The sequence below is a fragment of the Phyllobates terribilis genome, unplaced genomic scaffold (assembly GCF_046119375.1).
Source record: "Phyllobates terribilis strain yellow unplaced genomic scaffold, ASM4611937v1 Scaffold_330__1_contigs__length_2102749, whole genome shotgun sequence".
In the NCBI taxonomy this organism is placed as follows: Eukaryota; Metazoa; Chordata; class Amphibia; order Anura; family Dendrobatidae; genus Phyllobates; species Phyllobates terribilis.
The window spans coordinates 943,872-1,015,960 of record NW_027363090.1 but is presented as its reverse complement, the minus strand read 5'-3'; positions in this window follow the sequence as shown (position 1 = coordinate 1,015,960).

The window sequence follows — 72,089 nt, the reverse complement described above, 5'->3', positions numbered from 1 at the left end:
GATGTGACCAAGATAGAGCTTTTTGGTAAAGCACATCATTCAACTGTTTACGGTAAATGGAATGAGACCTACAAATAAAATAACACAGTACTTACAGTCAAATATGTTAGAGGTTCAAAGATATTTACGAGAGGTTGTTTTTCTGCCTCTGGCACTGGGTGCCTTGACTGTGTGCAAAATCAAGTAGAAAATTACCGCATTTCCTGTGGGGTTGGTGCACAAATAGCGTCCAAAACGATATAATAGGTAGAAGAAAACTTGGCACTCAAAGATCTTGCAATTTCTTGATCAATTTAATGATGATAAGAAACAAAGATTTCTGGGGGCTTCTTGAAGTATGATTGGGGTCGTTGTCCTGCTGGAAAACCCATGACCTAGGATGCAAATCCAGCTTTATGACACTGGGCACTACATTGCGACCCAAAATCCTTTGGAAATCCTATAATAATAATAATAATAATAATAATAATATTGTTTATTTATATAGTGCCAACATATTCCGCAGCACTTTAGAATTAAGCAGTGACATATACAGACAATAAATTCAATACAAGGTAAGACAGTTTAAAGAGTTAGGAGTTAGGTCCCTGCTCGCAAGCTTACAATCTACAAGGAAATGGGGGGACACAGTAGGTGAAAAGTGCTTGTTATTTCAGGTCTAGCAGTTATAATAGGGATTTTCATATAAGGCTGCAAGATTCGGTCATCAGCCCGTATGTTTAAGTGCAATAAATATCGAGTGCAGTTATCGTGTGCTTGGAGGGTGTGGAGACAGATGAATAGTAGGGAACAGAATCTGAATAATATTTAGAAGTAGGGAACAGGGGAAAGTTAGTTTACTGAGTTGAGGTGGTAGGCTTGTTTAAAGAGATAGGTTTTTAAGGCACGCTTGAAGAAGTGGGGGCTAGGCATCAGTCGGATCGTCTGGGGTAGAGCATTCCAGAGAACTGGCGCAGCACGAGAGAAGTCTTGGAGACGTAGGTGTGAGGTTCGGATTATGGGGGATGCTAGTCTTTGGTCCTTTCTATAATGGAGGGCACGTGTGGAGCCATAGACAGAGATGAGAGGGGAGATATAAGGCGGTGCAGAACTGTAGAGAGCTTTGTGGGTGAGAGCAATGAGTTTATATTGCATTCTGTAGCAAATGGGTAACTAGTGTAATGACTGTCAGAAGATGGAGGCATTGGTGAGGCGGCTGGACAGAAATGCGACCCTGGCTGCCGCATTCAGGACGGATTGGAGAGGAGAACGTTTAGTAAGAGGGAGAAGAGAGTTGCAGTAGTCCAGACGAGAGTGAATAAGAGCGACAGGAAGAGTTTTAGCATTTTCAAAGGTGAGAAAAGGTCGGTTTCTGGAGGTGTTTTTAAGATGCAGGTGACAACAGTGGGTGAGTGATTAGATATAGGGAGTAAAGGAAAGATTAGTGTTGAATATGACCCCAAGGCAGCGAGCATGCTGCTTTAGCGTTATGGTTGAACTGACGCGCCCCCTGTGGCCGTGGGGTACTCGATAGCCGGGCCAGTCCTTTTCTGGGGTAGTCACGGTAGCAATGACCCGGTCCATGACCCAGGGCGGCCAATTAAAGGAAAAGAAAAGGGAAATAAAGTTTTTATAGAGATAATGTTCGTGACGCCACCTGTGGTATGCGGCTATATGGGGCCGCCGCTGCGGTGCAGATCCACTGGAGCTGATGGTGACACAGCAGAGTTGGTTCAGCTCTCCACAGGCAGAGCTAAGCTCCAGTGCAGTAAATGGAGAATTGTGGAAGTTGATGTTGTTGGTGAGGTGTAATGCAGGCGATGGCGCAGCAATTATTCACAGACACAGTGGGGTGCAATCTTCAGGTTTTACTCACAGTTCTTAAGTTCTCCAAGTTACAGTTGTGGCACCCCTGAGGGTTCAGTCTCCACAGAGTTACTGCACCGCACCCAGAGGTGTGGTATCTTCTTCTCTCAGGTAAGGAGGGAGTGCTGCCCAGAACTCAAACACCGACATTCAACACTACACTGCTCCAGGCCGGCTGGAAGGGCAAGATGCAATGTGTTTCCTGCTGTGCCCTGTCCCTGGCTGGAGTGGGGGGAACCAAAGGTAGGGGGAACCAGTAGTGGGTGTGGGTGGAGGAAATAGAGTAGGGGAGCACCATCATAGGAGATATATAAAGCTTAGGGTAGTAGGCCAGTAAGGCTAGACAGTCAGTCTGGGAGCAAAGTCTCTTTAGGAGCTCTGCTCCACAAGTTGGGGCCTAGTGCTAGAGGCCCAGGAGGGGAGCAGAGGAGGAAGGCTCCGTTCTATTGAAGGGGTCCCAGGGGGTACGTCGAGTGCAGGACGGCACCCGTACGCCCTGAATCTGTCAGAGGACAGAGGGATCAGGCCGCAAGAAGGGGATCGGCCCCTGGACCAGCCGTGTTACTCCAGGTCTCGGCTGGAAAAAACGGAGGTTTCTGGCTTTTATAGTTCAGTTGCCAAAGCCTCAATCTAGTCACCGTGTGGGTCAAGCAGGTCCGGGAACTCCAAGTTACCCCGAGGGACTTCAGAACACCCGAAAGGGACTGTGAGTGTGGAAGCGCAGGACAGGAGGGAGAAGACCCAGCGTGAAGTCAGTCTAGAGTGGAACATAAGAAAGCGGGGTTCCGTAAGGTGCTCCTAACTAACCTGAGAAAGAGCTGAACCCCTGATCTGGTGAACGCAGTGCGACGTGGGAGGCTGGCACACGTGCAGTGTATCAGTGGAATGTACACGAGAACTGTGAGTAAAGTCTCGGATGACTGCACCGCACTGACTCCGTCCATTATTTCAGCTGCGCCATCTTTCCCCCTGCACTACAACACCCAGCGCAACCTACATCGTCCACACTGCCCTGGAGCTAGCTCTTCCTGTGGAGAGCCACACCATCCCTGCTGCAGTAACATCAGCTTCAGAGGACTGCTCCGCAGCGGCGGCTCCCTTTGGCCGTATTCCACAGGTGGCGTCACGAACTTCATAAATCCCCTATAAATAGAAAACCCCTTTTTGTTGACCACCCTGGGTCACGGACCGGGCCAGCCACCATGATATCCCCCACCAGCGTCCATAGGCCCGGCTGCTGAGTACCCCCACGGCCCAGGGGGCGCGTCACAGTCATCGGTGTGCAGCTGCCCACGTCGTCCTGTGTCCTCCGGTGTAGTGATCCAGCAAACTCTCAGGTATTACAGGAGCACTGCGACGGGACCCCGTTCTATGTACCGTTCCTGGTCATCTCACTGCACTGGCTCTCACCCTCCTGCCCTGCGCCTCATAATCAGTGTCCCAAGCCAGTGACCTCGGCCCTTGTGGGGCGACTTGCAGTCCCCTGGACTCTATGTGGCCACCTTTTCAGCGATATAATTGTGTGTTTTGGCTGCAACACCTTAAAAATGCTGCAGCCTCTGGTTGGCTAGCTGAGCCTGGTTGTTCTCCACTAGTCTGGGGCCGGTCCTCTTCTGCGGCCTGATCCCTCCACGTCAGCATGAATTCGGGCGCACGGGTGACTTCCTGCACTCACCGTGCTCCTGGGATCCCCTCTGTCTCTGGAGCCTTTCCCTCTGCTCCCGCCCTCTCTCACTCTCCTCCTGGGCCTCTCTTACTAGGCCCGACTCCTCTCTCTTCTGAGCGGAGCTCCTCCTGAGCTCCCACTCCCGACTGTCTCTCCTCTGAACTGTCTGTTTCTAGATGGTTCCCCCTCTTCTTATACTCTTTCTGTCTGTGCTCCCCTGAACTACGTCCTCAACCCACCTCCTCTACCTAGTTCCACCCTCAAGCTAGGGTCCAGGGACTGTGCTCTCCCTTAGGAGCATTCTCATCCTTCCCTGCTGAAGTGGAGTGTATTGGATGTGGGTGTGTGGGTCCCGGGTAGTACTGTGTCCTTACCTGAGAGTGGGGTACCACACCTCTGGGCGAGATGCAGTACCTCTGTGGCAACTGGACCCGCAGGGGCGCCACAGAACCCTCCAAGGTAATTTCAGTTTTAGGTAGAGTTGGGTTAGTAGAGGGGAGAAACACAAGAAGTTCAGTTTTGGAGAGATTCAGTTTAAGATAGAGGAAGGACATGATGTTAGAGACAGCAGCCAGACAATCTTTGGTATTTTGTATTAGGGTAGGGGTGATGTCATGGGAAGAAGTGTATAATTGGGTGTCGTCAGCATAGAGATGATACTGGAACCCAAATCTGCTGATTGTTTGTCCAATACGGGCAGTGTATAGAGAGAGGAGGAGGGGGCCTAGGACTGAGCCCTGCGGAACCCCAATAGTAAGGGGACGAGGAGAGGAAGAGGAGCCGGCAAAAGATACAGTGAAGGAGCAGTCAGAGAGGTACAAGGAGAACCAGGAGACAAGCGCCCTGCCAACAGAGAGGCCACGTTCAACCCATTGCCCCACCATGGATGGGCAGAGACGCAGGATAGCAACCCGGCTGTCCGCCTAGTCAAGGAGTTGTTGACGCAAGCTGACTCGCACCTTGATCCAGATGCTCCACAGGAGACCCAACAGTTATGGAAGGAGAAGGGCAAACTGTTCATCTACGATTGAAAGCTGTGTTGAAGAAGCATCAACTCCCGGACACATGAACTGGTCTGGCAGGTGGTAGTCCCAAGGCCGGATGCGTCAATGGTCTTAGAAGCGTACCACGATGGAGCAGGACACTTCGGGTGAAAGAAGTTGGAAGTCCTGCTACGTGAGCGATTCTACTGGGCTGGCATGAGGAAAGCAATCGAGAGATGGTGTCGAGAATGTGGTCCATGCAACCTGAGACGAAAAGACCGTGACAGCCAGAGGGCTCCCCTGCAGCCCATAATCAGCAAACAGCCACTTGAACTGGTAGCCTTGGAAGACGTGAAGCTAGCCCCAAGCCGGTCAGGCTATGTCTACGCTCTCACCATAGTAGACCACTACTCCCGGTTCTTGGTAGTAGTGCCAGTGAAAGAACAGACGGCTCAGACGGCAGCCAAAGTGTCCCAACAGCACTTTTGTCGCCCGCACGGTTACCCTGAACGGGTACTTACCGACCAAGGTCCAGCCTTTGAAGCAGAGCTGTTCCAGGAATTCTGTACCTTGTACGGCTGCAAGAAAATCAGGACGACGCCATATCATCCCCAGACTAACGGGTTGTGTAAAAAGATGAACCAGGTGATGATAGACCTGTTGAAGACGTTGCCCCTTGAAGAACGTAGCCTGTGGCCAGAGAAGTTACCAGATTTGGTGGACCTATATAATCACATCCCGTTGTATTCCACCAACTGTACACCCGCTTACCTGATGAGAGCAAGACCTGGTAAGCTACCCATCGACTTAGACATGGGAGTCTTAACACCAGAGACGACATCACCAGATGCGGATTGGGATACCGAGCGGCAGCAGCAATACCGCAAGGTGCAAGAGTGTGTTGAGAGAAGTTTGTCCCAGGCAAGTCAGAAGCAAGAGAAAACTTATAATCAGCACGCACCTGCCGTTCCCTTGTCACCTGGAGAACAGGTACTTAAGAGAAAGAGATGACTCCCCAAATTAGATGACCAGTGGGAGGTAGAGCCATACACCATCCTACCCTCGAATTACGATAACACCCAAGTGTGCCTCATCAGTAAGGATGGAGGGGAAACTTCAGCGGCAGTCTCAAGAGATCACTTGAAGATATGTCCTGAACAGCGGAAACACACAGAAGAAGATCAAGACAACTGTCAGCCCACAGAAGGAGTGGAGGAAGTGGTCCAAACAGTACTCGGAGAATTTCCCCGGTCTTGGACGCAGGTGAACGGTGCAATTGTAGAACCGGTCCTTACCTTTCTCCGAGTGGCCTCACCGGAAGCTGCAGAAGTTCCAGAACAGCTGGAAGACCAGTCGGCCCCAGAGACAGAAGTTTCATCATCAGCAGACCAGGAGAATCTACCCTCTGCTAGCAGCGAACCTGTCGTACCCAGGGTGAGCCAAAGAATTCATAGGAGATAACCCAGCTTACCTGTGTTACCTCAAACTACCCGTAGTGTAGTTCACACTGAACCCACCACACCAGGGGTAGACACTAAGGACCAGGGTAGAGTAGTGACAACTAACGTACTACGTAGATCGACCAGAAGTACAAAAGGTCAGCTCCCTGCCCCCTGGAGAAACTAAAGTGTAAGAGAATAAAAGTGTATGTTGTATATAGTTGTACCCGTTAAATAATCTTGGAAAAGTATATTTGTTAAATTTATGGACAATTGGACCACAGGACTCGGTGTTGTCAGGACAATGCTGGATATAGTTACTAACAGGCCTAGAAAATAAACCGCAGGCGTGGCTGAAGACCAGGCCCAACGAAAGAGTGCCCTGAAGCCACACCCAGGGACGACACACAAAGTGGGTTGATGCAGTTCCCACCAGCCAAATTACAGTAACCAGGATTATGGCGTAAAGACTAAGCGCCGCAGTGACTGCTTTCAAATTTTGTTGGGTTTTTGTAATTTTTGACTTTTGTAACCTGTTTGAATTGTTAATTGTTAATTTTAAAGGTATCCTCAGTCCAGGAGTACTGATGTTAACTAGGGGGGAATGTGGCACCCCAGGGGTCCTGTTGCCACAGTGGTATTGCCTCCCTCACAAGAGGTGATGCCATGCCTGGAAGCAAGCAGGGGTCCCCTAATCAGGCTTTGCTAAGCATGCAACACTTTCCTGGCTCCAGACCAGCAAGGGGAGTCCCTCCCCTTGGCAACTTGGATCAGGAGGCGGGGTTAGTGAGACTTAGTGTGAGGAGTTGAAGTCAGGACGAGAGAGGAGCTGGGGACTGGAGCTGCACGGCAGCTCACCCCACAAGGACCAGCACAGAAGAACCAGACACCGGAGTCCGAGGCTGTGGGGCACTGAAGGCCCAGCAGCAGAAACCGGAGGGCAGGAGATTGCAGGTCTCCTGGCCCCATCAGACGCCCGGAGGCTCAGCAGTACCGCAGGGCCCAGCACCGCCACGTGGGAGCGACGCACCAGCAAGGCCCGAGCTGCCTGCCATAAGGGTGAGCACAGAACCGTTGCACTCAGGGACAAGGGCCACCGCACAGCTACAAGCAGCAGGGCCAAAGAGTTTAGTGGAAAGGGAAGGCCTCCAACTTCACCTGGCAAGGAGGATTCTTTACTTGCTTCCAGGCTGCCCGGACTTCCACTTCTAGCCAGTACCCAGTACCCTAGTCCCGGCTTGTCTACTCACCAGCAGTAAAGATAAGAGGAAACCGCCATTAAGTTGTGGACTGATTATTGCTGCACCATCAACCCCTGCACTACAATGCCCAGCACCACCTATAACATCCACACTGCCCTGTAGCTAAGCTCTACCTGTGGAGAGCCACACCATCCCTGCTGCACTAACATCAGCTCCAGAGGACCTGCTCCGCAGCGGCGGCTTCCTGTAGCCGCATACCACAGGTGGCGTTACAAACTTTATACAAACACTATAAATCCCCTATAAACTGAGAGAAGCTGCAGCACATGGTCTATGGTCGCCCTGAGTAAACGGTTCCCCCAGGATTCCATAGAATTCATGAAACCTGTCTCGCCCCTATCTAAACCTAGCGGTGTGCATGTAACAAAATCTTTCTATTTCTCTCTGAGGTCTCTCCAGAATGCAGGGCACAATAAACAGACAGGTTATAAAAGAAGAACAATATACTTATGTTGCCCCTCTCCTGTCTCTGCCCAGTCCGCTGGCTCGCTTACTCCCTTTCTCCCATGTGACTTCACTCTTCAGAGCCTCCAGTACTCACTAGGACTTAAATGACGTCCTGTTGAGCGTCACCCAGCGATGTCATGATGTCTCTTGATGCCTAATGAGCATTAAATTGCAAAAATTTGGGTTCTGGAAAATCCAATTTTTTGTGAAATTTGAAGCAGAGAGACAAAAACAAGACAGCCCACAAAAAGGGAATTTTATTACAGTATCTAGTTTTGCATTTTGCATGAGTTCTTGTAAATGCTGCTATCATAAGGCCGTATCTGCAGCCCATTCAGGTTGCACAGGTTGTCCAGTGCCTACAGGATAGCAAGAAGGTTTGCCATGTCTTTCAGCACAGTCTCCAGAGCATGGAGGAGATACCAGGACACTGTCTGTGGCACATTATTATTATTATTTATTATTATAGCTCCATTTATTCCATGGTGCTTTACATGTGAAAAAGGGGTATACATAGCAAACACAATTGCAAAAATCTTGAACAAAAACGCAATGGCAAACTGGTACTGGAGGAGAGAGGACCCTACCTGCGATGTCTCACAATCTTCAAGGGATGGGTGAGGATACAGTAGGTGAGGGTAGAGCTGGTCATGCAGCGGTGTGGTGGAGCAATGATTACTGCAGGTTGTAGGCTTTTAGGAAGAGGTCGGTTTTCAGGTTCCTTTAGAAGGTTTTGTAAGGCAGCACTAGTCATCATCCTGGGGGATACTCGCTGCACAGGATAAATTAAGCACACGTGCAATGTCCTTCCGGTATTTTCTCAACTCAGCAGTTTATTATTGTCATAAACCGCAGTTCACACACATAATGTCCACGAGCCTTTCCAGTGGCAGCTATGCCCACTTGGCTCCAGGTAAACTATAACACTTGGCTTCAGCAAACTATAACAATGTCCATATATCACAATGTCCTTCTTAGTTTATCACCAGCATGTTTACACACTTAACATCCGGGAGTCTCTCAAGTAGCAGAAAGGCCCAATTGGCCCAAGTTACAGCCTTCAGCAAGGTAATACTATAGCAATATCTATATAAGTGTCCATATAACAAAGTGTATTACCTTTGCCGGGTTTAGTTGCTGCAGTCCATTTAATCCGCCACCACTGTGGCTTTAAGGCTTTCCCAGGTGGGTGTCTCTAGCCGTCGTCCCGGCTAAGGCTACTGGAATTTTTCACTCACACACATCCAGTCTGCGCCTTTCCGGACTCTTCACCAAGCCGCTGCCTTCCAAGGCCACTGGCATCTACACAAGATCCAGTCTCGGCCTTTCGGGCTGCCAGGCTTCACTCAGCCTCACTAGGCCTCACACGAACGGTGTCCCACACACATGGGGAACAGACCTCATGCCTCTCTCAGAACACACCTGTCTCCCATCAAGCAGGGTTTATATATGCATCCCGTGCACACACACACACACACACTGACAGGACCTTGCTGATGTCACAGTCATGTGATCAGACAGACATTCTGTGCGCGCAGGACCTGTGCTATGTCACAGTCATGTGACCAGTCACCTGAGGGGGAAGGTACATGGTCAGGTAAAACACATCCTGGACCATTACCGTAATGCCAGCAAGTCGCTGCATTACATATCCCCCCCCCCCCTCTGTTCAAACTTGTGGGGTTGAACACATAATATACACAATCACTATAACCCCCAGCTCACATAGAGACCATGTACTTTACAATTGTGCTACTCAGCCCCTGGAACATTAGTCAACGACATTAGCCCATTCCTTAGGGACCTACCATTTGTCACTGTCACTGACTTCGTCAGGTCACCTTTCCGGGTCGTAACCTTGTCAGAGCTCCCCCGCTCCCAGCGGTCAGTTGTAACCTTGTCAGGTCTCCCCCGCTCCCAGCGGTCAGTCATAATCTTGTCAGACCTCCCCCGCTCCCAGCGGTCAGTCGTAACCTTGTCAGGTCTCCCCCGCTCCCAGCGGTCAGTCATACAGCGGTGTGACTCACATGCCCTGGTATCTAAGGTCCGGTTCGACTCCGTAATGTCCCGTCCTCTATTGGGTCGTTTGTATGGGCTGCTCAAACCTGAGTTACTGGAGGTCTCACTACCTCTAAACCCACGCCCACTACTCTCAGGACATCTTGAAAGGTCCCTAACTCCAGCTATAGCTGTTCTGTTATTTAGGGGGCCCTTTCTCTGTCTGGTCTCATAATTTTTAGACGGCTGCCATCTTCTGCTACTCAGATGATGCTGTCTATCCACTCGCAGTCTAGCGAGATTCAACTGTTCTACCTCTTGCAGGTAGGTCACTCGGTACTCCAACAGCATGCGCATATGTCCCAGGCTTTCTTCCGTTCCTACAGCGGAGAATGATACCATGCCGTCTTCGTCTGGTATCCAGTCCTGACGATCACGTGGACTGCTTACTTTCACCACACCAGACTTCTTGACCATCATCTGCATGGCTCGACCATTTCTCCCAACGAGCTTCCTCACCAGAACATGAGGCACCCGGATGACCTCTTCACGCATACTGTGAGCTTTCCTCATCAACTCCAGTTGTCTAACGGCTTGTTCCGTCTTCAACCGGAGAAACCGCTTCGTGCGAATACATCGCCAGTGCATGTCACTAAGGATAGCCACCCTCTTCACTGTGACTTCGGTCGTGGACAGGACCACCAGCTGTTTAGCTTCTGAGGTCAAGTACACCTTACAGGCTCCCACGGCCTTCTTAAACTCCTCATGCACGGACTCACTGGTGCATTCTTCCCTCAAATCCTCGGGTACATCTACGAGGCACTTGTACCGAGACGTTTCGGTCTCACCAGTGGTTTCCAGACGATCAACCAGCTCAGGTTTCATGGACAACTGACCTCCAGGTTCTTCACCCTGTATGCTTTCCCTGAGTTGACTTGTAAGGTGCCCCAGCGAGGTAGTCATGGGCGAGCTGTAGCCCCCTCTCACTATGGCACCCTACAGACAATACGTGTCCTCTCTCTGTAGTGTGGCTGTGTATGTAGTGCTCTTCACTTACTTCACGCCATCCGATCGCGGCTGTCTCCAGGCAATTTTCTTCTGGGACCAGGGCAGCAATAATTTCAGAGGACACAAGGTTCTTAACCAGAACTTGGACTTTACTTGGGGAAGAGGAATATTTACAGTATTTACAGTCAGATATAATGGATAAGGCCCGACAGGCAATCATCTCCCTCACAGGCGCCGTTAACTGCTTCAGCCCTGGTTCCCTCTTTAAGCGGAGCATCTCTGTGGCTATAATTCCTGGCCCAAGAGACTCCTCTGTATTAACAGTGAACGGATCCGATATCTCTCCCCCACGTCTTGGCTTGGAGTACTGTTTAGCTTCCTCTGCTGCCTGCAGACCAGAAGTGCCCCGTGTCCTCACTACGCTTTGGTGAGTTTCTACGGCGAGCGAACAGGACTCGTGCTCTTGCGTGGGGAGAACTGCGCACTGGGATCTCACTGTCTGAGGGTTCGGAGCTCCCGTCTACCCTAGCAGCCACTATAGTAAGGCTGTCTCATCAGGTCGCAATCCCTTCTTGTACTACTCAATCACTTCCTGATTCAGGAAATTAAAACAGAGACTTTCCTAATATGCCCACCTTCAGTGAGCTGTCATCACAGAACCTTAACCCATCACTGTCTATAGCTCGGCTAGCTGACTCATCCTGACATCTGCACTCCGAACAGTGGCATCTTGTGGCTGTTTTCAGGTACTACAGCCCAGAAGGAACTATACCAGGGACAAGCTCTATATCTCTCTAGGCTTGATAAGGGCACTAAGTCCCCCCCCTCTGCTCTACCCCCTTATCTTGGCCTACCACAGTTGGGGAGGTCTGTCTTCAGGGACTCTTCCTTTTACTCTCTCAGTCTCAAGGGAAGGCTACGCCCTTCCCCACTATTACATTCCCCGACACTTTAATGTTGGTCGTCCCCGACCACACTAGGCAATAAACATCAATCAACAGTTATAAAATTACATTACTAAATTTTACTAGAACAATCTTAGTAAGCGACTGGTCCTGAGGTCATCTTCTTGGATGGAAGACCGTCCCTTCTCGGTTAAGGGCCCTGGAACAGCAATTCAGGACAGTCCATTATCAACTTTTTCAGAGGCACCGGTCCTTCTTGGTAAGGACCCTGGAAACGAAGTGTCCATGTCCACATTTTTAAATCAGGTCAACTCTTTAATAGCCCTTAATCCCCTCCTGGGGCTACATTCTGAGGCACACCGTCACAGGTAACACCCTGTGAGTCTCTTTTCTTCTTGGCCCTAGCGGGGGTCACCGGTTCTTCCCGCTAGGCCGCAAGTCTCTTAGATTCGGAGGATATCCATCCTCAAGGTGTGCCTCAGCAATTTAAATTCCAGCAGAAAAAGGCGCAACAAGCGCAACAAAAAGAAAACAAAAATAAAAACAAAAAGAGCAGCTCTCCCGGGCACGCAACTTTTGGGTGCTGCTTAAGGCCTTCCTGGCCTAGGAGGTAGGGGAACAGTCCTCCATTTTTTTTTTTTCTGTTTCAACTGAAGTCAACATGGGGCACTTCGCCCCCACTGGGTAACAGTCCCAAACTACAGAAAGGACCACCACCGACGGGTCCTAGTAGGAGAAGAAGTGAAAGGTCAACGGACCTTTTAGCCCACTTAGCTCACTTCTTCCGGGCCTCCCTCTGTTCCTTCATGAAGGCGGCCCATGCTGCGGATGAAGGTGGCTTCCTCCACTTCCACGGCTGGTCGGGGTATCTGCTAGGCCCGGGGTCCTCGTCCGAGGACGTAGCACTGCCACAGCCGACCTGGATAGGGCCGTAGCTGGTGACAGAAAAATGATGGACCTCCTGGCTAACACCAGCCTGAGTCTTTTCGGCGACTCTACGACTAGCCACCTCGGCCCCTTCTGGGTGCTTGGTGGTTGGGCCTACAGCCTCACTGGGAGAGTCAGCCCTACTACAGCTCGGGGCATCCTTCTCTTCTTCGACGCCAGCTCCCTGTTGCTGGCGCCCAGACTCCTCTTCCTGTGGGATGCTGGCCTTGGGAGGGGACACGAATCCTCCAGGGGCTTCCCTAGCCCGACGTTGCTGAGCCTCCCTCTCAGCTCTTCGCCGGAAGACCTGCCTGCCCTTTTCCAGGACGTCCTCCCATTTATATGGGCGGGTGACCGCAGCCGCGTACCACCCCTTTGCACACTCGCATTTCACGAAGAGGACAATCTCCCCTTCATGCAGGTTGTGGAGGCGATCGGGCAGGTATTCGCGCTTGACGGCTTCCCGGCTGACAAACACCTCATGCCCGGTCCACTCTTCCTCGAGGAACCCGTATCCCCCGCGGATATGGAACTCTATGACCCGCCCCCGGGTCTGGGAGCTCTCCACTGACTCCCTCCGTGCTGCGTTGGACCCCTCCAGCCAGCCTCTTAGGAAGGTGTCGGTCCACCGCCGCTGCTCGCGTGGGGTCATCGGAGGGTCGCGGGTAGCCCACTGCGGACTTCCGGGCTTGGTGCACCGCCCTGCTGATTGGGAATGCAGGGCCTCCAAGGCCAGTGACCAAAAGTTCTCCCGTGGGGCCTTTCTTTTTGGGGGCTTCCCTTCCGCACCATCCCCTGAAGGCCTGGGGGCCTCTGTTGCCACGGAAACTACTGGGGCAGGTACCGCAGACGTGACCGGCCGCTGGGGCATGGACCGCTCACCTTCTGTAAGCTTCGCTGCAGCTATTGCTCCGGCCCCACCTGGATGTTCTCCTCCCTCAGCCGAGGGGGACGTTTCCTCCGGCATCCGGCTCCAGCACCACATGTGAAGCTCGTGGACTAGCAGGCCCAGCTCCGGATCAGGCCTAGTGGCCCACTGAACAGCCACTGGGAGTAAAGGCAGCGGATCGCGGGCAGCGCCCGCCGGCGGACGACTTCCAGCCGCGGCCCCTGGTGTAGTGATCTTCAGGGGTTCCTCCTCACCGCTTGCCTCGCGCACGTTGTCAGGCTCTGGGGCTGCCATCCTCTCAGGACGTCTGCTGCCGCACCTCCTTCTCCTTACGTGCCGGACAGAAAATGGCGCCGGTCGCTTACCGGTGACGCACGTCCTGCGCGTCCAGCTCCGCCTCTTCCTGGGCCGGACCTCTGACGCGACCGCCGCATCACTTGTCACTCTCGGCCGCTCCGCCTTCAGCCGCGCCCCCTCTCTGTGCGCGCTGGTACTCACGGGGCCGGGCTTCACCTTACGCCGCGCCCTCTTCTTCCCGGGATGTCCCATCCTGGGACGCATCTTTACCGCTGGGCCCATCCTCCTTCGGGCCGGAACTCGTAGGGGCTGGGCATCTTTTCGCGCTCTCCAGCGCCGTCCACTCCCACGATGGGCGGTTCTTCTCCCAGCCTTTACCGCCGTCGTCACCATCTTGGAATCCATGCTTCGGGCCGCCATCTTGGGCCGCATGCCTTCCAACACTTTCTCCTCAGTGTTCTGTGTCGGCTCTTCCCCGCTTTCTTCATGCGAGGAGCTCGCATCCTGCCGACTACGCCAATTGTAAGGTGCCCCAGCGAGGTAGTCGTGGGCGAGCTGTAGCCCCCTCTCGCTATGGCACCCTACAGACAATACGTGTCCTCTCTCTGTAGTGTGGCTGTGTATGTAGTGCTCTTCACTTACTTCACGCCATCCGATCGCGGCTGTCTCCAGGCAATTTTCTTCTGGGACCAGGGCAGCAATAATTTCAGAGGACACAAGGTTCTTAACCAGAACTTGGACTTTACTTGGGGAAGAGGAATATTTACAGTATTTACAGTCAGATATAATGGATAAGGCCCGACAGGCAATCATCTCCCTCACAGGCGCCGTTAACTGCTTCAGCCCTGGTTCCCTCTTTAAGCGGAGCATCTCTGTGGCTATAATTCCTGGCCCAAGAGACTCCTCTGTATTAACAGTGAACGGATCCGATATCTCTCCCCCACGTCTTGGCTTGGAGTACTGTTTAGCTTCCTCTGCTGCCTGCAGACCAGAAGTGCCCCGTGTCCTCACTACGCTTTGGTGAGTTTCTACGGCGAGCGAACAGGACTCGTGCTCTTGCGTGGGGAGAACTGCGCACTGGGATCTCACTGTCTGAGGGTTCGGAGCTCCCGTCTACCCTAGCAGCCACTATAGTAAGGCTGTCTCATCAGGGCGCAATCCCTTCTTGTACTACTCAATCACTTCCTGATTCAGGAAATTAAAACAGAGACTTTCCTAATATGCCCACCTTCAGTGAGCTGTCATCACAGAACCTTAACCCATCACTGTCTATAGCTCGGCTAGCAGACTCATCCTGACATCTGCACCCCGAACAGTGGCATCTTGTGGCTGTTTTCAGGTACTACAGCCCAGAAGGAACTATACCAGGGACAAGCTCTATATCTCTCTAGGCTTGATAAGGGCACTAAGTCCCCCCCCTCTGCTCTACCCCCTTATCTTGGCCTACCACAGTTGGGGAGGTCTGTCTTCAGGGACTCTTCCTTTTACTCTCTCAGTCTCAAGGGAAGGCTACGCCCTTCCCCACTATTACAGACTCACAGCTACAACTTCTCGAATTTCCGTCTTGACCACTTCCATCTCATATTTATCTGTGGTTAACACTCTCTTAGCTCTCCTCAGGTCGACCCTCTCTTGGTATAAGGGAGTGAGTGCAACGTGTTCGCCCTTTTCCTTCTCCAAGAAGGCCTCGTTCACTGAGTGATACTTTGCCAGGCGACTTTTGAGCCCGGAAACTTCTTCCTCTAGCTCCGCCACTCGCCTCTCAGCGGCCCGTCTCTGAAGCTCTTCTTGCTTCCAATGGGTTTGTAGCGACTCCTTGAGCTCCTTGATCTCGGCTCCTACATCCACCGAATCATCCAAGCTCACATCACTCGAGGAGGTATCTGCTTCATACCTCCCATCACCAGCGGCCAACTCCTGGCCCTGGTCTGTGGCTTCTCCGATAGGCTCCTCCATCTTTTTCCGTTCAGCTTCCATCTTGCTGACCGTTTCCTTAAGGCACGTCACCGCCCTCTGGAGAGTATCACAGGACATCTGTAGCTCCTTCACCTGAGCTTCCAGACCTAGGGTCTTCCTGCGGAGATCACCATTTCATCATGGGTGTCCTGCAGGGTGGTCTCAACCACTTGGCGCACGTGCTCTGCACCCGCCTTATCCTCCTCTAGTTTTACTTTAACCTTGAGGAGATCCTCATAATCTCTCCTACGTTGTTGCAGTTCCTTACCGAACTTTTCATCGCACTCCTTCTTGGAGTCACACAGTTCCTGGTGGAACTGTTTGCGCAGTCGTTCTAGGTTTTGTTCACGCCCAGCAACTTCATGCTGCACGCCTCTTTGAGGGCAGACAGCTCTAACTGTACCAGGGAGAAGCGATCTTTCACCTCGCATAACTCATCTTCACACACCGCTTTGTCAATCTCTAATTGAAAAACCTCCTCCTTGATTTTGCGGCGGTCCTCCTTAATTCCGTAGAACATTTCCTTCCACTGGTTAATTTCCGCGTGGCTTTGCTCCACGTCTCGCTGCCAGTTCCTCATAAGCTGGTGTATTTTCTGCTGTTCAGACTCCAGGATCAACTGGTCTGAGGACACGTTCCCCAGGTTTTCACATAATTGCTGCACGTCACTCTGACCCTGCTAGCCGATAGGCTCCAGCTCTTGGTCACGACTGGCCGCCTCCTCTTTCAGGGCTGTCAGATCCTTCTGACTCGGTATCGTACCGGAGGTTGCTACTGGCAACGTCACCTCCTCTTCTAGCTCTAATGGAAGATCCACACTTGAAGCAAAGGCACACAGTACTACATTCTCTTTATTTTCATTTTCAGCCAAGTCTACAGGAGCAATCTTTTTGTGGCCCTTGCGCCGTCTACGAGATGAGGACTTTCTCACCTCGTCTAGCCCCTCCCGACTGACCTCTCCTTCTACTTTCGTAGTGTCACCGTCAGCTACGGGGTCTGTGTCACTCCCCATGGTGTTGTGGACTAACAGGTCACCTCCCACTTTGACATCACCCCCTTCTACTGGAGCTACCCCGTTATCAACGGTCACATTGTCATTTTTAGGAGGTACCAACCCACCACCAGTAATTTTTTTTGATTTTCTATCCTCCACGCTGCTTTGAACAACCGCCCCTTTTTTAGACTCCGCCCCCTTTTTAACAACCACACCGGCAGGGGAATTTTTACAAGAAAAATCAACAATAGTCTTAGGACTCAGTTCACAACAGCTCTTACCACCTCCCCGGGCACTCTGGGACAATACTGGCGCCCCCGGAGGGTTCATAGAATGGTCCACTGCCGCCATTCTATATGGTGCCCACAGCTCCTGCGGTTCCTGCACCATGTCCTGTAAAAGTTTCTCAAATACCTGCTGTGAGTCCTGTCGCTGTTTCTCAAATGCCTGCTGTGAGTCCTGTCGCTGTTTCTCAAATACCTGCTGTGAGTCCTGTCGCTGTTTCTCAAATGCCTGCTGCTGCGACTCCACCAGGCATTTCAAACGCTCAACAGCTTCAGACTCATTTGTGACTCCTTTCACAGCCATCTTTATCAGCTCCTGCAATTCTTCAGGACACTCCATTATGCCGAAGAGCGATTGCACACGGTCATCTAACTCCTTCTCCCTTCTGTCTGGAGATACAGCACAATTCATGGCCATTGCGGTACACACTAGACACTTTACACCGCTCTCCCCGAAAAATTTCGTGGCCCCGCCGAGCCACAGCAAAACCGGATTTGAGTGCGACGACAACCTTCGCAACCCCGCCGAGTTGCAGCCAGATGCTTTAAACTTCGTGAGCCCCGCCGAGCCACCGCAAAACCGGATTTGAGTGCGACGACAACCTTCGCAACCCCGCCGAGTTGCAGCCAGATGCTTTAAACTTCGTGAGCCCCGCCGAGCCACAGCAAAACCGGATTTGAGTGCGACGACAACCTTCGCAACCCCGCCGAGTTGCAGCCAGATGCTTTAAACTTCGTGAGCCCCGCCGAGCCACCGCAAACCAGGTTTGAGTGCGACGCCAATCTTCGTAACCCCGCCGAGTTGCAGCCAGATGCTTTACCACACTCGTCGACCTGTGCCATTGCCCCTAGCAACCGGGCTGCAGTTGCCTCTAGCAACTGGACTGCAGTTGCCCCTAGCAACCGGACTGCAGTTGCCTGCATTCTCGAACCATATGTAAGGCAGCGCTAGTCATCATCCTGGGGGATACTCGCTGCACAGGGTAAATTAAGCACACGTGCAATGTCCTTCCGGTATTTTCTCAACTCAGCAGTTTATTATTGTCATAAACCGCAGTTCACACACATAATGTCCACGAGCCTTTCCAGTGGCAGCTATGCCCACTTGGCTCCAGGTAAACTATAACACTTGGCTTCAGCAAACTATAACAATGTCCATATATCACAATGTCCTTCTTAGTTTATCACCAGCATGTTTACACACTTAACATCCGGGAGTCTCTCAAGTAGCAGACAGGCCCAATTGGCCCAAGTTACAGCCTTCAGCAAGGTAATACTATAGCAATGTCTATATAAAAGTGTCCATATAACAAAGTGTATTACCTTTGCCGGGTTTAGTTGCTGCAGTCCATTTAATCCGCCACCACTGTGGCTTTAAGGCTTTCCCAGGTGGGTGTCTCTAGCCGTCGTCCCGGCTAAGGCTACTGGAATGTTTCACTCACACACATCCAGTCTGCGCCTTTCCGGACTCTTCACCAAGCCGCTGCCTTCCAAGGCCACTGGCATCTACACAAGATCCAGTCTCGGCCTTTCGGGCTGCCAGGCTTCACTCAGCCTCACTAGGCCTCACACGAACGGTGTCCCACACACACATGGAACAGGCCTCATGCCTCTCTCAGAACACACCTATCTCCCATCAAGCAGGGTTTATATATGCATCACGTGCACACACACACACACACACACACTGACAGGACCTTGCTGATGTCACAGTCATGTGATCAGACAGACATTCTGTGCGCGCAGGACCTGTGCTATGTCACAGTCATGTGACCAGTCACCTGAGGGGGAAGGTACATGGTCAGGTAAAACACATCCTGGACCATTACCATAATGCCAGCAAGTCGCTGCATTACAGTTTCCACCGTAGGCGAGAGTCTGATGCTTTGGGGTAGAGAGTTCCTGAGCAGGGGGGATGCACGGGAGAAATCTTCTATGCGATTGTGAGAAGAAAAGATAAGAGGGGAGTAGAGAAGGAGATCTTGTGAGGATCGTAGGTTACGTGTAGGTGTGTACCGGGAGACTAGGTCACGGATGTATGGAGGAGACAGGCTGTGGATGGCTTGGTATGCCACGGTTAGGGTTTTGAACTGGAGTCTCTGGGCAATGGGGAGTCAGTGAAGCATTTGACAGAGAGGAGAGGCCGGGGAGTAGGCGGAAGGCAGGTGGATTAGACGGGCAGCAGAGTTTAGGATAGATTGGAGGGGTACGGGAGTGTTAGCGGGGAGGCCACAGAGCAGGAGGTTGTAGTAGTCGAGGCGGGAGATGATGAGGGCGTGCACTAGTGTTTTTGCAGATTCATGGTTGAGGAATATGCGGATCCATGTTTTTGAGTTGGAGTCGGCAGGAAGAGGAAAGGGCTTTGATATGTGGTTTGAAGGAGAGGTTAGAGTCCAGGGTTACTCTGAGGCAGCGAGCTTGTGGGACTGGGGAAAGTGGACAGCCATTGATTTTGATGGATAGGTCAGATGGGGGGGGCTGAGTGAAATGGGGGAAAGATGATGAATTCTGTTTTATCCATGTTAAGTTTTAGAAATCTAGCAGAGAAGAAGGATGAGATAGCGAACAGACATTTTGGGGTTCTGGTTAGTAAGGAGGTGATATCAGGTCCAGAAAGGTAAATCTGTGTGTCGTTAGCATAGAGATGATACTGAAATCCGTGGGACTCTATGAGCTGTCCCAGGCCGAAGGTGTAGATGGAGAAGAGCAGGGGTCCTATGACTGAACCTTGGGGAACACCGACAGATAGGGTGTGAGATGAGGAGGTGGTGTGTGAGTGAGAAACACTGAAGGTTCTGTCTGTTAAGTATGAGTAGATCCAAGATAGGGCCAAGTCTTTGATACCAAGAGATGAGAGAGTCTGTAGTAATAGGGAATGGTCCACTGTGTCAAGGGCAGATGACAGTTCCAGGAGGAGAAGGACAGAATAGTGTCGCTTGGATTTGGCGGTTAGTAGGTCGTTGGTGACTTTAGTCAGGGTAGTTTCAGTAGAATGTCAAGTTCACAGGTGGTGAGGTGTGACTTAGAGAGTAAGGAGGAAAGTTGATCTTCAGAAGCTGGTTTTGGAGGAGGAGGATTGAGTAGATATGAGGAGGGGCTGTGGGGACTTTAAGAAAAAGCTTTGTCTGCTGGTATCAATCTTCTGCTTGAAGAATGAGGCAAAGTCCTCGGCTGAGATGAAAGGAAAAGGGAGGAGGCTCTGGGTGGCGGAGGAGAGAATTGAAAGTGTTGAATAGCTGTTTAGGGTTGTGTAACAGGCAGGATATGAGAGATGAGAAGTAGGTTTGTTTTGCTGCAGTGAGTGTGGACTTGAAAGTAGTGAGGGACTGTTTGAATGCGATGCAGTGCTCGTTGGAGTGGGACTTTTTCCATTTCTGCTCAGCAACCCTGGAGGTCAGTCTCTGTTCTTTTCAGGCTGGTGTGCCAGGGTTGCCTGTTCGAGCTTTGGTATATGTAAGGGGGGGCGACCGAATTGAGAGCTGTAGCTTTTGTGGTGCTATATAAAGCAGCAGCATCTGCATTGTGTAAGGAACTTATGTCTGTAAGAGGGAGAAGGGATTAAGAGAGTGAGTGTAGGTCAAGGTGTTTGAGATTTCTGCAAGGGTATGCAAGTTTGTCAAGTGGGGATTGTGCACCTGGAGAGGAGAGGGAAGAGAATGTTAGTAGGTTGTGGTCAGATAGAGGGAGAGGTGAGTTGGAGAGGTTAGATAAGGAACAGAGGCGGGTGAAGATGAGGCCAGTGTGTGGCCATCTTTGTGGGTGGCTGCGGAAGATCATTGAGGAGGAAAGAGGAAGTGAGGGATAGAAGCTTAGTGACAGATGAGTGGGAAGTGTCAATGGGGATGTTGAAGTCACCCATGATGATAGTGGGGATGTCAGCGGAAAGGAAGTGAAGCAGCCAGGTGGTGAAGTGGTCGAAGAAATTGGTGGCTGGCCCTGGGGAGCGGTAAATGACAGCCAGTTGGAGGTTGGAGGGGGAGTAGATGTGTAAACAGTGCGCCTCGAAAGAGGGGAAAGTAACAGAGGGCGACAGTGGAATTGGGGAGAAGGAGCAGTTATCTGACAGGAGGATACCAACTCCTCCGCCATGTTTGCCGCTGGAGTGTGGGAAAGATGGGATCCACCATAGGAAAGTGCAGCTGGAGACACTGTGTCAGAGGGGGTGAGCCAGGTTTCTGTGATGCCGAGGAAGGAGAGTTTGTTAGTAATGAAAAGATCATGGATATAGGAAAGTTTGTAGCAGACAGAGCGAGCGTCCAGAGAGCTCCTGTTAGTGGGACTGGGGAAGCGGGGGCTGGCGGATGGGTATAAGGTTAGGGAGGTTACGGAAATTTGTGTAGGTTGTGGGTAGGAGGTAGAAGTGACTGTGGGGAAGTGGTGAAGAAGGCCAGGATTTGGAGAGATATCGCCAGCAGTGAAGAGGAGAAGAGAAAATGTTAGTAGGTGGGAGCAGGAGAGAGCATGAAGTGGCTGTCTGTGTTTGGAGACAAAGGATTGAATATTAAAGAAGAATTCTGAAGAGGAGGTGAGGAGAAGGGGTAGGATGGGGGGAGAGATGAACAGTTTATTACGAGGTGTAGGTATTAGGGGGGTTAGTAGAAAGTAGAGGACTATAGGGGAGAGAGTGAAAACATAGAAACATTGCTTAGTGTGAATGTGTACTATCTTTCGGTGCGTAGTTAAAGAGGGTATAAAGTGTGGTTACCTGACTCCTGCAATGACTAACTGCCAAATGAAATAACTGCCCACACTTGGCGCCGATGACACTCAGCGCAAGACATGTGCATGCACCCCACACAAGTGCACCCCTTAAGCAGCTTCTAAATTTATGGAGTAGAACTGTAAAAGAGCATCAACTGAACATCAGAACCAATATCTGCTCCTTTGTGTAAGGATGAACATGAGGACTGCAAAGGCCCTAGAACATAACCAGAAGCACGTTACACCCAAAATTGTCAGAAACAGACTCCATGAGAACGGTATGAGGGCCCGACATCCTGTAATAGGACCTTACTCACAGCCCAGCACCTTGAAACTCAATTGACATACACCTTAGAACACCAGAATTGTCAGGTCCTACGTTCTCTGTGCAGATGACAGCAGGTTCACATTGAGCAAGTGATAGATGTGAAAGTCTGGAGATGCCGTGGTGAATGTTATACAGTCTGCACCATCACCCAGCATGATGGGCACCATGTGATAGCCAACGGCAACCTGACCACTGTTAGGTACAAGGATGAAATACTTAGAGCCAATGTCAGACCTTACCGTGGTGCAGTGGACCCTTGGTTCCTCCTAGTGCAGGACAATACCATTCCTCATGTGCCATACTGGGAAGGCAGCTCCTGGATAATGAAAGCATTGATGAGTTCACTTTCCCCAGACCCAGGTGCAAATCTGGTGCAACTTGTGTAGCTACACAGGGGTCCAAAAGGTAAGAGGGGCCACTACCACTTCCAAAACAGGTGGAATTGTCTGTGTCCAATCCTGCCCAGACCTAAATGCAATTGTGAATCTTTAAATCATTATGTATCAATGCATCCAATGCCGGGGTCTGGGAGGCTGTGGTTGGTGTTACCGAAAAGGATGATTGCAACAGACTCCATGGATGGGCGGCTTATGACTGGTAGTGAACAGAAGGGCGGCTATATTAAAGGGGCCAGAGCCGTACTTGTAAGCAGAGGCCCACATGACGGTGATTGGGCCAGGAGAGGAAAATAAAGTTTGAATGGGGTCTATGGGATTGGATCAATAAGGAGCAGGAGAGGATAGTAAAAGGGGGTATAAAAGGAAAAGTGTGGGAAAAGGGGCAATTCCTGTGGGGAAAGCAATGGGAAAAGTCTCACCTGCACACCCTCTTTTTTCAGGGAATTTAGAGATGTCTAATGGAAATATATATATTGTTATGTTTTATGGCTCGGGCTTATGTTGAAGGTTATAAATTGTTACTGTGAGTCACAGTGGCTAGGGCAGTGGGGGGGGGGTCTTTGGGGTTGGTGGAATTTTTTATGGGTGGGAATTTGCAGAGATGGTTCCCTTTGTAAAAGATATCCCGCCACGTCAAGGCAACCCTTATGGGACAGTCCTAACTCTAAACGTAAATTGATGTGCATGCAAATTGTAAATGCATGTATTAGAGTTAGGACTGTCCCATAAGGGTTGCCTTGATGTGGCGGGATAGCTTTTACATTATTTTGATCAAAATTATGTTTACTAAATACCCTTTATTATTTATTATTATTTTTGCACTGTGCGATCTATTCGTTTACTTCTAGTTATTTGAGCATTTTGCTTGTTTTTGGTTTTTCTCTGTTTAATGGCCTTGTGTGAACATGCATTTACATTTTGCATGCACATCAATTTACGTTTCAGTTCAGACTTCTAGTTTTTTCTTTGTAGTTCAGTGTGCTTTAGTGCATATAAAAGGGTGTGGCCGCCCTTTGTCTGAACTGAAAGGTTCATTCTGCCTCAGGTATATGCTTATATTAGGGATCCAGTCTCTCTGCCCTTATCCATATGTACAGTACAGACCAAAAGTTTGGACACACCTTCTCATTTAAAGATTTTTCTGTATTTTCATGACTATGAAAATTGTACATTCACACTGAAGGCATCAAAACTATGAATTAACACATGTGGAATTATATACTTAAAAAAAAAGTGTGAAACAACTGAAAATATGTCTTATATTCTAGGTTCTTCAAAGTAGCCACCTTTTGCTTTGATGACTGCTTTGCACACTCTTGGCATTCTCTTGATGAGCTTCAAGGGGTAGTCACCGGAAATGGTTTTCACTTCACAGGTGTGCCCTGTCAGGTTTAATAAGTTTGATTTCTTGCCTTATAAATGGGGTTGGGACCATCAGTTGTGTTGTGCAGTAGTCTGGTGGATACACAGCTGATAGTCCTACTGAATAGACTGTTAGAATTTGTACTATGGCAAGAAAAAAGCAGCTAAGTAAAGAAAAACGAGTGACCATCATTACTTTAAGAAATGAAGGTCAGTCAGTGTGAAAAATTGGAAAAACTTTGAAAGTGTCCCCAAGTGCAGTTGCAAAAACCATCAAGCGCTACAAAGAAACTGGCTCACATGAGGACCGCCCCAGGAAAGGAAGACCAAGAGTCACCTCTGCTTCTGAGGATAAGTTTATCCGAGTCACCAGCCTCAGAAATCGCAGGTTAACAGCAGCTCAGATTAGATACCAGGTCAATGCCACACAGAGTTCTAGCAGCAGACACATCTCTTCAACAACTGTTAAGAGGAGACTTTGTGCAGCAGGCCTTCTTGGTAAAATAGCTGCTAGGAAACCACTGATAAGGACAGGCAACAAGCAGAAGAGACTTGTTTTGGCTAAAGAACACAAGGAATGGACATTAGACCAGTGGAAATCTGTGCTTTGGTCTGATGAGTCCAAATTTGAGATCTTTGGTTCCAACCACCGTGTCTTTGTGCGATGCAGAAAAGGTGAATGGATGGACTCTACATGCCTGGTTCCCACCGTGAAGCATGGAGGAGGAGGTGTGATGGTGTGGGGGTGCTTTGCTGGTGACACTGTTGGGGATTTATTCAAAATTGAAGGCATACTGAACCAGCATGGCTACCACAGCATCTTGCAGCGGCATGCTATTGCATCCGGTTTGCGTTTAGTTGGACCATCATTTATTTTTCAACAGGACAATGACCCCAAACACACCTCCAGGCTGTGTAAGGGCTAGTTGACCAAGTAGAAGAGTGATCGGGTGCTATGCCAGATGACCTGGCCTCCACAGTCACCAGACCTGAACCCAATCGAGATGGTTTGGGGTGAGCTGGACCTCAGAGTGAAGGCAAAAGGGCCAACAAGTGCTAAGCATCTATGGGAACTCCTTCAAGATTGTTGGAAGACCATTTCCGGTGACTACCTCTTGAAGCTCATCAAGAGAATGCCAAGAGTGTGCAAAGCAGTCATCAAAGCAAAAGGTGGCTACTTTGAAGAACCTAGAATATAAGACATATTTTCTGTTGTTTCACACTTTTTTGTTAAGTATGTAATTCCACATGTGTTCATTCATAGTTTTGATGCCTTCAGTGTGAATGTACTATTTTCATAGTCATGAAAATACAGACAAATCTTTAAATGAGAAGGTGTGTCCAAACTTTTGGTCTGTACTGTACGTCACTTGATAAATGGTAAGATTTTTAATATTAGAGTTAGGACTGTCCCATAAGGGTTGCCTTGATGTCGCGGGATAGCGTTTACATTATTTTGATCAAAATTATGTTTACTAAATACCCTTTATTATTTATTATTATTTTTGCACTGTGCGATCTATACGTTTACTTCTAGTTATTTGAGTATTTTGTTTGTTTTTGGTTTTTCTCTGTTTAATGGCCTTGTGTGAACATGCATTTACAATTTGCATGCACATCAATTTACGTTTCAGTTCAGACTTCCAGTTTTTTCTCTGTGCCAGATCTTGTAGCCCCAAGAACCTCCACCAATTCTTTCATTGGTTATTGTTGTTTGTTAATAAATGGCCGATATGGCAAATTATATCCATAAAAGAATGTCTCCTGTGTATCATTTATTATAAGTTAAGTGGTATGAGACACTGCTTGGGGAGAAAGAAAATAATTAATATGAGGGATGGTTTCAGGAGAGCAACTTGGGCCATACACCGTCATGATCACAGATATATTTTTTTAAATGTCAGAAATGTATTTTTTAACATTTTGATTTCTTTGATTAACAGTTCTGCACACAGAGATATTCCCCTGAGGCCACATTCACACATTCAGTATTTGGTCAGTTTTTTTTACATCAGTATTTGTAAGCTAAAACCAGGAGTGGGTGATAAATACAGAAGTAGTCACGTGTTTCTATTATACTTTTCCTCTGATTCTTCCACTCCTGGTTTTGGCTTACAAATACTGATGTAAAATACTGACCAAATACCGAATGTGTGAATGTGGCCTAAGAAAGACAAAACCTCACTTCTATTTTTGTAAATATTCAGGTTTCGGATTTTATTAACCTTTATGATTAACCAGAAGCACTGTAGTTGTTCAATAATAAAATTAATCATTAAAAATACTAATTGTGCACCCCGTGTATATCTGTATATTGTATGTATACATCTGCAAAAGTTTGATTCCCCATCCTTCAAATTTGATATCTAGCTACAGTATCTATCTATCTATCTATCTAAAAACCAGGCAATGTGAACTGAGGTCTAAGATGGTAGACATGCAAGAAATAGGAGCATGTTCACACTAGCAAAAAAGAAACAAAACCTACAAAAGACAAAAGACAAAAATATATCTCATACCCTACCATCATTATATATAAATGTAAAGCAAAGTTGCATAATAAATATAGGGTACTTAGTGAACTATTTTTGATCAAAAAAAGTATACAAGCCGTCCCACCAGCGGCAAGGTGACCCTAAATTGGGACGGTACCTATACTGCCTATATTAAAAACCTTACTGTATATCAAAGTTGAAGCAATGCATATAAAAGGGTAGACAAATAGGACCGGGTCCCAACTCCAGACCACCCAGGCCCGTGGTAAGCTACATATATACCAGTCAGCTCAACAAAGGGGATGCCACACCCTTAAATTGCACAGAATGCAAACAAGACAAAAAACCAGGCAATGTGAACTGAGGTCTAAGATGGTAGACATGCAAGAAATAGGAGCATGTTCACACTAGCAAAAAAGAAACAAAACCTACAAAAGACAAAAGACAAAAATATATCTCATACCCTACCATCATTATATATAAATGTAAAGCAAAGTTGCATAATAAATATAGGGTACTTAGTGAACTATTTTTGATCAAAAAAAGTATACAAGCCGTCCCACCAGCGGATATTTTTTGATCAAAAATAGTTCACTAAGTACCCTATATTTATTATGCAACTTTGCTTTACATTTATATATAATGATGGTAGGGTATGAGATATATTTTTGTCTTTTGTAGGTTTTCTATCTATCTATCTATCTATCTATCTATCTATCATTGTGACATTAGAATAAAATTGATGTCACAAGTGATGTGATGTCATCATTCCATTCTATATCCCAGTGTTCCATTCTAAGGGAAACCACTGCCTTACAGACTCCCAAGGGTGAGGCAGCCCCTTTTGTTTTTCGTGACGAAGCAAAAATTGATTTTAAAATGGATAATTACAGAAGAGCCCAAAGAGATCGGGTTCTCAGAGAGAAGAGAGGAATAAATGAAGAGCAGGTACTATTGTTCGCTTTAGGGCGAAAAGACTTTTTACTACCGGACATTGACACTGACGCCTCAAAAATGGCGTCCAAACGTCAAATTCTAGACAAAATGAGAAAGACCAAAGGACATGAGATCCTTACAGAGAGAAGGAAAATGGAGACCCTCACGGAGTCTCACTCTGCAGCCTCCGCTGAGCTTCAGAAGGCCATTCTTATCTCCTTGAAAAAACTCGGAGATCTGGTCCCTGAAATACGGAGGAGGAACAAAGAAGCCATCCTCAATAAGAGGAGAAACATCAGCACAGAGTTAGAGCTGGAAGAGGTTCTCCAAGAGACACCGAGACAAGTGACATCCTCCAGATCTGAAAGTCTGGAGGCACCGAAACTACAAAGAGCGGCAGCCCAGAAGAGGATCAGGAACAGCAGAGACTGGGTTGTCCAATGTAGAAGACGTCTCATCTATGCCAACCCCATTATAAATGGGAATGGTGCATTACGGAGGTCGAGGTCATCAGCTGAAAACATCTCCATCCCAGAGAACAAACAGCTGAGTGTTTCTCCACCAAACACATCACTGGATACAGATGGACCAGGTAAGATGGATCTGCTCAGTGTAATAAGACTGGGGGTGACGGGGATTATACTCCTAATATTATGTACTGGCATCAATTATCACAAGTGCAGAAAAACTGTCCTTGTTGCCCATAGCAACCAATCACAATGCGGCTTTCATTGTTCCATAGAATGTTAAGAGATGGAATCTATGTTGTGATTCGTTGCTATGGACAACAGGGACAGTTTTATTATTGGACAGTTTTGATAAATGAGAGCCCAAATATTAGACATTTCCTGCTCATTTGCATAATTCTATTTAAAATTATAATATTTTCTTTTAGCTATATTTGTTAACCCCTTCTTGACCGGGTAACATTTCGTTGTTTTTTCCTTCCTCCTTCGAAAACCCATAAAAATTTATTCTTTAATTTGTCTCCCAATGTAGCTGTATGCGGACTTGATTTTTTAGTGGACGAGCTGCAGTTTTGAACATTATATATTTTAGTTTTCAATGTTCTGGAAAATGGGGAAAAAGATTCAAAATGTGGTAAAATTGTGGAAAAAAGTGATTCCGCCATTGTTTTTTTTCTAGATGTTCATTGAGTGGTAAAAATGACCTGACAAAATGATTCTCCATGTCAGTTACAACTATGATAATGCTGAACAGGCATAGGGGTTATAATTCACTGAACTGGTAGAAGAAAATTAGGAATTTTATAAAAAAAATAAATTGGTTTGTGTCCCTATATTCTGAGACATTATATCTTTTGGATTTTGATCGCTGGATGGAGCTGTGCGAGGACTTGATTTGGGTTTTTTTGCGGGACAAGTTGTAGCTTTTATAGATAACTTTCTCGGGTAGACAAGACATTGTGATATCTTTTATTACAATTTATTAGATGTATACTGCGCCCTCACAAAAACCCTATTCTGGTCTTTACATTTATTTTCTCATTTCAGTGTTTACTGTTTGGGTTAATTAATGTTCCGGATGTGGTTATACTAGATATTCAAATTATTACTATTATTATTATTATTATTATTATTATTATTATTAATGGGGAAGTATTTTTTTTACATTTTATTATTTTTTTAACTTTTTTTTGTTACTCCTTTTCTTTAGTCTCCTTTGGGGACTTGAACCAGCGATTTTCTGATCGCTTCTACTAGATACTGTGATAGAACTGTATATAGCTAAATTAAAAATCTCATATGAAAGCCAGGCTGTGTCACGGGTGTGTTGCCACGAAGATCGTCACGAGTACACAGCCTGACTTCTCGCAGCTGACTTGTTGGTGCTTTGTGTTTTCTCGGCAGTGTAGGAGTTAATTCTCTCTCTCTCTGGGCTAGCTGAGGTCCAGCCTCGCCCAGCTGCAATCAATGCTTCTTTAGTGAGACTCCTTTATATTCCTGCAGGTCTGTTTGGGAGGTGTCGGTGAAAGCTTTTCATTCAGACTTACAGAGCGGATCGTGGTGTTTGGAGTTGCTGAGATAAGTGTATTTGGAAGTGTTTTTTCCCTTTCCTCGCTTTATCATTTATCTCCTTTCCCGTTGGTGTTCCCTCTGTTGTAGTTGTGTAGAAGTTGTATGCAAGGTGGTTTTGGTTTTTCCCTTGTACTGTCTCGTTCGTCTAAATACTGTGTGTGGGCATATTATTTCTGGTTCCCAATTGTTGTGATCGGGGTCCTTCTCAGGACTAGATTACTTAGGTGCAGGGATCCTCAGGAGGTAGGGGTTACGCTGGCGGCCTGGACCTCTGTACCTTTAACAGTACCTCCAGGGTGAGGGATTAGTCAGGGCCCCAGCTTAGGGTCAGCTTAGGCCCCCTACCTCCAGTATTCTGTGACAGTGTGACATTTTCACCGACCCACTTAGTTTTTCTCCAGCTACCATGGATCCAGTAGCCGGTCTAGCTCGGCAGTTGCAGAGTTTGTCCATGGGGCTGGCGGACGTTAGGTCCAAGGTTTTGCATCCTCTGGAGCAAGCCGGACCAGAACCTAAAGTAGCTCTCCCTGACAGGTTCACTGGGGGGCGGGACAAGTTTTTTGTTTTCCGGGAGGCATGCAAATTGTACTTTCGGCTGCGGCCTCGGTCATCGGGCAGTGAAGAACAAAGGGTGGGAATTGTCATCTCGCTCCTACAAGGGGACCCACAATCTTGGGCGTTCTCTCTTCCCCCAAGCTCCCCGGTTCTCCAGTCAGTGGATAGGTTTTTCGCTGCTCTGGGACTCGTATATGATGACCCAGATCGGATCTCCCTTGCTGAGTCTAAGTTACGTAGGATTCAGCAGGGAGATCGTCCGGCGGAGGAATTCTGTTCGGAGTTCCGTAGGTGGGCCACGGACACCCAGTGGAATGACCCGGCTCTTAGGAGCCAGTTTTGTCATGGTTTATCCGACAAATTACAGGATGTGTTGGCACAGTATGACTCTCCCGCGTCACTGGAAGCCGCTATGGCCCTTGCTATTCGCGTTGACAGACGGCTTCGGGAGAGGTGCGGGATAACTCTACCCCCTGTAATGTCTCCACCTCCTACAAGGTCCCCTCATATGGTGGTTCCCCTGGTCAGTCCGGAGGAGCCTATGCAATTAGGAGGGACATCATTTCGGGGAAGGGGACCGGTGGTGCGCCATAAGACAGGAAGGTGTTTCCTCTGCGGGAAAAAGGGACATTTTATTGGGGGGTGTCCATCCCGTCCCTTGCAGAGTAAAGAGTCGTCGAAAAAACTGTTGATCCCAGGTTGTGTGGTGGACGGCAATCTGGGAGTAGGTATTTCGTCCCTAGGTTCGTCTCAGTTTCTCGTACCGGCGGAGGTGGTGGTGGGTACGAGAACTGAGAGGATATCTGTTCTTCTGGATAGTGGGGCCGGGGCTAATCTGGTTGATGCTCGGTTTGCCCGGGTTCAAGGTATGCGATTGAGTGAGTTGGCTAAACCCATCCCCATATTCTCGATCGATGCCAGGCCTCTCGGTCAGGGAAGTTTTTTGCAAGCTGTGCATGGCGTAAAACTTCAAGTGGGAGCAATACATAAAGAACTGTTGTCTTGCTACGTGTTGGAGGGTCTTCCCACTCCTATAGTGTTGGGCCTTCCTTGGTTAGCTAAGCATAACCCGGTTATTAATTGGCAAACCAGAGAGATAAGCCAATGGAGTAAATTCTGTAATAAAAACTGCATGAACACGGTCATCGGTGCGGTTACTCCTTGGGTCTTACCTCCATTTCTGGCGGACTTTGAGGATGTATTCTCGGAGAATGGGTGTCAGGAACTACCTCCTCATCGCGAGTATGACTGTTCTGTAAAACTGCTCCCTGAGGCCAAGTTACCTAAAGCTAGGTTGTATAACCTTTCTGGTCCTGAGAGGCAGGCCATGAAGGATTATATTTCTGAAAGTCTGGCTAAGGGGCATATTAGACCTTCATCTTCACCGGTGGCCGCGGGGTTCTTCTTTGTTAAGAAGAAAGATGGAGGCCTACGCCCTTGCCTGGATTTCCGTGAACTTAATCGGATTACGGTCCGAGATCCGTATCCGCTCCCACTTATTCCCGATCTCTTTAATCAGATCGTGGGCGCCAAATGGTTCTCTAAGTTGGATCTCAGGGGGGCGTACAATCTGATTAGGATGAAGGAGGGGGATGAGTGGAAGACGGCTTTTAACACTCCGGAGGGGCATTATGAGAACCTTGTCATGCCATTCGGTCTGACTAATGCCCCGGCGGTGTTTCAACACTTTGTTAATGATATTTTTCGCCACCTGGTGGGACAGTTTGTTGTCATATATCTGGATGATATCTTAATTTACTCGCCGGATCTGGTGTCTCATCAGGAGCACGTTAGACAGGTGTTACAGATCTTGCGGGATAATAAACTGTATGCCAAGTGGGAAAAGTGTGTGTTCGCCGTACAGGAACTCCAGTTTTTAGGCTTCCTGGTTTCAGCGTCCGGTTTTCGTATGGACCCTGGGAAAGTGCGGGCAGTTCTTGAGTGGGATCGGCCGGAGAATCTTAAGGCACTACAACGTTTCCTGGGGTTTGCTAACTATTACCGGAAGTTCATTCGTAATTTCTCGTCCATGGTTAAGCCTCTCACAGACATGACTAAAAAGGGGATGGATTTTTCTAGGTGGTCTGACAAGGCTTGTCAAGCATTCTCCTCCTTGAAAAAATGTTTTGCCTCGGCACCTATACTCATTCAACCTGATGCGTCTCAGCCATTCTTTGTAGAGGTAGACGCTTCCGAGGTAGGGGTGGGAGCAGTATTGTCACAGGGTTCGTCCCCTGGTAAGTGGCATCCGTGCGCCTTTTTCTCTAAAAAATTGTCGTCCGCTGAGAGGAATTACGATGTCGGCAATAGGGAACTCTTGGCCATTAAGTTAGCTTTTGAGGAGTGGCGCCATTTTTTGGAGGGGGCAGTTCATCCGGTCACCGTCATCACCGATCACAAGAACCTGCTATATCTGGAGTCCGCTAAACGTCTGAATCCCAGACAAGCTAGGTGGTCATTGTTTTTTACCAGGTTTAATTTCGTCGTTACATATCGTCCTGGGTCTAAAAATGTAAAGGCGGATGCCTTATCTCGTAGTTTCCCTGGGGCCGGGAATACGGACGACCCGATTCCTATTCTTCAGGAGGGGGTGGTGGTTTCGGCAGTATGCTCTGAGCTGGAGGAGGAGATATTGGAGGCTCAGGGGGACGCCCCTGTTGGACCTCCGGGGAGACTGTTCGTTCCAGATCAGTTGCGACAAAAGGTGATCGAGGCACACCATAACTCAGTTTTTGCAGGACACCCGGGGAGTAAAGCAACTGTGGATCTCCTCTCGCGTCGGTTTTGGTGGCCTAACTTACATAAAGAGGTGGTAACTTTTGTCGCGTCCTGTGGGGTTTGTGCGCGCTCTAAGACCTCACATACCCGTCCGTCTGGGGCCCTTTTACCTTTGAAGATCCCGGAGCGTCCTTGGACTCATCTGTCTATGGACTTTATTACGGACCTCCCTCCGTCTTCGGGTAAAACGGTCATACTCGTTGTAGTGGACAGGTTCAGCAAGATGGCACATTTCATCGCTCTTCCGGCTCTCCCTAATGCTAAAACTCTTGCGCAGGTGTTCATTGGGGAGATTGTGAGGCTTCACGGGGTACCCTCCGAGGTGGTGTCTGATCGGGGGTCTCAGTTTGTGTCCAAGTTCTGGAGGGCGTTTTGTGCACGGCGGGGGATGCATTTGTCATTCTCGTCGGCTTTTCATCCTCAGACCAATGGTCAGACGGAACGTATGAACCAGAGCTTGGAGACATATCTTCGGTGTTTTGTGTCAGAGAACCAGGAGGACTGGGCTTCTTTCCTACCTCTGGCAGAGTTTGCTCTCAATAATAGGCGGAGCGAGTCCACTGGTAAGTCCCCGTTTTTTGGGGCATATGGTTTTCACCCCCAGTTTTGTACTTTCACTAGGGGGGGCTCTTCGGGAGTTCCGGAGGAGGAACGATTTTCCTCATCTCTCGCTTCAGTATGGAGAGGGGTGCTGAAGAATCTGAATACTATGGGGAACCGATACAAACGTATGGCTGATAGGAGGAGAGTGTCTGGTCCGGACCTAAGTGTGAACGATCAGGTATGGTTGTCTACCAGGAATATTAAACTTAAGGTTCCCTCCTGGAAACTGGGTCCCAGGTTCATCGGGCCGTACAGAATCAGTTCTGTTATTAATCCGGTGGCATTCCGTCTTGACCTCCCCCCTACGTTTAAAATTCACAACGTGTTTCACAGATCATTGCTTAAGAGGTATGTGGCGCCGGTGGTACCGTCACCTTTACCTCCCCCTCCTGTGGTTGTCAATGGTAACTTGGAGTTCCAGGTATCGAGGGTCATTGATTCACGCTTTAATCGCCGGTCCCTTCAGTACTTGGTTCATTGGAAGGGGTATGGTCCTGAGGAGAGGATGTGGGTTCCTGCGTCGGATATTAACGCAGACCGATTAGTTCGGGCCTTCCACACGACTCACCCGGATAAACCTGGCCCTGAGGGTCCAGAGGCCCCTCGTAGAAGGGGGGGTACTGTCACGGGTGTGTTGCCACGAAGATCGTCACGAGTACACAGCCTGACTTCTCGCAGCTGACTTGTTGGTGCTTTGTGTTTTCTCGGCAGTGTAGGAGTTAATTCTCTCTCTCTCTGGGCTAGCTGAGGTCCAGCCTCGCCCAGCTGCAATCAATGCTTCTTTAGTGAGACTCCTTTATATTCCTGCAGGTCTGTTTGGGAGGTGTCGGTGAAAGCTTTTCATTCAGACTTACAGAGCGGATCGTGGTGTTTGGAGTTGCTGAGATGTGTATTTGGAAGTGTTTTTTCCCTTTCCTCGCTTTATCATTTATCTCCTTTCCCGTTGGTGTTCCCTCTGTTGTAGTTGTGTAGAAGTTGTATGCAAGGTGGTTTTGGTTTTTCCCTTGTACTGTCTCGTTCGTCTAAATACTGTGTGTGGGCATATTATTTCTGGTTCCCAATTGTTGTGATCGGGGTCCTTCTCAGGACTAGATTACTTAGGTGCAGGGATCCTCAGGAGGTAGGGGTTACGCTGGCGGCCTGGACCTCTGTACCTTTAACAGTACCTCCAGGGTGAGGGATTAGTCAGGGCCCCAGCTTAGGGTCAGCTTAGGCCCCCTACCTCCAGTATTGTGTGACAGGCTGGTCTTAACAGGAAGAGGAAAAGACAGGGGCTTTCAGCAGGCTGAGGTATTCATTTCCAATAATGTGTTCACTAAGGCAGGGTTCCCCAACTCCAGTTCTCAAGGCCCACCAACAGGTCATGTTTTCAGGATTTCCTTAGTATTACACAGGTGATAATTGCATCACCTGCACAGGCAATAATTCCATCACCTGTGCAATACTAAGGAAATCCTGAAAACATGACCTGTTGGTGGGCCTTGAGGACTGGAGTTGGGGAACCCTGCACTAAGGGGTTCAAATTTTTTATATCATCTCAGCAGATGGAAACGATAAGGCGCCCTACGACACAACGGACATGCCGGCACAAGGCCTTGATGATGCCAGTTTCCAGATTTCTGACCCAAGAGAACTGGTCCACACAGTCCAACCTATAGACTTTTCCAATCTCGAGTTCTGGAAAGTTCTTGGAAAAGGAAACTATGGAAAAGTAAGTGTCAATTTATATTTGTCCGTGTTCCCCAATGTATCCTGCACCAGATACACAGGAGAGATGTACATATTCATTACAGGATGCTCATATGTAATGATAATTGGGATAAACTAGTGAACTACTACACAGTAACAGATGAGAGTTTGGTCTGATCTGTTGTGATTTTTCTCCAGGTTGTCTTGGCATCAGATCCAGTCAGTGAAGGACTGCTGGCCATCAAAATCATGGACAAAAGTTCTTGTGAGGACTTAATCTCTACAGAGCTAGAAGTCCTGAGAATGGCTGCCGGGTGCCCCTACCTAATGACTATGCGGGCGTTTAGGGAAACACCTACGGAGTATGAAATAGCCATGGACTATATGGTCGGCGGAGACCTGTTTAGCCACATGAAAGATTCAATGATGTTTAACACAAAGACAATAAGGTAAATGTCCGGTACTGAATGTGAATAATCCGCTGCCGGCACATTGTAGTCTTAGATCAATGGACAACGACAACTGGAGAAACTAATGATGTGAAAAGGACACGTGTGTGATCTCCTCATGTTCTCTGTATGATTGTGCATGTAACCACTGATCCATCCTTTCTACTCCACAGACTCTTTGCGGCAGAGATGGTGTGCGGACTCCAGTTCCTGCATGAACGCGGCGTCATACATAGGTAATCATTTCACCTTCATAAATCTGTCACCTGTGACACTTTGTTGTCTCCTTACATATCTATTGTAGAAAGTTCTTTCCATGAATTGTCCTCACAATCAGTATCTGATCCTTCTCCCTGCAGTGACCTGAAGCCAGAGAACATCCTCCTTCAAGACACCGGACACATCAAAATCTCAGACTTTGGCTTAGCAGCCATGAATGTATTTGAGGGTGACATAGTGGAATATACTACTGGCACTAAGGGTTACATAGCGCCCGAGGTAAGGAACATCTCTGTGTGATTGATGTCGATAGTAGGATTGAGGGATAATCTGATCCCAATGTATTCTGCTCATATCTAATCACAGACCGGTCCTCATAGTCTCTGTGTGTAAATCCCCTTCCCGGTATATTCAGATTCTCTCCAATCTCATGTTCCCATAGGTAATGGACGGTGAAGGATACAACCATCTGGCAGACTCCTTTTCCTTTGGCGTCATCTTATATATGATGACTGTAGGTGACTGGCCATTCTATACCAGAGGCACAATGGACGAATACCACCAGTCTCTGTATGACGACATCCCTTCTTTTCCACCTGGGATCTGCTGTCATACCATGGATATCATAAAACGGGTGAGTAAGATCAGATGGACAATGATAATGGGGGATTACAAGAAGATATAGAAGATAAGATATGGACAGTCCATAGACATTGTGTAATAATTTATCAGTAATAATACATAATATAATGACTAATGCTTTGTTTTCATTTTCTAGCTTCTCTGCAAAACTCCATCTGCCCGATCTGCCATTACATCGTCCATCAGATCACATCCGTTCTTCTATTCTATAGACTGGAGCGATGTGGAGTCCGGCAGATCCGACCCACCATTCCCATATTACTATGTAAGTACAGCACATACAGACATCCAAAGTGTTATCACTACCCAGTAACACACTTACCCACTATACACCTTATCGCTATATCCCCCTAGTACTGTATCCCCCTAGTACTGTATATGCTGTATGTGAGGGGCTGATTCTCAGACGTGTATATTTCTCTTCTTCCAGCAGGAGTATTAGGCTGATAAAAATCAGCCCCATTCCAGTAACATCCAGGAATGAAGATTTACATTAATCGGATGAGACAATTACACTGGACTTTCTTATTTACCGGACTGTGACAAACCTACCAAGCTTCCACCACATAACATCCAAGTAGATTTGAGCACCAAACATCCAGGGATTTATTCCGATCGCCATATTTGGGGTCAGGAAGGAATTTTTTCCCTTGATATGAGGATGATCCAACAACGAGTCCTCAGGGTTATTTTTCGCCTTCCTCTGGATCAACATTACAAGTAATTAAGGGCTGAAATTGAAGGATTTCTTTCAGCCATACTTGTTATGTCACCATCTGGACGACTCATCTACAATGTGGTGGTAAGGAGACGACTACAAGATATGGACATAAAGAAGGAAGCGGCTGCTCCTTCTACTACTTGGCCATGTACAGACAGAAGGAAGCGGCTGCTCCTTCTCCTACTTGGCCATGTACAGACAAAGGAAGCGGCTGCTCCTTCTCCTACTTGGTCTTGTGCAGAAAGAAGGAAGCGGCTGCTCCTTCCTCTACCAGGCCATGGTCAGACAGAAGGAAGCAGCTGCTCCTTCCTCTACCAGGCCATGGTCAGACAGAAGGAAGCAGCTGCTCCTTCCTCTACCAGGCCATGGTCAGACAGAAGGAAGCGGCTGCTCCTTCACCTTCCTGACCATGGTCAGACAGAAGGCCATATGGCTAATCGCGATGCTGAAGGAATCCAGGAAAACTCCAACTATACAGATCACAAGTCACACATTCCTGCTCTTCTCCTCTCTCATGTGTGATCCAGACCTGGATGTCCAAAAGCGGCAGAAGTGTAAGCCGAGGCCTGAGGAGCGGAATCATCATCATCTGCTCCTTTCTATGGAAAGTCACTGTATCTACACACTTTCTTTTTATATATTTGCATAATATTAACAACTTTTATGCATAAAAATAAATATATAAAACATCTATGTTGCTTTTGGTTATATTACAGACATGCTTTTTGGTATTTTTATTAATATCATGATAAGGTATTTTGCTGCCTTAGGCAGATGACGCAAATGGCTTCCCCCCCCAAGAAAAGGAATAGGTGAGAAACTATGGTAACTGGACCTCTAACTTCCTCGTCTGATCCATCATGTAACAAGCTCTGATGACCACTTCCTTTACAATGTCAGACCCAAGAATAGTCATGGAAACTAATATAGCTTAATTATAATGGGGGCCGTTTGGTTTCAATTAATGAGATACAATAGATGCAGCTTGTAACAAAACCGATGGTTGTTCTACTGCCGTATTCCTGTGTGGCGCCATCCTCTAACAGGGGGCAGACTGTCCATACCCTGCGTATTGCGGGAATTACCGCCAGAACATCAACCTGATTACAGCTCCTCTGCTCCTGTCCTGGGGGCAGCGTTCACATTGTCTTAAAGACACAAATGCATTTCAATGCAGAGAGGGAATGAGAACCGGGGCGCAGGCGTTGAGCGGTGTTAGTGACCCACTGACTCCGCTCACCTTTGTTCCTGTGTACCGGCTGTCAGCATGCTGAATGTTTGCGGCAGGAGGAAGGTGCCAGTTGACTGCAGGCGTTCAATAATGACAATTTTTTTTCTTAAACTGCTCCCACCTCAGAGAGGTAGCGTCCTAGGCGGGTGCCTACCCCTTGTCCCGGGCCTGCACTGGTGGTTCAGTTTGGATCCTCTTGCAGGAATAGTGCCATACACTATTGCAGTCAGTACAATGGAAATCATTGACTTGTCAAATTTAAAGGCTTTTTTGTGCAGAAGAGAAAAAATAAAAATGTGATTAAAGCAATGCTCCTTTGCTCATAGGGGAAATCAGTTTTATCAATCGCTTTGTTGGGGAGCTGTCCACTCCATTCTGGTTTTTCTGTCGTTCCACGTTACTTCTGACTCTCAGAATCCTACAGGATCTTATACGCGATGTGGAAGACAATTTCTCTATATAATGAGCCTTGATGTGACTCTCATAGGAATGCAAAGTGAGATTCATTCACCTCTACATCACTAGTCAGAGCTGTAGACACCAGGTTAATTTAATGAAATATCAGACCACCACTTTCAGGCCATATTCACACGTTCAATATTTGGTCAGTATTTTACCTCAGTATTTCTAAGCCCAAACCAGGTGAGGAACAATCAGAGGAAAAGTATAATAGAAACACGTCACCACTTCTGCAGTTATCACCCACTCCTGGTTTTGCCTTACACATACTGATGTAAAATACTGACCAAATACTGAATGTGTGAACGTGGCATGACATTTATTGCACTAGTCCATGTGCCGTCTGTTTTTTAATAACAGTTCCGTGTCTAATCCGTGAGACTCAGAGCAGGTTCTATTCTCATTCATTTTGCAGATCAGACTCAGCCATTAAAGTCGATGGAAATCCATGTACAACGCATGAAGCACTGAAGACTTTTCTTTTCCTTTAGTGCTCCATCAGTGTTTCATCCATTTTTAATAGATCCATTAATAGTCAATGGATAAATAAAAGTTCAGACTGTCTACCTGCTTCAGTTTTTACAAATGTATGAGGAAAAAATATATCTATACAACACGGATATAAAATGGAGACAATGCGGAGACACATGGGAGAAAAAGGTTCTGTTTTACAAGGATATAGAAATAGACAAGGATTTGTGAATGTAGCGTCCTCTGAAGAATAGGTAAAATCCATCAAGCTAAAGACAAGACAGACTGATAATTCAGTGAGGAATACAATAGAAGCTGCCTATTGAAGTCTACGGAGAGGCTCCGGACATCACTAGGTAGGCTTCATTTCTACACATGAGCTTGATGTATCATCCATTACTTTTTCTGTACATTTATTAGCATTTGTTATGTTTGTAGCATGGTATTCTACAATTAGCATTACTAGTCGTATATGCCTTTATATATGACGCGCCCCCTGGGCCGTGTGTGTGGGAATACCAGGAGCCGGGTCTCTGTGTGATGTCAGGGGTTGTAGTCTCCGTGGCGGCGACCCGGTCCCGTGGCTCAGGGTGGTCAAACCAGTGGCGGATCTGTTTACTTGGTTTTTAATGTTGAAATGTCCGACTACGCCACCCGTGGATTGCGGTCACTGAGAACCGCCGCTGCGGGGCAGACCGCTGAGGCTGATGTTGTGTGCGCAGCAGGGGGTAGTATAACTCCCCACGGGAGGAGTAGAGCCTCAGGGCAGCATGTGTAGATGGTGAGGGTTGTGGTGCATAGGCACAGCAGAAATGACTCAAAGTCCGTGCAGTTCAGGGTCTTTACTGTTGGTGATGAAGGAGACCCTGCTGGGAGTACTGGCTAACATTAGAGGTCTGGTCAGTCTGTGAGCGAACAAGAATCCCCCTGGCCAGGTGGAGGTGTAGGCCTTCCCATCTGTCTGCACTCTTCCTGGCTACCTTGCTGTAGTTGTGTAGTAGCCCACATCCCTGAGTGTACCGTGTGGTGCTCACCCGTATGGCTGGTGACTTGCGGCCTTTGGTTCCTTCCGCTCCTCGATGGCGGTGCCGGTCCCTTGCGTGTGACTGAGCCTCCGGGCTTTCTACGGCCAGAGGACCTGAAATCCCCTGCCAGGTGGTTTCTGCTGCTGGATGTGAATATCCTCACAGCCTCGGACTCCGGTGTCAGGTTCTCTGCGTCTTCTGCCAGGACGAGCTCTGCTGCTCCAGTCCCTGGCTCTCAGCTCCTGTCTCCTACAGGGCTCCTTGCTGCTCTATCCCTCTCTCTGGAACTAACTAACTAACCTCGCCCCAGATCCAGTTTATAAAGGGCAGGTTCCTCCCCTCCCTGGACTGGGGCAGGAGGCGTTGCATGCAAATGTGCTCCTGACCAGGAAAACCCATGATCGCTCTCAGACATGGTATTTCTACCACTGTGGCAACCAGACCCCCTGGGGTGCCACATTCCCCCCTAGTAAACTTTAGTACTCCGGGACTAAACACCTTTTTTTTTTTGGAAAACACACATAACAGGGTATAAACAATAACACAACAATATATGTACAAGGAGTTCAGTCTTGATAGGTCACGGTGCTTCCGTAACCAGGTGTCCATGTCACCCAAGATGCATTTTGAGGGACCCGTCCCAAACCCTCCACGTAGGCCCTGGGGTGGCTACAGGGCATCGATGATCCGGTGTTGGACCACGTCTTCAGCCACCTCCACAGGTTTTTGTTCTGTGGTCTGGCACAAAAGGGGCACTTAACAGGTGCAACTATTTACAAGGTACAGTTCCGGTTATTCATTGTCCATAACCTGTCCGTCCATAGACCCTGTCGGGTAACTTGAGAAACATAATCAGTATTCAGGTAACAAACATAAAACATTACAACATTTGCAATATACAGGTATATATCATTTCTCCTAGATTCTCCAGCGAGCTGGCTTCTGACCTCTAGTGCTCCTTGTGGACCTACGTAACACACTATCTGGTGGTGTTCTTTCTGGGTCCCCTGTTTCCACCCCTTATGTAGTGGGCTCGCTAGTGTCTGCAGTACAGGTGTTTGGAGATGTTACGGGTCGGTTGGGCAGCTTTCTGCGTACTCTTTGGCTTACCACGGGCACGGCAGGCTCACTACTTGATTGGGTTGATTCTCCTTGGCTGCTGGTATGGAATCCTCTGCCTCCGGGGCCGGTTGCTCTTCCAACACTACTTGCTCTTCTGTAGGCCCTTGAGGGGCTGGCTGGAGAAAGGTAAGGACGGGTACCACAATAGCGTTGTTAATTTGTGTCCAGTACCGGGGAAATTCTCCGAGTACTGTACTGACCATTTCTTCCCTTTCCTCTGCGGGTTAAGGGCTATCTTGGTCTTATTCAGTACTTTGCAGCTGCTCGGGACACTTCTTCAGGTGGTCTCTAGAGACAGTGGCTGTGTTCTCTCCTCCATCCTTACTGATAACGCATACTTTCGGGTTTTCATGACTTGAGGGCAGTACTGTGTACGGGTCTTTCTCCCACTGGTTATCCAACTTATGGAGCCGCCTCTTCCTCTTCAAGACCTGCTCTCCAGGTGCCAGGGGAACAGAGGGAGCATGCTGGTTGTAAGTCCTCTCTTGCCTTTCTCTTGCTTGAGACAAACTTCTCTCAACACTCTCCTGCACTTTTCGGTACTGCTGCTGCCGTTCTGTATCCCAGTCTGCCTCTGGCGAGGTGTCCTCGGGTCTCAGGACTCCCATATCCAGGTCAATAGGCAGCTTACCAGGTCTTGCTCTCATTAGGTAAGCCGGGGTGCAGTTGGTGGAATTTACTGGGATGTGGTTATACAAGTCCACCAGATCAGGCAGTTTTTCAGGCCACAGACTGTGTTCTTCCAGGGGCAACGTTTTCAGCAAGTCTATCACCACCTGGTTCATCTTCTCGCACAATTCGTTGGTTTGGGGGTGATAGGGCATTGTCCTTATCTTCTTGCAGCCATAGAGGTTGCAGAACTCCTGGAAGACCTCCGCTTCGAAGGCTGGACCTTGGTCAGTCAACACTTGCTCTGGATACCCATGTGGATGGCAGAAGTGCTGCTGGAAGGCTCTAGCTGCTGTCTGAGCTGTTAAGTCCTTGACAGGGACCACCACCAGGAACCGGGAGTAGTGGTCTACGATGGTGAGGGCGTAGACATACCCGGACCTACTTGGAGCCAGCTTCACATGGTCCAGGGCTACCAGTTCTAGTGGCTGCTTGGTGATGATGGGCTGCAGGGGAGTCTTCTGGCTGGCACGGTCCTTTCTTCTCAGGTTGCACGGGCCGCAGTCTCTGCACCATCTCTCAATGGCCCCTCTCATGCCTACCCAGAAGAACCGTTCACGCAACAGGAACTCCAACTTCTTCCATCCAAAGTGCCCTGCTCCGTCGTGGTATGCCTCCAGGACCATAGCCGCGTCTCGTCTCAGGACCCCTACCTGCCAGGTCAGCTCATGTGTCTGGAAGTTAACAATTCTCCGGCACAGCTTCCCCTTGTTGAGAAACAGTTTACTCTTCTCCTTCCACAGCTGTTTGGTCTCTTCCGGAGCGTCTGGGTCAAGGCGGGCATCAGCCTGTGTCAGCATCTCTTTTACCAGGCGGACGGCTGGGTCACTGTCTTGCGTCTCCGCCCAGCTGTAGTGGGGTAAGGGATTGAACAGAGTGCTTGTCCCTTACACAGTGGGAACACTGGGTAATCTCGTGACGGTGGAACGCAGGGAGTTCAATCTCTTCCAGTTCTTCTGGATCTTCCCCTCTGTCCGGCAAGTTCGGCATCCTGGACAGGGTGTCTGCGTTGGCATTTGTGTGTCCCGCCTGGTATTTGATGGTAAATTCATAGTTGGATAGGCGGGCCATCCATCTCTGCTCCAGGGCACCAAGTTTCGCAGTATCCAGGTGTGTCAACGGGTTGTTGTCCGTGTACACGGTGAACTTGGAAGAGGCAAGGTAATGTTTAAAGCGTTCTGTAACTGCCCACACCACTGCCAGGAACTCTAGCTTGAAGGAGCTATAATTTTCGGGGTTTCTCTCTGTTGGCCGGAGTTTCCTGCTGGCATAAGCAATTACCCGTTCTCTGCCCTGTTGGATCTGGGACAGCACCGCCCCTAGCCCGATGTTGCTCGCGTCCGTGTGGAGGATGAAAGGCTGGCCGTAATCAGGGTAAGCCAGGACCTCATCCCCCGTGAGGGCCATCTTCAGCTGGCGGAAAGACTCATCCTCCAGCTTGTCCCATTTAAAGGGTGGCTTCTGATTCTTGGTCTTTGACTGACCCAACAGGAGGTTTTGCATAGGGGCTGCCATTTTGGTGAACCCGGGGATGAATCTTCGGTAGTAGCCTACCAACCCGAGGAACTGCCGCACTTCCTTTATGCTGGAGGGTCTTGGCCAGTTCCTAATCACTGTAATTTTATCAGGGTCTGGAGCTACTCCGTCAGCACTCACCGCGTGTCCCAGGTACTGTACTTTTGGTTTCAGTAGATGACACATGGAGGGTTTCACCTTTAGGCCGTAGCCTGCCAGGGCGTCAAACACCTCTGCCAGGTGTTTCAGATGGTCCTCATATGTTTTGGAATACACGATGACATCGTCCAGGTATAGCAGGACCGTCTCGAAATTCCTGTGCCCCAGGCAGCACTCCATCAACCGCTGGAAGGTTCCTGGTGAGTTGCAGAGCCCGAACGGCATACAGTTGAATTCGCTGAGAACCATCGGGGTGGTGAACGCGGTCTTCTCCTTGTCTGCCTCTGCTACAGGAACCTGCCAGTACCCGCTAGTAAGATCCAAAAGTGGAGAAGAAGTTAGCAGACTTTAATGCAGCTAAAGATTCCTCTATCCTAGGTAACGGGTACGCATCTTTGTGTGTGATACGGTTGACCTTTCTGTAATCTACACAAATTCTCATGGTGCCATCTTTCTTTTTCACAAGAACTAGTGGAGCTGCCCAGGGGCTACAGCTGTTCCTGATTACCCCAGCCTCCTTCATGTCTCGCAACATCCCCTTGGCATTCTGATAGTGTGCAGGGGGTACAGGTCGGTATCTTTCCTTTATGGGTGGATGGTCTCCTGTGGGGATGTGGTGTTCTACCCCCCTTTACTTGCCCAAAGTCTAGCGGGTGTTTGCTAAAGACTCTTTCGTACTCCTGCACCACCCGGTAGACTCCCTGTTTTTGGTGTGAGGGAGTGGAGTCGGTGCCCACATGCAGCTTCTGACACCAGTCCTCCATTCGTTTCTTGGAGCCGTTACCCTCCTCTAGTTGAGATGGAGGCAAGGGTTTCACGGCCTTTATGGAGTTTTGGTTAACGGTGAACAATTTGGCTAGAGTGGCATACCGGGGCAAGTATACTTCTCTTTCCCCAATGTTTAGGATGCGGATGGGTACCCTCCCATGGCGTACATTGACCACCCCCCGTGCCGTCAAAATGGTGGGCCTACTGTCTGAGTAGACGGGTTCTACCATGGCTTGGTAGTCCCTTCCTCTTAACCCGATTGCAGTCCGGCACCAGATCATCATCTCACTCTTTGGGGGCATGGCGATAGGGAACAGGTCACTCATCCTTACACTACCAATCTCACCACCAGACAGTTCTACCTGCTGCCTTTTCATCAGGGCTCTGATCTCTTTTTGTGGGACACGCTACTGGCTGGAGCTGGCGTTCACCGCAACCTGCTGTAATATGAGAATTATCTCTGCAAGACAATTTTCAATAACATTAGTACCCAAGGTTATCTTAGGGTGGCTTTCACGACGGTCAATGTCCACAATAATCAGTCCTTGCGCTGGCAGTTCAACTTTACCAATCTTTATGGTCACCTCCTTGAATCCCACCTGCGGCACGGGCTGACCATGGCTTGCGATGATGCTCAAATCGTCATCTGGGTAGCGGGTAATATCTGAGTCATTCCAGTACCGCTTAAAGAGCACATAGGGGATGGTGGTTACCTGTGACCCGGTGTCCAGTAGTGCACTCATAGGAATGCCATCCAGCACCACAGGCAAGACCGGTCATCCCCCTATGTACTTATCATGCCAGCTCGATAGGCCTGATGATCTAATGCCTGGGGGTCGGCCCTCTGCCCCAGGTCGGGCCCATTTAAATGACAGTACCTTGCCATATGTCCTGGTTGGTTGCAGCGGCGGCAGATGGGTTGTCCGTCCTGGTCATAGCGGTCGCTGGGCCTTCCTCTGGACGATGGGATCCTCCTCCGTTGGCTCCAAGGGACGTCCTCTGGACTGGAAGCCAGCTGGATCTTTCCTGGGGAAGACACCTGTAAAGACTGCACAGTTCTAGTTAGCGCGGCAACGCTTTTGGTCAGTTCTTGGACCTAATGGTGCAGGTCTACAGCCAGGGCTTTGTTCAAAGCCTGTGCATCAGCTCCCACAGGCTCTGCAGGCAAGGGCGCCGCCTCCTGGTGATAGGTGATAGCAGGGCGCCTGTGGGTTACAGCGCAAAGTCCAAATCAAGGTTCTGCAAGGCCATTACACGCAACTGGGTTCGGTGGGCGCTGGACAGTAGACCCTCAATGAACTGTTCAGTCAACAGCTTATCCTCATTGCGCACGCTGTCAGGGTCTGCCTACTTAATGGCTCTCAGGGCCTCCTGCAAATTCATAGCATAGTCCCGTATACTGTCTTGTGCCCGCTGTTTGCATCCATAAAATTTTAGCTTGATCTCTGCTGAGGTGCGGGTATCAAAAGTGTCCTTTAGACGGGCCAGTATTTCCTTTACAGTCCCCTTTTCCCTGGCTGACCAGGACTTCACTTCTCTTTGGGCTGCTCCAATTAACTGACCTATCAGGATGCTCACTTTATGTTCCTCGGACAGGGGGGTATACTTTGAATAGGCTGTACAGTCTTTCTTTAAAGTTGCTCAGGGTATGCGACTCCCCTGAGTACTGGGGTAACCATGACGCTCCAGGGATATACGGCATCGTGAACGGCATCACTGCGGCAGCAGCCGCGCTGGCGGTGGGAGCTCCCTCCATTCCTGGTGTCTTCCTCCCCCCTAGTTAACAGTGGCCTACCTTCCATTGATTCTTCTCATAGGCCGCGGCTCCGCAGGCGATCGTCGGGGTCGAGGACCTTGCGTCGCGCGTTGGTGACGTTGGCGTCCGCTGGGCTCCTTCCAGGACCTTGCGCAGTGTCAGTACGTAAGGCGGGGCTTCAGCTCTTGCGCGCTTTTGGCATCCATGCCCCTCTTCTTCCCGCGCGGCGTCCCAAAAATGGCGCCCAATAGCGGGAAAATGGCTGCGGATGGCGGGAAAACATCTGCGGATGGCGGGAAACTTCACCACGGTAAGTATCACAGTCTTTCTTCAGGCACGCAGTACCCGGTGGTTGCGGGCACGAGATCCTGCCGACTACGCCAAAGTTGATGCGCCCCCTGGGCCGTGTGTGTGGGAATACCCAGAACCGGGTTTCTGTGTGATGTCAGGGGTTGTAGTCTCCATGGCGGCGAGCCGGTCCCATGGCTCAGGGTGGTCAAACCAGTGGCGGATCTGTTTACTTGGTTTTTAATGTTGAAATGTCCGACTACGCCACCCATGGATTGCGGTCACTGAGAACCGCCGCTGCGGGGCAGACCGCTGAGGCTGATGTTGTGTGCGCAGCAGGGGGTAGTATAACTCCCCACGGGAGGAGTATAGCCTCAGGGCAGCGTGTGTAGATGGTGAGGGTTGTGGTGCATAGGCGCAGCAGAAATGACTCAAAGTCCGTGCAGTGTAGTTCAGGGTCTTTACTGTTGGTGATGAAGGAGACCCTGCTGGGAGTACTGGCTAACATTAGAGGCCTGGTCAGTCTGTGAGCGAACAAGAATCCCCCTGGCCAGGTGGAGGTGTAGGCCTTCCCGTCTGACTGCACTCTTCCTGGCTACCTTGCTGTAGTCGTGTAGTAGCCCACGTCCCTGAGTGTACCGTGTGGTGCTCACCCGTATGGCTGGTGACTTGGGGCCTTTGGTTTCTTCCGCTCCTCGATGGCGGTGCCGGTCCCTTGCGTGTGACTGAGCCTCCGGACTTTCTATGGCCAGAGGACCTGAAATCCCCTGCCATGTGGTTTCTGCTGCTGGATGTGAATATCCTCACAGCCTCGGACTCCGGTGTCCGGTTCTCTGCGTCTTCTGCCAGGACGAGCTCTGCTGTTCCAGTCCCTGGCTCTCAGCTCCTGTCTCCTACAGGGCTCCTTGCTGCTCTGTCCCTCTCTCTGGAACTAACTAACTAACCCCGCCCCAGTTCCAGTTTATAAATGGCAGGTTCCTCCCCTCCCTGGACTGGGGCAGGAAGCGTTGCATGCAAATGTGCTCCTGACCAGGAAAACCCATGCTCGCTCTCAGATATGGTATTTCCACTGTAGTAACCAGACCCCCTGGGGTGCCACATATACATATATTTTCACACTGTTTGAATGGGCTATGTATGGACTAGCTTTGGTTGTACTCAGGGCCTGTTTTAGAGATAGTGGGGCCCCAAATGCTAACATATTGCACCATCACACAGAAATATTTTGGTTGTATTTACATGCGCTGAGTTCAGGCCATTAAACGAGCGCGATCGACAATATTGAAGTCATTCGACGCTTGTTTCCCGGCTTCTTTACACCGGCTGAGGAAGAATGATGGGGACAGAACAGTCACTAGTAGATCAATCTGTCCCCCTACAGTATCATTTTATTAGCAGTACATCTGCAGTCTTCACTGGGCGATGTGCTGCTGAGAACAATGAGCTTTGTTTTGGCATAAACAATCCAATCACTCGATGAATAGGCAGCATTGTGCTCCTTAAGTACAATATGCCCCATAGTCCTCCATATTGTATAATGTGCCCCATAATCCTCCATAGAGTATAATGTACTCTCCATAGTTCTCAATACTGTATAATGCAGCCCTCATATAGTACAATGCACTCCCCATAGTCCTCAATACAGTACAATGCAGCCCCCATAGAGTATAATGCTGCCCCATAGAGTACATATACAATAATGCACCCCCCATAGCCCTCCAGCCTTGTGACCACCATGTTCTCAATGATGTAAAAAAATAAATACAATACTCACCTCTCCCCGTTCCCCCACTGCTCCAATCTGTGCAGCATGTCTGCTTGGCCTCAGCAGCTCCACTGCCTGGCACACAATTAAGTGACATAAATGACGCGCCCCCTGGGCCGTGGAGAGACCCGGAGCCGGGCCTGTAGATGCTCGGGGTTGTAGTCACTGTGGCAGCGACCCGGTCCGTGACCCAGGGCGGTCAAACCAGGGTAGTCTATGTGTCTCAGTTATTGATAGTCTGACTATGCCACCTGTGGATTGCGGTTATTGGTAACCGCCGCTGCAGGGCAGTCCGCTGAAGCTGGTGGTATGCGCAGCAAGGTAGTGTAACTCCTCACAGGAAGAGTGTAGCTTCAGGGCAGCGTGTATGGATGATGGTGGTAATAGTGCCTGGATCAGTAATAATAACACAGAGTCTTTGCAGTGCAGTCCTAGGGTCTTTACTGGTGTTAATTATATAGGCCCCAACGGGAGTACTTGCTAGGGATGAGGGCCTGGTCAGTCTGGGAGCAATCCTAGAATCCCCTGGCCAGGTGGAGTTGTAGGCCTGCCGTTCCGACTGTACTCTTTTGGCTATCCCTCTTATAGTCGTGTTCTAGCCCACGTCCCTGAGTGTAACGTGCTGCTCACCCGTATGGCTGGCGACTCGGATCCCGTGTATTCCTTGCTCCTCTGTGGCGGTACTGGTCCTTTCGTGTGGCTGAGCCTCCGGGCTTCTGTGAGCCAGGAGACCTGCAATCTCCTGCCTTGCGGTTTCTGCTGCTGGATATACAATCCTCACAGCCTCGGACTCCGGTGTCAGGTCTTCTGTATCCACTGGCCAGGACGAGCTCTGCACAGCTCCAGTCCTCAGCTCCTTGCTCCTTAGTCCTAACTGACTCCTGACACTGAACTAGACTCTCACTAGACTGACTAACCCCGCCTCCAGATCCAGTTATATAGGGCAGGATCCTCCCCTTTTCTGGTCTGGAGCAGGAGGTGTTGCATGTAGTGTGTTCCCTGACCAGGAAATTCCTGTTTTGCTCCCAGACATGGTATTACTACCACTGTGGCAACCAGACCCTCTGGGGTGCCACATTCCACCCTAGTAAATTTCAGTACTCCGGGACTGAACATATTTTGCAAAAATACAACAAGTAACAATACATTAACATATTTACAACCATTAGAGTCTTTAAAGGTCATGGTATCATCCGCAACCAGGTGTCCATTTCACTGAAACTAGGTGCAATCTGAGGGACCCGTCCCAAACCCTCAACGTAGGCCCTAGGGTGGCTACAGGGCATTGATGATCCGGAGTTGGACCACATCTTCAGCCACCTCCACGGGTTTTTGTTCTGTGGTCTGGCACAAAAGGGGCACTTTACAGGTGCAACTATTTACAGGCAGAGTTTTTGGTTATTCATTGTCCATAACCTGAAAGTCTTTTTGGACCCTGTAGGGTAACTGGAAAAACATATTCATTACACACACAAAACAATTCAACATTACAGTTATAGTTATAGTTACATTTAAATTTTCCAACGAGCAGGAATTTGACCTCTGATGATTCTGGTGGACCTGCGTAACACACTGTCTGTCTGTGTTCCACTCTGGTCCCCTTTCCCTACCCCTGGTGTGGTGTGCACTGCTTGACCTGCACTACTGGTATTTTGAGGTGTCACTGGTAGGTTGGGCAGCTTCCTACGGATCCTTTTGCTTACCGTGGGTACGACAGGCTCGCTACTAGCAGAGGGTAGATTCTCCTGGTCTGCTGATGAGGAATCTTCTGTCTCCGGGGCCAATGGTTCTTCCAACTCTACTGAGACTTCTGTAGGTGCTTGAGTGGCTGGTTGGAGAAATGTAAGGACAGGCACAACAATGGCATTATTCACTTGTGTCCATGACCGGGGAAATTCTCCGAGTACCGTGCTGACCAATTCTTCCACTTCCTCTGCGGGTTGAGGGATATCTTGGCCTTCTTCGGCGTGCTGTAGCTGTTTGGGACATTTCTTCAGGTGGTCTCTGGAAACTGTTGCTGTTGTCTCACCTCCGTCCTTACTTATGAGGCACACCTTGGTGTTATCATGACTTGATGCTAGAATGGTGTACGGCTCTTTTTCCCACTGGTCATCCAACTTGTGGAGTCGCCTCTTCCTCTTTAGGACTTGCTCTCCAGGTGACAAGGGGGCAGCAGGTGCATGTTGATTGTAAGTCCTCTCTTGCCTTTCTCTTGCTTGGAACAGACTTCTTTCAACACTTTCCTGTACCTTGCGGTATTGCTGTTGCCGCTCAGTGTCCCAATCTGTGTCTGGTGAGGTGTCCTCTGGTGTCAGAACTCCCATATCCAGATCGATGGCCAGCTTACCAGGTCTCGCTCTCATCAGGTAAGCTGGTGTGCAGTTGGTGGAATTCACTGGGATATGATTGTAGAGGTCCACTAGGTCTGGCAACTTTTCTGGCCACAGACTGCGTTCCTCCAGGGGAAATGTCTTCAGTAGGTCTATCACCACCTGGTTCATCTTTTCACACATCCTGTTGGTCTGGGGGTGATAAGGCGTTGTCCTGATCTTCTTGCCGTACAGGTTGCAGAACTCCTGGAATACCTCCGCTTCGAAGGCCGGACCTTGGTCAGTTAGCACACGTTCTGGGTAACCATGCAGGTGGCAGAAGTGCTGTTGGAAAGCTCTGGCTGCTGTCTGAGCTGTTTGGTCCTTTGACTGGCACTACTACCAGAAACCGGGAGTAGTGGTCTACGATGGTAAGAGCGTAGACATAGCCTGACCTGCTTGGGGACAGCTTCACATGGTCTAGGGCTACCAGTTCGAGCGGCTGCTTGGTGATGATGGGCTGCAGGGGAGCCCTCTGGCTGTCACGGTCTTTCCTTCTCAGGTTGCACGGTCCGCAGTCTCGACACCACCTCTCGATTGCTCCTCTCATGCCGACCCAATAGAACCGTTCACGCAGCAGGACTTCCAGCTTTTTCCATCCGAAGTGTCCTGCTCCATCGTGGTACGCTTCCAAGACCATAGACGCGTCCCGCCTCGGTACTACCACCTACCAGACCAGCTCATGCGTCCAGGAGTTGACAGTTCTTCGACACAGCTTCCCTTCATAGATGAACAGCTTACTCTTCTCTTTCCACAGCTGTTTGGTCTCCTCTGGAGAATCTGGGTCAGGGTATGAGTCGGCTCGTGTCAGCAACTCTTTGACTAGGTGGACGGCCGGGTCACTGTCTTGTGTTTCTGCCCAGCCGTGGTGGGGCAAGGGATTGAACGTGGCCTCTTTGGTGGAAGAGTACCTGTCTTTCACACAGTGGGAGCACTGAGTTATCCCATGACGGTGGAAAGCGGGGATTTCTATCTCTTCCAGTTCTTCTGGGTCTTCTCCCCCATCTGGCAAGTTAGGCATCCTGGACAGTACATCTGCATTGGCATTCTTGCGCCCAGCCCGGTACTTGATGGTGAACTCATAATTGGAGAGTCGGGCCATCCATCTCTGCTCCAGGGCACCAAGTTTCGCAGTGTCCAGGTGTGTCAGAATGTTTTTGTCTGTGAATACAGTGAACTTGAAGAGGCGAGGTAATGTTTAAAGCGCTTTGTCACTGCCCATACCACTGCGAGGAACTCTAGCTTGAAGGAGCTGTAATTTTCAGGGTTCCTTTCTGTGGGCCGGAGCTTCCTGCTGGCATAAGCGATTACCCGTTCTCTGCCCTGCTGGATCTGGGACAGCACCGCTCCCAGTCCCACGTTGCCCGCGTCCGTGTGGAGGATGAAGGGCTGGCCATAATCAGGGTAAGCCAGGATCTCGTCCCCCGTGAGGGCCATTTTCAGCTGGTGGAAGGACTCATCTTCCAGCTTGTCCCATTTGAATGGCGGCTTCTGGTTTTTGGCCTTCCTGGACTGGCCTATCAGGAGGTCCAGCATGGGTGCCGCCATCTTGGTGAGGCATGGAATAAATCTTCGGTAGTAGCCTACCAACCCGAGGAACTGCCGCACTTCCTTTACGGTGGAGGGTCTTGGCCAGTCCTTGATTACTGTGATTTTATCGGGATCTGGAGCTACACCGTCAGCGCTCACCCCGTGCCTCAGGTACTGTACCTTGGGCTTCAGCAGATGACATTTTGAGGGCTTCACCTTTAGACCAAAGCCAGCCAGGGAGTCAAACACTTCCGCCAGGTGCTTCAGATGGTCCTCATACGTCTGGGAGTATACAATGACGTCATCCAGGTACAGCAGGACTGTCTCGAAATTCTTATGTCCCAGACAGCACTCCATCAACCGCTGGAAGGTTCCTGGGGCGTTGCAGAGCCCGAATGGCATGCAGTTGAACTCGCTGAGGCCCATCAGGGAGGTGAATGCGGTCTTTTCCTTATCCGCCTCTGCTACAGGAACCTGCCAATACCCACTAGTAAGATCCAAAGTGGAGAAATAGTTAGCAGACTTTAATGAAGCTAGTGATTCCTCTATTCTGGGTAACGGGTATGCATCTTTGTGTATTATGCGGTTGATTTTACTGTAGTCTACACACATTCTCATAGTGCCATCCTTTTTCTTTACAAGAACTAATGGAGCTGCTCAGGGGCTACAACTGTCTCTTATTACCCCAGCCTCCTTCATTTCTCGCAACATCCCTTTGGCATTTTGGTAGTGTGCAGGGGGTACAGGCCAGTACCTTTCTTTAATGGATGGATGGTCTCCCGTGGGGATATGGTGTTGAACCCCTTTTACCTGCCCGAAGTCAAGTGGATGTTTACTGAAGACCCTTTCGTATTCCTGTACCACCCGGTACACTCCTTGTTTTCGGTGTGGAGAGGTGGAGTCAGTGCCCACATGCAGCTTCTGGCACCAGTCCTCCATTTGTTCCTTGGAGCCGTTATCCTCTGCCTGTTGGGATGGAGACAAGGGTTCCACTGTCTTTATAGAATTCTGGTTGACAGTGAACTGTTTGGCTAGAGTGGCATACCGGGGCAAATGGACTTCTCTCTCCCCAATGTTTAGGATGCGGACGGGTACCCTCCCATGGCGGACATCAACCACCCTCTGGGCTGTCAAAATGGTGGGCCTACTGTCAGAGTAGACGGGCTCTACCATGGCCTGGTAATCTCTACCCCTTAGACCAATAGCTGCCCGGCACCATATCATAATTTCACTTCTTGGGGGCATGGCTATAGGAAATGGGTCACTCATCCTGACACTGCCAATTTCACCACCAGACAGTTCTACCTGTTGTCTTTTCATCAGGGCTCTGATCTCTGTTTGTAGAACCGGCTGCTGGCTGGATCTGGCGGTCTCCGCAACCTGCTGTAACAAGACAATTATCTCTGCAAGACAATTTTCAATGACATTAGTGCCCAAGGTTATCATGGGATGACTTTCTCAGCGATCAATGTCGACAATAATCAGTCCTTGTGCTGGCAGTTCCACTTTGCCAACTTTATGGTCACTTCTTTGAACCCCACCTGAGGTACTGGTTGACCATTGCTGGCATAAATACTCAAATGTTCATCTGGATGGCGGGTAATATCAGAGTCAGTCCAGTACCGTTTGAAAAGAATGTAGGGGATGGTGGTCACTTGGGATCCAGTGTACAGCAACGCGCTCATTGGAAAGCCGTCCAGCACGACAGGTAGGACCGGTCGTCCTCCCACATATTTGTCTCGCCAGCTTGATGGGCCTGGTGGTCTTATGCCTGGGGGTTGGCCCTCTGCCCCAGGTTTTGCTCGTTTAAATGACAGTACCTTGCATAATGTCCTGGCTGATTGCAGCGGCGGCAGATGGGTTGTCCGTCCTGGTCGTAGCGGTCGCTGTTCCTCCCTCTGGATGGTGGAATCCTCTTCTGTTGGCGCCACGGGATGTCCTCCGGACTGGAAGCCAGCTGGATCTTTCCTTTGGGATACACCTGCAAGGACTGTACAGTTTTGGTTAGTGCTGCTACACTTTTAGTTAGCTCTTGGACCTGATGGTGCAGGTCTGTTGACGGGGCACTGTCCAGAGTTTGCGCATCAGCTCCTACAGGCTTCGGGGAAAAGGGTGCCACCTCCTGGTGGTAGGTGATATCCGGGCGGCGGTGAGCTGTAGCGCCACCTGGTGCTGGTTCTCGTAGCACCCGGATGGCCCTGTACTTAAATTTAGCAAAGTCTAAGTCAGGGTTTTGCAGAGCCACTATGCGCAGCTGGGTTCGGTGGGCGCTGGACAGTAAACCCTCAATAAATTGTTCAGTTAACAGTCTGTTTTCATCACGCACACTGTCAGGGTCTACCTGTTTGATGGCCCTCAGCGCCTCCTGCAGGTTTAAAGCATAGTTCCGTACACTGTCCTGTGCCCGTTGTCAGACCATGCCCCGTTGAGATGGTTGAGGGAAAAGAGGGGTAACAATGCCAGGGTAACTAGATGGTTCCTAGCTCTTCAGGACTTCAACTTTCACGTAGAGCATAGGCCTGGGAAGTTACATGGGAACGCTGATGCCCTTTCCCGTTTTAGGTCAATTAGGATTACCATAATTTTTAATATCTGCCAAATGCCAGAATAAGGAGAGAGAGAATGTATTAAGACATTTTAAAAAAACGGGAAAGGTTTATTCTGATTTCATGTCAGATATTGAGAAAAACATGCATATGTGTCTTTTTATATAGTGTATGTAAACTTCTGGTTTCAACTGTACATCTTGGGCCTCTTCCTTGTATAATGTGCTCTATTCTGCGCCCTTTCCTGGTATTACAGTTATATGAAAAAGTTTGGGCACCCCTATTAATCTTAAGCTTAATGTTTTCTTAAAATTGGTGTTTTTGCAACAGCTATTTCAGTTTGATATATGTAATAACTGTTGGACACAGTAATGTTTCTGCCTTGAAATGAGGTTTATTGTACCAGCAGAAAATGTGCAATCTGCATTCAAACAAAATTTGACAGGTGCATAAGTATGGGACCCTTATCATTTTCTTGTTTTAAATACTCCTACCTACTTTTTACTGGCTTACTAAAGCACTTTTTTTGGTTTTGTAACCTCATTGAGCTTTGAACTTCATAGCCAGGTGTATGCAATCATGAGAAAAGCTACTTAAAGTGGCCACTTGCAAGTTGTTCTCCTGTTTGAATCTCCTCTGAAGAGTGGCATCATGGGCTCCTCAAAACCACTGTCAAATGATCTGAAAACAAAGATTATTCAACATAGTTGTTCAGGGGAAGGATACAAAAAGCTGTCTCAGAGATTTAACCTGTCAGTTTCCACTGTGAGGAACATAGTAAGGAAATGGAAGAACACAGGGACAGTTCTTGTTAAGGCCAGAAGTGGCAGGCCAGAAAGGCAGAGAAGAAGAATGGTGAGATCAGTCAAGGACAATCCTCAGACCACCTCCAGAGAGCTGCAGCATCAACTTGCTGCAGATGGTGACACTGTGCATCGGTCAACTATACAACGCACTTTGCACAAGGAGAAGCTGTATGGGAGAGTGATGCGAAAGAAGCCGTTTCTGCAAGCACGCCACAAACAGAGTCAGCTGAGGTATGCAAAAGCACATTTGGAGAAGCCAATTTCTTTTTGGAAGAAGGTCTTGTGGACTGATGAAACCAAGATTGAGTTGTTTGGTCATACAAAAAGGCGTTATGCATGGCGGCAAAAAAACACAGCATTCCAAGAAAAACACTTGCTACCCACAGTAAAATTTGGTGGAGGTTCCATCTTGCTTTGGGGCTGTGTGGCCAATGCCGGCACCGGGAATCTTGTTAAAGTTGAGGGACGCTTGGATTCCACTCAGTATCAGCAGATTCTTGACAATAATGTTCAAGAATCAGTGATAAAGTTGAAGTTACGCAGGGGATGGATCTTTCAGCAAGACAATGATCCTAAACACCTCTCCAAATCCACTCAGGCATTCATGCAGAGGAACAATTACAATGTTCTGGAATGGCCATCCCAGTCCCCAGACCTGAATATCATTGAACATCTGTGGGATCATTTGAAGAGGGCTGTCCATGCTCGGCGACCATCAAACTTAACTGAACTGGAAATGTTTTGTAAAGAGGAATGGTCAAAAATACCTTCATCCAGGATCCAGGAACTCATTAAAAGCTACAGGAAGCTACTAGAGGCTGTTATTTTTCCAATGGAGGATCTACTAAATATTAATGTCACTTTTCTGGTGAGGTGCCCATACTTATGCACCTGTCAAATTTTGTTTGAATGCAGATTGCACATTTTCTGTTAGTACAATAAACCTCATTTCAAGGCAGAAACATTACTGTGTCCAACAGTTATTACATATATCAAACTGAAATAGCTGTTGCAAAAACACCAATTTTAAGAAAACATTAAGCTTAAGATTAATAGGGGTGCCCAAACTTTTTCATATAACTGTATGTTCCCCATCCTGAGCACCTTCCTGGTATAATACACTACATCCTGAGCACCTTCCTGGTATAATGCACTATATCCTTGGCACCTTCCTGGTATAATGTTACCCTTCCTGAGCACCTTCCTGGTATAATGCACTCCATCCTGGGCATCATCCTGGTATAATGTACCCCATTCTGAGCACATTCCTGGTATAATGTACCCCATTCTGAGCACATTCCTGGTATAATGTCCCCCATCCTGAGCACATTCCTGGTATAATGTCCCTCATCCTGAGCCCTTTCCTGGTATAATGCACTCCATCCTGGGCATCATCCTGGTATAATGTACCCCATTCTGAGCACATTCCTGGTATAATGTACCCCATTCTGAGCACATTCCTGGTATAATGTCCCTCATCCTGAGCCCTTTCCTGGTATAATGTTCCCCATCCTGGGACCCTTCTTGGTATAATGCACTCCATCCTGGGACCCTTCCTGGTATAATGCACTCCATCCTGGGACCCTTCCTGGTATAATGCACTCCATCCTGGGACCCTTCCTGGTATAAGCACCCATCAGCCCAAGGGTGCTTTTAATTAGTGTTGGTTTCTACCTGCCCACTTAAATTTGTAGGTTTCTATCCCAAGAGAGGCATGTTTGCCCATTTATATTGTAGGTTTATAGCCCAAGAGCGGCATGTTTAAGAGGTTAGTTAACCATCATGCGGAGGCTACCTTGTCGTGGTTGATGGGCATACATGAATTGGCCAATTTGTGCGCTAAGAGCCTTCATTTTTTGTAAGTACATTTTATTTAGCAATAATGCAGTTTAGCTCTTATGTTCTCAGTGTCTCCATATGTATTGGCCCTTGCAGTGTGTTGCTGTGCTTTCTTATTGTACCCTTCCTGGTATAATGTCCCCCATCCTGTGCCCCTTCCATTAATAATGTTTGCTGTTCTTCTCCAATACATTTAAAAATAAATAAATTATTCTTCTTCCCTTCCTCCACTCCCACAACTCGCAGCGTATTCTTCTATAGCACTTGAAGGAACTGGCATCTAACTTCGTCTTGCTGGCATGGTGCATGACGTCACGGTCATGTGCGACCTGTGACTGGCACACCAACGTCAACAGCCGGCCTCTGATTGGCTGGCAGGGTGTATTGCGGTGCAGGGACACAGATGGTCTCTGCGTCTCAATACATTTCAGCTGAATGTGTGTCCTTGCATGCACCTCTAACTGAAATAGGTGCTGGTGGCGGCCGACCCCCCTCCTGCACGGGCCCGGTCGCACCCTCTGTGACCGATGTCGTTCCGCTCCTGGAAGGGATATGCTGATGTTTACTATTGGATTCTATCATGTATGTGAGAATAAAAGGCTTCTTGAGATTGATGACACTGCCATATCTAGCAGCCAAGACTTCTCAATAATAGCGGACAATTGAGGCTGCTGGGATCTAGATCAATCACACAACGACACGTGTACAATGCAATAGTGTTTTTATTAGCAAAATCATAAGAATCATTAACCTGAATTACATCGTGATTTACCAATAAAGAAGGTCAGCTCCTGATTTTACATAATGATTAGTAATGGCGCCATCATCCCATTCTCTCACACATTTACACTGCTGCACTACCATCTAGTGATGAAAAATAAAAAGTACAATACCAACACAGTTTATTGTCAAATTGGCCATACAGAGTCACTATTGGTGGGATCATATTATTAACATGGCTCATTATAGACTTCAGGCTATTTACAAGTTAATGACACGGTGGTTGGAACCAAAGATCTCAAATTTCGACTCATCAGACCAAAGCACAGATTTCCACTGGTCTAATGTCCATTCCTTGTGTTCTTTAGCCCAAACAAGTTTCTTCTGCTTGTTGCCTGTCCTTAGCAGTGGTTTCCTAGCAGCTATTTTACCATGAAGGCCTGCTGCACAAAGTCTCCTCTTAACAGTTGTTGAAGAGATGTGTCTGCTGCTAGAACTCTGTGTGGCATTGACCTGGTCTCTAATCTGAGTTGATGTTAACCTGCGATTTCTGGGGCTGGTGACTCGGATAAACTTATTCTCAGAAGCAGAGGTGACTCTTGGTCTTCCTTTCCTGGGGCGGTCCTCATATGAGCCAGTTTCTTTGTAGCACTTGATGGTTTTTGCAACTGCACTTGGGGACACTTTCAAAGTTTTCCCAATTTTTCGGACTGACTGACCTTCATTTCTTAAAGTAATGATGGCCACTCGTTTTTCTTTACTTAGCTGCTTTTTTCTTGCCATAATACAAATTCTAACAGCCTATTCAGTAGGACTATCAGCTATGTATCCACCAGACTTCTGCACAACACAACTGATGGTCCCAACCCCATTTATAAGGCAAGAAATCCCACTTATTAAACCTGACAGTGCACACCTGTGAAGCGAAAACCATTTCCGGTAACTACCTCTTGAAGCTCATCAAGAGAATGCCAAGAGTGTGCAAAGCAGTCATCAAAGCAAAAGGTGGTTACTTTGAAAAACCTATAATATAAGACATAATTTCAGTTGTTTCACACTTTTTTGTTAAGTATATAATTCCACATGTGTTAATTCATAGTTTTGATGCCTTCAGTGTGAATGTACAATTTTCATAGTCATGAAAATACAGAAAAATCTTTAAATGAGAAGGTGTGTCCAAACTTTTGGTCTGTACTGTGTATGTATATATATATATATATATATATATATATATACACATACGCGGCTGCTGATGTTCTCGGCTGTCCCCATCAGTCCCATAGACACTGAATGGAGTGTGGCAGTGCGCATGCCTGGCAACGGCTCCATACTATTTCCTCCATAAGAGAGGATAGGGATCCCCACTCTAGTGATTGGTGGGGTTCCCAGTAACTACCATCACCGATCCTGCAGATCCTTTCTCCTGTCAATAGGTTTTTTATGTTTTACATGGTCCAATAGAGAGATCAGAGGTGCGATATAGTGAACTAACACATGCAAAGCCTAAATTATATAAAATGTGAAACCACCAGACTGTGACCGTAGCCAAACATCTTCTAACCTTCCTTACAATTCCTAAAATTGTTGACCAATGTTTTTCTTTAAAGGGGTTCTCCAACCATAGACACTTATGACATATATACTTCAAAAACTCTTACCAACACTTATCAACCATTTGCAGTCCAAAAAGACCCTCAGTGGCCAAGAAAGTAAGGAGAAAGTTTGGCCAGTTTTAATGGCCTGTCTCCAATAGGTGGATGTCCCCAGGTAAATATCATTACTGGCAGATAAACCCTTTTACCACTTTGAAAATCTAACACTCAGAGCAGCGATTCATCCGCAAAACAATTTTATATTACATCCATTTATAATCTACATAATAAATTGAGCAACTTTGTTACTAGATAGAATTGCTTGTCTTGCACTGGCCCTGAGTTATACCTTATTCTCTTCCATATCTCCATTGATCATTCTTAATTTTACTGCATAGCCTGCTTGTTCAGTGTCTGGACAGCAATTATGCTCTTCACTTTATTTGTATTCTTGGCATCATACAGTCATCTGATGTGTTAGAAGGGGCATCATTAAGTCAGCTATTAGGGGAAATAAAATTCAATGCTGGATCCCTGCGGATCCATTGCCATATGGCACCCCTGGATCCCATTGACGCAAGCCGCTGAGTGGTCTTCGAGGTCTGCATTGTTTGGATGGTAGGAATAGCGCTGCATGCTGCACCTTTTTTGCCATGAAAAACAAATGAATGCATAATGGAGCTACAGACGGAGGGCCGGAGCACAGAACAGGACCCTACAAAAAGCAGTACAGCAGAACTAAGCTGTAGCTAATCATGTGTCATCCCACACCTTTACATTCAGTAGTAATTCAGTGTGAATGCAGCTTTGAGCTATGATACAAGTACAGAATCATTTTTACAAACTTATGCTACATTTGAAGACGTTCTGAAGATTGATGATCTGGGTAAACGGGTGAAATGGTGTATAAAGGTGAACCTATGCGTTACATGGATCAACAGCTGCAGCTCAATAACTAGCATCTATCTCTAGGCGGACATCTTCAGTGTCACATTGGACTTCCACACTACACTGGGCCTTACTATAATAGCTTTGTACCTGACATCATTACTGATGACTGCACTTTTACTGTGTCGTGTCATAAACAGACTCCCACTGGAGCGAACATGGTCTGCACATAACACAGCTGGCAATGGGAGGAAGCAAAAGAGTATACAGACAGGACACCACAGGATGGCAGCTGATTCTGTGAGGTAAAACATTTCCCTGCCTGTTTAAAAACTTGTTTTACCTCACATAAAGAATCGGCTGTGATCCCCTGCTGTAATGTCTGTATACTCTCTTGCATCCTCCCCGTCCAGGAGATGTGGTATGTTCAGACCATGTTCCTGTATGGTCAGACATTACACAGTACACAGCAGGGGCATATTTCTAAGATTATCTCAGCACAGGAACATTTTATTTAAACACATCCAATTGTGGAACTTATTATTATTCCAAGATCTATTGATTAAAATGAATTTTGTTTGTGGGAAAATGCCTTTAAATAATTGAAAGAGGGTTACAATTGCTCCTTTGAAACTTGATGCAGGTAATCTTATATGAGAGTAATGGCGTATTCACACATCTGTGTGTCATAGATCGTGATGCACAAGCTGTTTGCGAGTCTCCTGCCCCGATCTTTGACAGCCTCATATACGTCTATTAGGCCACATTGGCAGAAATGGAAGCTGGCACGTTTAGGTGGGCTGCACTGTGGGAATAAAGAGCCTTGGGATTCCCAAACGTTTTTTATTAATATCAATGCGTTTCTGCAATGGACCAGGGCCTTTCTCAAGGTATAAAAAAAACAAGCTCTTCACTCCCGCAGCACAGCCCACCTAAATGTGCCAGCTTCCATTTTTGCCATTCCACCTCTTGAAGAACCTTTCCTCCAGCCACAGGGCAGCAGCGGCTTTCTACACCATTATAGCTGTGGTGACTGCACACAACACCTCTAGGTGAGCGCTGCCATCAATTATCCCGACCCCTTATCAGACGCTATTGCCCTATTTTGTGTGCGCTCCTGTCCTTCTCCACAGCGTCTCTATTAGGCACCTTCACACGTTCAGTAAGTTTCATCAGTGACGTGTTTAATTACTGAATGTATGAACATGGCCTTAAGCTCTTAAGTTCGGGTCAAGAGGCCAGCAACTAATCTTAGAATCATTTTGTGCTCAGACCATGACACGCCTTAATGTGTAGAGTCACTTTCATCTTACAACTAAATAAAAACTACGTATTGTTTTAAAGGGGTATGCTACCACGTATCAATTAGGAGAAGGCATCAATATAAGTCAGTAGTATCAGATTGATAGGTGTCCAAATCCTAACACCACCAATCAGCTGTTACCAGCTCCAGCATGGAATCAATGGGGTGGCAGAGTGTTGGAACTCTACCAATCTGATCTTGGTGGTCCATCCTAAGTATAAGTGATCAATATCATAACAGTGAACACCCCTTTTAACTTTTTTTTGCAAATACTTGCTTCTCTCATCCTGAAATGCAGCATGTTTTTGGATCAAATCACATGTGGCATTTTTGTTGCATACATTTTTTCGACTAAAATTCAATTCTTACATTTAAAGGGGTTGTCTTATCCTAAAGAGGACCTGTCACCAAATTTTTCATGTTTTTTTTTTCTATTTTATCTTTCATTTGCGGAGATATTAGCAATGAAAGTATTTGGCGCCTAATGAGTTAAAAAAAACTAAGTCCAAGTAGATGTTATCAGAGTTTTCACTGGGGGTGCGAAATTCTTCTCCCTGCATGATGCTGACCAATTATAAGCAGACGACAACACTGAAAAGAAAGATGATCACATCCCCACCATAGCTTAGAGCAGATTTCTCAGTGTCTAAGATGTAAGGATACAGACCTGGTCTCCTGGGCTAACCTCCTGCATGATTAGCGCACAACTGAATAATACCTTTCAGTTAAGGTCTCTGTGGGTGAAGGGGCAGCACAAGAGAGTTTAGTTGTGCAACATTACAAACCTTTCTAACAGCTTTCCTCCTCTTATGGCACTCTCACCTCTGCTGTACTGCGCCTATCCCAAACTGCCTGTCCAGAAATGAGAGCACAGTGTCAGTATCACACTTAGATCCGTTGTGCTCAACTTGTACTCATTCTGCAGTGAGATTAGAGCAGACTGTCATTACATTTCACCATAGAAGTAACCCAGAACACACTGCTCCTGTGTGAGGTGTAATAACAGCCTAATATCACTGCAGAAAGAATACAAGTTCCATAATCAGGAGTCAATAAAAGGGTTTGTAATGTGACACAGAGAAACTCAGCTGTGCGGCTCCTTCCTTGTCTAAGAGCTGTTATCTCTGCTTTCTAATCATGCAGAAGGTTAGACCAGGAGATCAGGACTCTCCATCATTATACATCTTAGGCTAGGTTCCCACGATGAGCTTTTGGTGAGTTTTTGATGTTGCAGAATTTCTGCACCCATTAAGATAGGTTACTTGCATTATTTCTAAAATATGCAGCGTAAAAACTCACTAAAAACTCATTGTGAGAACGTAGCTTTATACCCTAAGAAACCCGATTTTGAGCTATGGTGGGGGCGTGTTCTTCTTTTCTTTGAGTGTTGCTGCTTGCTTATGATTGGTCAGCATCATACAGGAGAAATCTGCAGCATATTTAAGGATTTCTCACAAGCCTCATTTGGGTAAATGCAAAAAGGTAAATAAAATGACCAAAATTTCCACAACAAAAGTGTAGCTATACCTGCAGCGTATTCACACCCAGACTATAAGATTATGGCCGGTCTCTGGGTGGTTGTTTTTTTTTTACACAGTAGTCAGAACCTACAACATTGTGGTGCCGTGCATTACATGGGCTATACTAAGGGAGTGCCTGTCAGCATAGAGCGAATACGTCCATATACCAACCAGCAGAAAGTGTAAGAGAAGAACTATAGAAGGATGGACCATAGTGGAGCATTCCGGACTGGAGCAACATAAGGAGCCAAAAGGCTTCCCCCCGGTATTCCATGCTATGTGCTCCTTATAAAGTGACATCTCTCCATAGACCCCTCTGTGAAGACCACCCCCTTATCCAGATGATAGATTCTCACTTCCACCATATATAATGCATACTGGCCATTTTTTTTTTTTTTTTCAGAAAATCACCAATTTTGGGTCGTCAGCTGTAAAAGAAGAAATGCTTTACACCAGTGCTGGGAACCTATGGCAGCGTGCAGAGGGGGCAGCAGAGCCCTCCTGGTGGGCACCATGGCCGCAGCACTAGCGCTACTGGATCGGGCCGGCGGGGGAGAACTCTGAGCCGCCGAGTGCCGGCACCAGCTCCGCTACTGCAGCTAGATGTGCGATCTCTCTCGGACGGAAACGCATCTAGCTGAAGTGTATTGCAGCGCACGAACTTGCCAGGCCAGTGAGCTGCAATACACGCTGCCGGCCAATCAGAGGCCAGCATGACGTCGGCCGGTCAATCAGAGGCCAGCGGCTTCCGGTCAGAGGCCAGCATGAATTCGGCCGGACAATCAGAGGCTAGCGGCTTCCGGACAATCAGAAGCGGCTGCCGGCCAATCAGAGGCCAGCATGACATCGGCTGGCCAATCAGAGGCCAGCGGCCGCTGGCCTCTGATTGGCCGGCAGCGTGTACTGCAGCGCGCACGGGCCTGGCTAGTACGTGCGCTGCAATACACTTCAGCTAGATGTGCCGACTACAGGAGAGGACGCTGCGCGGGAGAAGAAGGAAGGTGAGGAGGAGGGTTTATTATGTGTTTTTTTTTTTTTTTTAATATGGGATGCACAGTGGCTTGGGGGGGGGGGGGGGGGAGCATGTATACGAGGATTGAGGGGAGGGCAACATATATACCAGGATTGAGGGGAGGGCCAGCATATATACCAGGATTGAGGGGAGGGCCAGCATATATACCAGGATTGAGGGGAGGGCCAGCATATATACCAGGACTGAGGAGAGGGCCAGCATATATACCAGGATTGAGGGGAGGGGCAGCATATATACCAGGATTGAGGGGGGGGCCAGCATATATACCAGGATTGAGGGGAGGGCCAGCATATATACCAGGATTGAGGGGAGGGCCAGCATATATACCAGGATTGAGGGGAGGGCCAGCATATATACCAGGATTGAGGGGAGGGCCAGCATATATACCAGGATTGAGAGGAGGGCCAGCATATATACCAGGATTGAGGGGAGGGCCAGCATATATACCAGGATTGAGGGGAGGGCCAGCATATATACCAGGATTGAGGGGAGGGCCAGCATATATACCAGGATTGAGGGGAGGGCCAGCATATATACCATGATTGAGGGGAGGGCCAGCATATATACCATGATTGAGGGGAGGGCCAGCATATATACCAGGATTGAGGGGAGGGCCAGCATATATACCAGGATTGAGGGGAGGGCAGCATATATACCAGGATTGAGGGGAGTGCCAGCATATATACCAGGATTGAGGGGAGTGCCAGCATATATACCAGGATTGAGGGGAGGGCCAGCATATATACCAGGATTGAGGGGAGGGCCAGCATATATACCAGGATTGAGGGGAGTGCCAGCATATATACCAGGATTGAGGGGAGGGCCAGCATATATACCAGGATTGAGGGTAGGGCCAGCATATATACCAGGATGTGGGTGAGCACATTCTTTATTTCTGCAGTCTCTTACCCCTGCTCCTGTCTGTGGCTGCTCTATGCTGCCCTCGTCTGCTCTTTGTATCAGTTGTTTGTATCAGTAAAACCTCAATATTTAGGATAAATTGCCGTGTTGGCACTTGGCGATAAATAAGTGGGTTTTGGATTGCAGTTTGGGCACTCGGTCTCTAAAAGATTCGCCATCACTGTTTTAAACCAATCAATGTGCAAATATCAACATTTTTGAGAAAATACAATACATTTGATCAGATGTCAAAAAATATTCCAGAAAAAAAAAATTGTGATCAGAAATCATAAAGAAAAATTAACTCTTTAATACCATTTTTACCAAAAATACATTGTAAAAAAAAAGAAGTGTAATTTTCTACAGTACAATATTTATTTCTATTTTTCTCAAATGAATTGTCATTTTAGGCCCCCCAACAATTGAAAATCAATGTAAAAAGTGTATTTTAATACAATAAAAAAAATCAGGGTAATTGTTCAGTTGTATTGCCAGTTTTACAGCACGACCCGTAGCGATTTACGATCCCACAGGCCGATGAGCTACAATCTTCCTGAGAAAGGATTCATCAATGTATCAGATGCTTTCTTGCATGTTTCTACATGGAGCAATACACATATGTTCCATGTCCCTTCCTCTAAGAAACCTTCAATGAACCCTGATAGGATCTACAGAGAATAGACAAGACGTCCTTTACAGTGTTACACACTTACTCCATACTCAGTCTAATTTCATCATTCATTTTACTTTCTGCTTATAAATGCATTCATTAAAATAATGAATATCTGCATTGAGGACAGTAGAAGAACTAGTTTGTGTTTGTTCATCAAGATGCATTATCTTGGTTTCGTCTTGGCACTGTTAACTGTTGGTAGGTAGGCAGAGTACTGGAGAGGTTGCTCCCGTCGTTCAGAGAGTTGCTCCGGTGCGGTGTTCTGTTGGTAGACTGACCGCTTTGTTGGTTTGCTATCAGGTGGTGAATCATATCGGTTATGAGATTGAGTTTATGATCCATTTGAGTTACCTACAAATGTATAAAAAAAAGCTTCAAACAAAGAGAATAGCATAGATACAGACCACACTCCATACACATTTCACGCTACCCGTGAGCGCTGCCTGATATTGTAGCTTATCCCTAACCAAATCAATGGGGCGCTGAGTTGCAATACCAGACACACCCCATGGACAAGAGAGGCACAGTTTTGGGGAGAAATAAAGTAGATAGATCCCTTAATGCAATATTGGTTAGCCATTTAGACATTGTTGTTTTAATTGAAAACTATAGTTGGTGCGATTCGTTTCGCAGCACTCGGTCCATCGGCCACGTCAGTAATCTTTGGATGCTGGACAGGAGCCTCAAGACCTGCCTTCTACCTTCCAAGATTCCCTGCTTCTCTTCTGATTAGCTGCATCTTTATGGTTACAGCATGATGCATATGTGACATTGCATCAGGCCGGCTAATCAGTAGAACAGCTGTGGATGCCGGGATGTAGGAGGTGGTTCTCAGGGCTCCGATGCAGCCGTCACAGATTATGGATGTGGCTGATGGACTGGGTCCTGCGAATTGACTCGCACCAACTCTATTGGAAACCTTTGTCAGATTGAACTACTTAATGAACTCAGAAAGAGCTTTCTGTCCACATCCATGAAAGTAGTAGCCAACACTTAAAGGGGTTTTCTACTACTCGGACATCTCCTCCATATATATATTTTTGCCCTCAGTAAAATAATAACACCTATACTCCCCTCCAGTGTTCCAGCCATGTCGGCATTGGCTCTCCTTGGAATCACGTGACATTGTTATGTCAAGTGATCCCTGCTGCCAATCAGCGCTGGCTTCACTCTTCCTGCCTCCAGTTATAGCACATGCCTGTACATCCGGAGGAAGTAAGAGCAGCAACATCTCTCACTTCCTCTGGATGTATGCAAGTTGGCCAAAGGCGGGGAGAGTAAAGTCAGCACTGATTGCCCCTAGGAATCATGAGACATAATGTCATGCTGTCACGTAAGGTGTGGGAAAGACTAAGTGCAACACAAAGGGAAAAGGGAAAGGGAACCCAGACTAGGGAAAGTGGGGAGTGGAGAACTCCTAGGCTGATCTAGTGTCACCCTGTCTCCACTAATGTCCCTTTATTGGTTCTTCACCAATCGCCGCACGCGTACCTCAGCCTGTCTATCCCTGGCATTAGGCTCAGACTAGGGAACAGAAAGGATGAGCACTAGTTGATCCCCACTGAACACTAAAGACAACAATGGGGGACAAACAAGGGAAAATCGCTTAACTTTACTCGACTCCAGACAAATGCGCACACGTTCTCTAGCACCAGAGAGGAAGAAGTACTGCTCTTGCTCAAGCCTTCACAAGGGGCAATGAATATCGCCGGCACCTCCCTCTGGCTCACAACAGGTATTTATACATCCAGGCCAGGGTGTTAATTAGCCAGAGGAAGCTAGCCCCTGGGTCCTAGAGATACATATTCTAAGAAGTTGTCTGTAAGGCCAAATGAAGAGATCTCCTGCAACCAACTGCAGGATGACTGTCTGTCACTTCTGACACACCCATGACACATGCAATCCCCAGGAGAGCCAGTGCAGACACCGCTGGAATAGTGCTGGCACTGGAGGTGAGTATAGGTGTTATTATTTTACTGGGGGACACACATATGGATTGAGATGTAGTTGTCTGAGTAATGGAAAACCCCTTTAAGCCTCCATACACAATAGACTAAGCTAATAGTCTAAGGGGACATCCAGACTCTTCCCTGACAGATGAGGTCAGAGGAGGTAAAATTCAAACTGCCTGACCCTTAATGCCCGACCCTTTTGTTATTCAGGTGATAAGCTGCTGCCAGAGCCGTTTGGCAGTGATTTTCACAGTTCTCCACTTTGAAAACACATGAACATTTAACCAAGCCAAACCTTCTCATGTATGAGAGTTGGGAGAGGTAGTGGACGGCCGAACCAGCAATCAACGTTCAGTTATTGTGTGTGGCCACCTTAACTTGTGTGTGCAAGTCACAGATGACCACAGGTATTTAGACTCTTTGCAGTGTATGAGCAGCGCTGTAGAATTGGTGTCTGGATGCACCATTATGTATTTTACACTTTTTCAGAGAGTGAGGAATATTCTGTATGTAGTATGTGGTAATTGTCTGTATATCCTGTACTCCATGTGTGTATGTGTAAGTAGTAGCTGTGCATAATATAAATATATATGGTTTTATCTTATTTTCTTACCTTGTCCTCGACACGGTTCAATCTTGACCCAATTGTATTAGAGCCTCGATCTTTCACTTTATCTGGAAATAAATAAAAGTAAAAAAAAGTCATTTTTAAATTTACTATTAGAAATTAGCATTTTTTGGGTCCACTGGCATTCAACCAAATTTGTGAAACCGTTTACGATTTACAGTTCAGAGAATATAACATGAGAAACGATTTACCTATTCTTCCACAAAGCGATGAAATATGGCATCCTTATTCTGGACAACCTCTTAAAAAAAAGGCTTTCCCATTGTTACAAATGACGGCATATTGCTTGGATTTGCCATCATATGGTGTCAGATTACTACCATTACTATTGTTAATTTCTCTAAAACATAGCATTTATTCCATTTCATAGTGGTAGGAAGTGGAATCTATCCAGAAAGAAACAGTGAGGGCTTCCCCAATGACTGGTCCAGTCTGTAAGAAAGGAAAAAAATCACTGGTGTAATCAAAAAGTATTTTTATTGAAGAGAAATTCTACCCAAAACTTGCAAACTGTCTCTTCCAGTGCAACCTATTAGAAGTAGCAATCCTAAAAGTCAATATCAACCTTTTAACAAGCCTTGCCACATGATTTAGGATAAATGGCAAACTAGAATCTCAATTTGCAGCCATGGTGTTTCGGGGTGTTGCCCCTCAGCAGTGCAAAGCATGAGATCTGATTTAGCTGTGTGAGAGACTTCAGAAGGAAAAACTTTACCCCTTAGATCCCAGTGAGGAGAGTGAAATGCCAGAGTAAGGAGGCTTATAAACCATGCAATGGCTCCCCGGGGAGCTTATGAGCCTCCTTACACTGGCATTTTTTAGACAAATTATCTTACTTTTCCTCTAAGGATTCAATTTTCTTCCTTTTTTCTATTACTTTATCACTGTTGATGACTCCCACTGATTTGCTATAGCAATGAGATGTGCACATATATACATATATACAGTTGAAACCAGAAGTTTACATACACTATATAAAAAGACACATATGCATGTTTTTCTCCATATCTGACATGAAATAAGTATAAACCTTTCCCGTTTTAGGTCAATTAGGATTACCATCATTTTTAATATTTGCCAAATGCCAGAATAATGAGAGAGATAATGTTTTAAGGCATTTTTATTACTTACTGCAAAGTCAAAAGTTTACATACGCTAAGATTACTATGTATTTAAACAATTCTGGACTGCCCATATTATGATGCCATGTGTTTGGAAGCTTCTAATAGTTTTTTGGGCAACATCTGAGTCAATTAGAGACACACCTGTGGATGTATTTTAATGCACACCTGAAACACACTGCTTCTATGTGTAGCATCATGGGAAAGTGTAAAGAAATCAGCCAAGATATCAGGAAGAGAATTGTAGACTTGCACAAGTCTGGCTTATCCTTAGGTACAATTTCAAGATATCTGAAGGTGCCTGGTTCATCTGTACAAACAATTATATGCAAGTTCAAACAAGATTGGAATGTCCAGCCATCATACCACTCAGGAAAGAGACGGGTTCTGTGTCCCAGAGATGAACGTGCTTTGGTCCGACATGTGCATATCAACCCCAGGACAAAAGCAAAAGACCTTGTGAAGAGGATGGCAGAAGCTAGTAAGATTGTCAGAGTGACAATTCACAGTGAAACGAGTACTGTATCAACATGGGCTGAAAGACCACTCTGCCAGGAAGAAGCCATTACTCCAAAAGAAACATAAAAAAGCCAGATTAATGTTTGCAAATGCACACAGGAACTCAGACCTTAATTTTTGGAGACATGTCCTGTGGTCTGATGAAACTAGAATTTAACTTTTTGTGCATAATGACCATCGTTAAGTTTAGAGGAAAAAGGGAGAAGCTTAGAAGCCTAAGAACACCATTCCAACTGTGAAACACGGGGGCGGCAGCATCATGTTGTGGGGTTGCTTTGCTGCAAGAGGGACTTGGTGCACATCACAAAATAGATGGCTTCATGAGAAAAGAAGATTATGTGGCAATACTGAAGGAACATCTCAAGATATCAGCCAGGAAGTTAAAGCTTGAGCAGAAATAGGTCCTCCAAATGGACAATGACCCGAAGCATACTGCCAAAATGGTAACAAAGTGGCTTAACCCCTTCATGACAAAACCAATTTTTTTTAAATCTGACCAGTGTCACTTTATATAGTAATAACTCTGGAATGCTTCAACATATCCCATAGCTTTCGAGACTATTATAAAGTATCATGCATCACAAAAAACAATGGTAAATTTAGGCTGATATGGTTTGCGTTTATTTATAAAAATATCAGAAACTTGGCAAAAATGTTTTAAAAATTGCACTTTTCAAACTTTGATTGATTATGCCTTTAATCCCAATAGTCATACCACACAAAAACAGTACTAAATAACATTTCCCTCATGTCTGCTTTACATCAGCACCATTTGTAAAATGTTGTTTTATTTTGTTAGCATTTTAGAAGATTTAAAAATGTAGCAGTTATTTTTCATTTTTTTCAAGGAAATTTACAAAACTTATTTTTATAGGGACCTGTTCAGTTTTGAAGTGACTTTGAGGCTGCGTGCCCACTGTGCGTTTTTCAAGCGTTTTTGCTGCGGAATTTTCGAAGCGAAAACGCTTAAACGCTTGGTAATGCGTGCCCCATGGTCCTCACTGATAAACCGCATGTGCTGTGTGTTGGTATATGCAACAGTTGTGGACTTCTTTGTTTGTGTGAAGGAGGACTTTATGCTGATCTGACAGTAGATGGCGATGTTGTGTAAAGTTTCCTTGTTTACTGTATTGTGAAAGAAAAAAAGTCTCTCTTGTATTTTCTATTTTGTTCTTACTTCCTGATGCAGTACTGTGTGACTGTGCGTTTTTTCCTTTACCTCATGTTCTGAGAAGTAAAAGCTTGTTATCCCATGTAATCTGCTTTGTGAAGTTTTATACTGCAACTGTGGGTATCCAGAAGCTGTGCAACACTGTGCACATGCTGCGGAAATTTACGCTGTGGATTATCATTGCGGAAAAATCTGAAGCATACCCATTAATTTTGGATAAATTTTGGACTGAAGGCATCAAAACTATGAATTAACACATGTAGGATTATATACTTAACAAAAAAGTGTGAAACAACTGAAAATATGTCTTATATTCTAGGTTCTTCAAAGTAGCCACCTTTTGCTTTGATGACTGCTTTGCACACTCTTGGCATTCTCTTGATGAGCTTTAAGAAGTAGTCACCGGAAATGGTTTTCACTTCACAGGTGTGCCCTGTCAGGTTTAATAAGTGGGATTTCTTGCCTTATAAATTAGGTTGGGAGCATCAGTTGTGCAGAAGTCAGGTGGATACACAGCTGAGAGTCCTACTGAATAGACTGTTAGAATTTGTATTATGGCAAGAAAAAAGCAGCTAATTAAAGAAAAACGAGTGGCCATCATTACTTTAAGAAATAAATGTCAGTCAGTCCGAAAAATTGGGCAAACTTTGAAAGTGTCCCCAAGTGAAGTTGCAAAAACCATCAAGCGCTACAAAGAAACTGTCTCACATGAGGACCGCCCCAAGAAAGGAAGACCAAGAGTCACCTCTGCTTCTGAGGATAAGTTTATCCGAGTCACCAGCCTCAGAAATCGCAGGTTAACAGCAGCTCAGATTAGAGACCAGGTCAATGCCACACAGAGTTCTAGCAGAAAGAGAGGAGGACATTGAGTTTAGCGATAAAAAACATAATTTTTATTAATTCAATTTCTTAAAAACTTGCATACATAATTTAACA